The sequence below is a fragment of the Chlorocebus sabaeus genome, chromosome X, assembly GCF_047675955.1.
Source record: "Chlorocebus sabaeus isolate Y175 chromosome X, mChlSab1.0.hap1, whole genome shotgun sequence".
NCBI classification, from domain to species: domain Eukaryota; kingdom Metazoa; phylum Chordata; class Mammalia; order Primates; family Cercopithecidae; genus Chlorocebus; species Chlorocebus sabaeus.
Genome location: NC_132933.1, coordinates 37,035,148 through 37,103,224, shown reverse-complemented (window position 1 = coordinate 37,103,224; position 68,077 = coordinate 37,035,148). Strand labels below are relative to the sequence as shown.

General features: G+C 34.4%; 2 protein-coding genes across 2 annotated transcripts; one reads left to right on the top strand and one right to left on the bottom strand.

Annotated features, from left to right (window-relative positions):
* Positions 1–8,006: 8,006 nt before the first annotated feature.
* On the top strand, positions 8,007–30,258 carry SLC6A14 (solute carrier family 6 member 14). The gene is made up of 14 exons (XM_037988862.2): positions 8,007–8,054; positions 9,087–9,252; positions 12,252–12,383; positions 13,983–14,144; positions 14,939–15,086; positions 16,214–16,346; positions 18,078–18,218; positions 22,629–22,857; positions 24,209–24,334; positions 25,523–25,641; positions 26,180–26,279; positions 26,556–26,665; positions 28,811–28,978; positions 29,982–30,258. The coding sequence occupies exons 1-14, from the start codon at positions 8,007–8,009 to the stop codon at positions 30,126–30,128; spliced, it is 1,929 nt and encodes a 642-aa protein (XP_037844790.2). The 3' UTR covers positions 30,129–30,258.
* A 2,955-nt stretch (positions 30,259–33,213) lies between these two features.
* Positions 33,214–34,527, bottom strand: LOC103247409 (kita-kyushu lung cancer antigen 1 homolog). The gene is made up of 2 exons (XM_008019523.3): positions 34,330–34,527; positions 33,214–33,535 (listed from the first exon to the last, which is right to left on the bottom strand). Exons 1-2 carry the CDS (start codon positions 34,405–34,407, stop codon positions 33,269–33,271), a joined length of 345 nt encoding a protein of 114 aa, XP_008017714.3. The 5' UTR covers positions 34,408–34,527; the 3' UTR covers positions 33,214–33,268.
* Between the last annotated feature and the right edge of the window lie 33,550 nt (positions 34,528–68,077).

Genomic DNA, 68,077 nt, shown 5'->3' with positions numbered 1-68,077 from the left:
GCCTCCCTATTTCCTGAAACACAACAGTATTGAAATTTGGCCAATTAGTAACCCCGAAATGGCCTACAAATGTTCCAGTGAAAGGAGCAGTCTCACGTCTCTCACGTTAAGTTGAAAAAGCCAGTAATGATGGAGCTCACTGAGGAAGGATTGTCGAAAGCTGAGAGAGGCTGGATGCTAGGCATCTTGTGCCAAACAGCCAAGTTGTGAATGCAAAAGAAAAGTTCTTGAAGGAAATTAAAAGTGTTATTCCAATGAACACATGAATGATAAGAAAGTGAAACAGCCTTATTACTGACATGGAGAACGTTTTAGTGGTCTGGATAGTAGACAAAACAAACCACAACACTCCCGATAACGCTCCCAATAACGCTGATGTACAAGGAGATTAATGTTCTCTTCATGCCTGCTAACACAGCATCCATTCTGCAGCTCATAAATCAAGGAGTGATTTTGACTTTCAAGTCTTATTATTTAAGAAATATATTTTGTAAAATTATAAGTGCCATAGATAGTGATTCCTCTGATGAATCTAGACAAATTAAAGTGAAAAACTTCAGGGAAGGATTCACCATTCTAGATGACATTAAGAACATTCATGATTCATGGGAGAAGTTCAAAATGCCAACATTAACAGGAGTTTGAAAGAAGTTGATTCCAACCCTCGTGGATGACTTCGAAGGATTCAAGATGGCAGGGATGGAAGAAACTGCAAATATGGTGGAAATAGCAAGAGAACTCGAATTAGAAGTACAGCCTGAAGAGGTAACTGAATTGTTGCAATCTCATGATAAAACTTGAATGAATAAGGAGTTATGTCTTATGCATGAACAAGGAGGTTTTTTGTTTGTTTTTTGTTTGTTTGTTTTTTTGTTTGTTTGTTTTTAGATGGAGTTTTGCTCTTGTTACCCAGGCTGAAGTGCAGTGGCACGATCTCGGCTCACTGCAACCTCCACCTCCCAGGTTCAAGCAATTCTCTTGCCTCAGCCTCCCAAGTAGTTGGGATGACAGGCATTTGCCACCACGCCTGGCTAATTTTTAGTAGAGACGGGGTTTTGCCATGTTGGCCAGGCTGGTCTTGAACTCCTGATCTCAGGTGATCCACCTGCATCGGCCTCCCAAAGTGCTGGGATTACAGGCGTGAGCCACCACGCATGGCCGGAATTTTTTAAAGATGGCATCTACTCCTGGTGAAGATGCTGTGAATATTGTGGAAATGACAACAAATTATTTAGAATATTACATAAACTTAGTTGATAAAACAGTGACAGGGTTTGAGAAGACTGACTCCGATTTTGAAAGTTTTGCTGTCAAACAGCATCACATGCTACAGAAAAATCTTTTGTGAAAGGAAGAGTCCGTTTATGTGGCAAGTTTCATTGTTATCTTAAGAAATTGCCAAAACCACCACAACCTTCAGCAACAACCACCTCTATCAGCCAGCAGCCATCAATATCAAGGCAAAGCCGTCCAGTAGCAAAAAGATTGTGACTTGCTGAAAACTCAGGTGATTGTTACCATTTTTAGCAATAAAGAATTTTTAAATTCAGACATACACATTGTTTTCTAAACAATCCTATTGCACACTTAATGGACTATAGTATGGTGCAAACATAACTTTTATATGCATTAGGAAACCAAAAAATATGTGTGACTTGCTTTATTGCAATATTTGCTTTGTCGTGGTGGTCTGGAACTGAGACTGCAGTATCTCTAAAGTATCTCCACACCTTCCTCCTTTAATGCATCGTTACAATAGTATCATGTTAAAATGTTTATTCATTGTTTGTTTAAAAAGATAGGATGAGTTTGTGTCCTTTGTAGGGACATGGATGCGGCTGGAGACCATCATTCTTAGCAAACTGTCACAAGAACAGAAAACCAAACACCGCATGTTCTCACTCATAGGTGGGAACTGAACAATGAGATCACTTGGACTCGGGAAGGGGGACATCACACACCGGGGCCTATCATGGGGAGGGGGTAGAGGGGAGGGATTGCATTGGGAGTTATACCTGATGTAAATGACGAGTTGATGGGTGCTGACGAGTTGATGGGTGCAGCACACCAACATGGCACAAGTATACATATGTAACAAACCTGCACGTTATGCACATGTACCCTAGAACTTAAAGTGTAATAATAATAAAAAATAAATTAAAAAAAAAAAGATAGTCAAACAGCCACACTAGCTCCATTGCCCAGCTGATTTAGGTGTGCTTTATATTAAGGATTTGACTTGGTTAAATATATTTAGGAAAAAGGGTGCATTGCATGGGTTGGTTAGTGAAGCACCCAAGTGTTCCAGAGTCTCCGAATCTATTTGCTTGTTATACCTTAGAGAACAATATATGTCTATATTTGTTTCTGAGCCATAGCTACTGAAATCCAGCCCTCACCTTGAGCACCTAGCACTGATTGTCCTCACTGTGGATCCAAACTTCTTGCAGGTGACACTTGTAAATTGACAATGTGAGACTCAGCTGGAAAGGAGGCACAAATGTTTAAGTTGTGACCTCTTCAAGGAGGAAATATAAATAAATATGTTCAGTCTAACTGAAGTGGATATTAAACAGAGTTTCATCTATGTGTGGTGCTCTATTAGATATGGAGGGTCAAGTGATGCCTAATTATTCCATGTTATCATAAATGTTGGTGGATTACAGCCGGGATTCAACAAACAGAATTTTCTAACATGTTACCGTATTTTCTTATAGTAAAATAGTTTGAGAACATAGGCTGTAGAGTCAGATCATTTGGGCTCGAATATCAGATCTTTCACTTACTAGTTGTGTCATTTTGAGCAAGTCACTTAACTTCTCTGAGCCTTAGTTTCTTCATTAGTAAAATGAGAATTATACTTTTTCCTACCTCAAAGGGGTTCTGTGAGAATTAAATTAGAGAATAAATGTAGATCGCTTAACACAGTACCTGGCTCAGTAAATAATGGTTTTCTTTTCTCATCAGGCACTCACTTTCTTCTACCTTCTTTCTTCTCTTGCCACAGCCCATCCCATGCCATGGGGCCTTTAAAGGTTTATGTTATAGTGCTGATGCTGATGGAAACATACATTGGAAAACTATTGGGTAACATATATTAAAGCTGAATTTATTATACCCCGTGATCAGAAATTCTACTCCAGGTCTATACCTAACAGAAATACATAAAGAAGAAATGTTAAAAGAAAGTTCATAGCAGAAATATTCAAAATAGCTCTAATCTGGAAACAGCTCAGCTGTTCATCAGTGAAATGATTAAGTGAATTTAGTATGTATTGTATAGTAGCATATTCATACATTGTAATGTGATACAGAATGATAATAGATGAACTACAGGTCCATGTAACAGTATGAAAGACCCTCTAAAACATAAGGTTGAGTCAACGATGTCAGACACAAAAGTGTATGTACTACAATATTCCATTTGTTAAAAGTTCAAACACTGGCAAAACTAACTTACGGTGGTCAAACTCAAGATAGTGGCTAATCTTGGGGAGGGTAATAAGAGGCCTTTTGAGGTTCTGCTAATGTTGTTTCTTGAACTTACTGCTAGTTGAATGGGAGTGTGAAGTTTGTGAAAACTCATCAAGCTGTATATCTATAATTTGTCCAATGTTGGTATACATGTTACACTTCAATATAAAGTTTATACTAAAAGCTCTATGTTATGCTAAAGGCAATGTAACAAAAACATGAAATTTAACAAATTCACCTTCCCTATTTGGAAAGAACCAATATGAAATTACACAACAGGAGCTATTATTTTCTTTCAAGATTCTATGGCATGTTATCCTTTATATTCTGTAGAAAGCAAGATTCATGTTCTCTGTCAATTCACTAGTTGTTAATACTGCTAGAGAATCATTACTTCTTTGGCTGACAACAAAATTTTCTTTCTGAAATAAGTCTTGCTTCTTAGAATTATAGGAACCTTTTCTAGAAAAACTTACTAATGTTTTGACTATGGGTAGAGTCTGATTTTTAGTAAAGTGGTAAATGTCTGAAACCATAAACTTCAAATGCTTAATTCATGTATACACATTTACTAAAATAGGAATTTATATTATTTATTTTTACTGTAGACCAACTAGTCTTTCTTCTTCATTCTTTCACACTTTCAGATGGTGAAGTTTAAAAGAGTTCTTTCAGGAGACATCTAAAAAACAATGTGGTTGCTCAATAAGGCATTGGGTTTCATGAAAGTGTTCAAATGCCTTCTTTTTTATTTTTATTTTTTAAATTATATATTTGAGGTATATATTTTGGAGGTACTTGTGATGGATAATTTAATATATTCATATAATCAAATCAGAGTAATTGGGATATCCGTCATCTTAAATAAGAGACTGAAGACAACTTCCATGGTTAATGACATAATCTTAGTGAGAAAGAAGAAGAATATGGGATGTAACTATTGGATCAATTTTTATTTTAACTTGTTTCCTGGACAAAATCACAATTATGAGCTGATTTTTAGTAGCCAGGGACTTATTACTAACTAAATATTTCGGTTGCTGTATTAGTCTGTTTTCACACTGCTATAAAAATACTACCTGAGACTGGGTAATTCGTAACTAAAAGATGTTTAATTGACTCACAGTTCCACATGGCTGGGGAGGTCGCAGGAAACTTATGGAGGTAGGCGAAGGATAAACAAGCACTTTCTTCACAAAGTGGCAAGAGAGAAAGAGTGCAGGGGAAACTGCCTCTTTTTTAAACCATCAGACCTCATGAGAACTCCCTATCACCAGAACAGCATTGGGGAAACTGCCTCCATGATCCAATCACCTCCCATCAGGTCCCTCCATTGTCATGCAGGGATCACAATTAGAGATGAGATTTGGGTGGGAACCCAGAGGCAAACCATCTCAATTGCTGACGGTGCTTTTTGTGTGTATGTGTGTGAAAAAAAAAAAATAGCAAATCAGATTCATGGCTATTGTGTATGTCCTAGCTGGGATGGCCCATGTTTAAAAATACCCCACTGAACAACATAGTGCATGTGGGTCATTAATTATAATGTTGAGGTGTTTTTGCACAACTAAAACAGAGCTTGCCATAGGTCATGCCCAAGTTAACAATCACTTTACTACTGCCTTTCAGACTGTGGCTTAGGCCTAGATTGCAAGGCAGATGAGTGGTTACACTTTCTCTCTTTCTACTTATTTTTTATTACTCCAATAATGAAGTCTTCTGTTTTCCCACACCATGCTCATTCATATCCCTGTGATTGAGTTTACGTAGTTCCCTCTTTCTTTCACACATTCAACTTCTATGCTTCTTTCAAATTCCAAATCAATAATTCATAAACATGATTTGTTCATTAGTTGATAAATCAGGATCCAAACAAAAGAAAATATGCTCTTGTATCTCTTGAGTCTTTGAAAGTGAATTATAGACCAGGTGTCCTTTCCCTTTTTTGGCAACAAAGTCATTAAATTACTTGTCTGAGTCAATTTTTCTAACAAATATTTACTGAGTGACTACTCTGCATCAGGTTTTGTGCTAGATGTGTGGAATACAAGAAGAATTAACACAGTCTCCCTGCCTTCAAAGAACTGGTAGTCTAGTGGATGATAAACAAGTAATTTCACACAATATAAAAAGAATACAGGGTGCATAGGAACACAGAGGAGAGACATCTAAATCTAGTTCCCTGTAATAGAGGAGGAAATATTGTGAAAATACCTGAAGGAGGACACCTAAGCAGAGTTTTAAAGGATGAGTAGTAGCCAAATGAAGAGGAGGGTGGGAATTTCCAGAAGAAGCAATAGCATGAGCAAAGGCACTGAGGTGAGAAACATCATATTTGTGCATCTACAGAAAAGGACATACACACTAAGCATTTGAGACAATAAATGGAAAGTGATGATACTAAAAAGGTAGGCAGGAGCCAGGTCATGAAAAGTAAAGCATGGTAATGGGAATAATCCTACCCCCCCCCCCCCCCCAACAAACAGAAGTATATTATCTAAAATCAATCTCACATGTTATGTGTTAAATGCTCCAACTCTCAAAGGTAATAGAAACCTTACTGTGTAACAGGCAGGGAGAGTTGGTCTCCCTGTATAACAGATACCCTTTCCTTGTGATATGGTTGGGCTTTGTGTCCCTACCCAAATTTTATCATAAAATGTAGTTCCCATGATCTCCACGCGTGGTGGAAGGGACCCGGTGGGATGTCATTGAAACATGAGGTGGTTACCCCCACGTTGTTCTCGTGATAGTGAGTACATTCTCAGAAGATCTGATGGTTGTATAAGGGACTTTTCTCCCTTTGCTTGGCACTTCTTTCTCCTGCTGCCATGTGAAGAAGGACGTGTTTGCTTTCCCTTCCACCATGATTGTAAGTTTCCCAAGGCCTCTCCAGCCACGTGGAACTGTGAATCAATTAAACCTCTTTCCTTTATAAATTACCTAGTCTCAAGTAGTTCTTCATAGCAGCATGAGAATGAACTAACACACCTTGTGAGTCCCATAATCTCTCTATCCTTAGGATTCTTGTTTTCTGTCTATTCCCCTGGTTACCAATTGTTTGAAGGGCCCCACGGTTGGCTCCTTTCATTTATATGGGACTTTGATAGTTTAGTAAACGCTATTGGATTTCCTTTTTAGCTCATCCTCTTATAAGGAGGTTTGTAAGACCTTGTTGCTCCTCTCCCTTCTATGTTTCATCTTAACCTTTAGGTCATACCAGTAGTGTATAGTACTAATAGGCACACACTCATGCATTAGCACTCTCCCTCCCTGATGTCCCATTGATACATGCACATGTGCACACACACACACGCACACTAGTCTTTGTTACATTCAAGACAAAGTTAAATAAAACTTATTGATACTTTCCTTACTACCACCCTACATCTTTCATGGACTTTTCTCTACCTTACCTGCCAAGATTCCCCAGGGCATATTTCTATTGCAAATGGAAAATTCTTTCAGTCAGTGGAGAACAAAGGAGCTGTACATAGGGTACAGAATTTGCCTATTTGTTCGTTCCTCTGTGTGCATGAATGTGTGCTTTGCTTCATAGAACCACCGTCACTATCTCTTACCTGGGCAGACTGAGTTCAAATCCTTTGAGTTTCCTGATGAAAAGGCATTTCACTGGTAAACAGCATTATAATAATTATTTCCTCCCTGGTCAAGCTGGGATGTTTCCTCATAGTTTACTTTCTAGGCCTCATCTTTCTTACAGAGAGTGCTCCTTTGTTAAGGTTAGAATTTCCCATAAACCTGCTCAATAATTTGTTTGTGTTTGGCTTCTTTGAAATACTATACAAAGCAATCCCTGTAAAAGGCAAAGCTGTCCTGAAGGCTGAGAAAGGAGCCTGAGACATAGGCTCCAGGTTGCTTTTTTCAGGCAGAGCCAGGTGGGTAATCTTATCTCAGATGGCTGCTTTTCAAGGTGCCCAATTCAGGGGCTTTTCCTCTGGGAGCAGCATTTGCCCCAGGGAATCAAGTGCTTTCTAGTCAGGGGCAAAAATTTGGGAAATCTGAGGACCCAGGGTGGTATGATCTGTTAGGGAGAATTTTGGGGAACAGAATGGCCCCCTTCTCCCTCCAGCATGTGTGCAGATCAGCACTTGGCCCCAGAACAGAGACCAGATTGAGAGGCGAGGTTAGGAGGAAACAGGGGACCCAGGAAAGGAGGCTAGATTACAAACGCACCTACACAGCTCTGAGTCAAAGGCTGTCAGTCATCTCGACTCAGACTGCTCTGCTCTCCAGCAGCCCAGCCCTTTCCCAGGGCTGGGGCAGGAGATTGCTACATGTAGGCTTATCTGGGGAAAAAACAGAGCCTCACTTTAGTCCCTTCCGGTAATTGACACTACTGGACACCCAGGAGGGGGAGGAGAGAGCTTCTCTTCATAAATGGTCCCACCCCTGGGCAAGGTGGCTCACTCACTCTGGCAGGTAGGAACAGGGGAGTGTGCACCTGCCACCAGTCAAGCTCAGCCAGACTGCAAGAGGAGGCGAGGCGGAGCCAGCCGAGGGAGTGAACCATGGACAAGTTGAAATGCTCGAGTTTCTTCAAGTGCAGGGGGAAGGAGGTAGGGGTCTGGGAGCTGCGGGAGGTGTGGAGGACCTGAGAGTGGAAAACTTAAGGGGGGTTGCTAGTCTGTTTTTGCTTTCTGTGGCTGTTCCTTGTGCTCCACATTTCTGTTCAACTATTAGGTGTGCCTGAGACATACCTATAGAGTAGAGAAGAAAGAAAAGCTCTTACTCTCATAGCTAGAAGACTTAGGGCCACCTCATCCTCTGCCTTGGTGGTACCCACAAAATCCTGTTCTCTGTCCGTCTCCTAACTGTGTCCATATGCTAGAGGAAAGTACAAAAGTACACATTGTTCTTAATTGACCCAAGGAACCCTCCATACCCCAGAGAAGTGAGCAGGTTGGGAGAGAACCTCTGTCCCTTCTCTCCCTCCCAAGTGGAGACAGAACTACTTCATCTGGTGAGACAGGACTATTTGTCTCTGCATATTATTCTGTGGCTTTTAGAAAGGCACTGATTTTAATCTGTAAGACAGAGAAAAGTTAAACTACCCTTACCTTGATACATCCAATACTATCAAACCATAAGAAAAGTTTATAGATTCTTGCTTTTTCTTCCAGCAGACACTACATTTGATCCTGCTCAAAGATCTGCTACAATATCAATAGTAATGGCTTTATCTAATTCATCTTTAAGACTTTTGTATTTGAAACCTGATTTGTCTAGTTTCATTTTCCCCTCACACTGGTGTGACAAACACCTTTGTATTTCAAACCTGATTTGTCTGCTTTCATTTGTGTCTCACACTGGTGTCACATTTAACATTTTTACCAAAATTTGGATAATCTCAACTGATGGAGTATTAAACATATCTACTTACAGAACTTTGCTCATTTTAAGGGGTAAATGTTATAAAGTAAAAGCAGCTATCAGCAGAAATCTTCCCAACTTTGTAAAGCATTCCCCTGAGCTATGGTTTTCAGGGTTTCTTCCCCCCATTTTCTGTTGCTCTATGGATTTGTGAAATTATGCTTCTGTGGAATTTGTAATGGTAGAAAGGCAAGCTGTTGATATTTTTTCTTCCCCAGAAAGTGTCGGCTTCATCAGAGAATTTCCATGTTGGTGAAAATGATGAGAATCAGGACCGTGGTAACTGGTCCAAAAAATCGGATTATCTTCTATCTATGGTTGGATATGCAGTGGGATTAGGAAATGTGTGGAGATTTCCATATCTGACGTACAACAATGGTGGAGGTATTCTATTTCACCCCCACCCCCACCCCCGCTTTTCCCTCCAGTTTTAAGTGTGGTGCTGTATGGCCTCTGAGGATATTTTGCGAGTTGAAGGAAGGCATATGATAGTTGATGGTTTGGGTTAGTGGGAGAATGAGAAATAAGCATATTGAATTTATTATTAGTCTGAGCTACTAGCTCAAGTTAGAAAGCTAGTTTCACAAAATCCTCAGACATAAACTTGATAAAAGCTTTATTTTTAGCATTTCTAAGCTTCTGATTTGAGATCTCATGTAATCTTCAACTATGACATACTTTTCCAAATTTATGCATGTTTCTGTGATCATCTGTTCAAACTCAAGTTGTGCTTTGCTTAATTTATAGCTGAATCAGAAAGAAACAGAAAAATAAGTTCTATTAAGAAGCTCAAATAAATTATTTGCTTAACTAAATGCACTACATTTTGGTGATTTAAGTGTGGAAAAAGATGATTAAAAAGTAATTAAAGTTTTAGTATTTTAAGCTGCAATATTGAGTTACACGGATTCCAAATTGGACTGATTATGTGGAAGATCCTTCTAAAATGAAATAACTTAGTTCAAGAATTAATGTTTTATTCCTGCAAAAAAAACACTGTGTATACCTTGTAGATCATTAGAGTAGGCTCAATTAGAAAAAGGAGAGAAAAATAACTTTGAGGTGACACACAAAGGGAAATAAAATGAATTGCACAATTCTCTAGTAATGTCCAAACAACTTTTCACTTACACCATATTTTATTTACTTGTAATTACAGGTTCTATTAGAAGTATAGAGGTGGCATGCCCTTATATTTCATAACTGGGTACCAGTGAGACTGTGCCACTATAATTATTTTTCTTAGTATAATAGGATTTTGTGTGGTGATATTTCAATCACATTTCTTGTTAACTGATTACATTAAAATATTCACAGTGGTCTTCAGAGACTTAAGAAAGGAACTCCATTTATTAAACACTTTAAGTGTCAGTAGCATGAATTCCCCTATCTAGAAGCTGGGTCATTTAGTCGTCTTGGTATCGAATATTAGCTGGAAAATGCATCAGAAATCACAATTTTATTTCCATCTGTGTCGTAAGGTCCAGTGTGGTAAAGAGAAGCATTCTGGATCATTTTGAGCCTCTTGTAACTCATGTTTAGAATAAGAAATTCCCTGTGCCTTGACATCGTACATAAGCCCAGTAATTGCCATGAATTTTTAGGAACTATATTAAACTAGTTTTAATATAAACTTTGAAAATATAGTAAAAAAATAATATTAATTGTATACTATTGTATTTTTCACTATTTCCTCTGAAATTTAATATGCCATATTGGCTTTCAATTTTTTATAACAACATCATTTGGGTAATAGATGATCTAGACACTCTCAGTCCTTCTTTTATCCAAGAGTGGAAGAGGAAAATGAAATTAAAATTTGGTAAATGCGAATTAGGTTTAAAAATATAGTCAGGTTTGAAAAGTTATTTCTAAAGTCTGGAAATATTTTTATCTGTATATTCTTTTTAACAGTTTATTAAAGTGAAATGTCATACCACTTTTAAGGTCTAGGTCTGTAGTATTGACAATTTGTGGCCACTATATTAACAATTTATCATCTATGGATAGTATTAATAATAAAATAATATAATAGGTGAAAAGTCAGGTATAACACTGAAGAAAATAATCTTTTTTAAAGAAAAATACCTGTTCACACTCAGCTGGTAAAGCTTGTTTATTGTTGTAGTTAAATAGGGATATTCCGAGTTTTTTTCCTTCATATTTGTCATTCATAGGACTTAAACTTCTATTAGTCGTAGTAAAGATGGTATGTGCATTGCAACATCTATACAAACATATTTTTCCCTGTGGTCTAGTGACTTCCAGAGTTAGTGTTAAAGTAAACCACTTACCTATGAATAAATAACAAGTACTTTATAGACTCATTTTTAGTAGAGTGCATTTTGAGACTTGAAAAAATGTTATTCCTAGGTACGATGTTACAGTATCATAATATGAAAAATACTTGAGGCAAAACTGTAACATGAGTAAATAAAATGTATATAATCTGAAAACCCATTTTTATCCACTGATGCCCACATTCTTTATTAAACTTTGCCAATACTTCTGGAATGTTTTATTAGTAAGCTTAATATTCTGCCCTTGCTTCAACCTATAATTTGGCATGGTTTCTAATGAAAAATACCATGCTCCAAAAGTGGAAAGAAAGAAAAAGGAAAATGATAAAAGGTTAAAAGTATGGGCGAGGTGAATTGTCTAGTGTGGGAGAATTATTCCTTATGAAATTGAAAGTTAACTACAAGTATTTCTCAAAAGTTCAGAGTCTTCAAACAAAACCAATACATTTTGTACTAACACTGAGTGAAGAACCTTGTGACTCTTTGGAGAATAATAAACTTAATTGCAGTAACTTATACTCTGAGCCACATTAGCAGTTTTACCCCAAGTCTTAAAAATATACCGTTTATCTTTAAAGGAGAAAGGAGGAAAACCAATGTTGAACATGGGTCATGGGCCTGGCATTTTAGCAAGTGTTTTCACATAGACCCTGTATTTGAACCCTTACCACAAACTAAGTTGGCATTGTTCTCCGCTTTTATAAGGAATCGAAGGTTCAGACGTTAGACAAATTGCTGGAGGTCACATAACTGGTAAATGGTCTAGCCAGGATTTCATCCTAGGTCTATCTGGTTCCAATGCCTGGGATCGCTCAATTCCTCTGGCTTACTTTTTATGCTCTACACTTTTTAGTAATCACAACAGCCTCATTTGGTAATACTAGCATCCCCATTTCGTAGATGAGAAATCCAAGGTTTAAAAAATCAACTACTTATTCATAGAAAGTAGTGAATTTTAGGCCCAAACCCAGCACTCTCTGATTCCACTGTATCAGGATGCTTTTAAAATGTTATGCTGGTTGTCAAAGTGCCATCAAGACTCTGAGCTGTAATAGTGCTTTGATTCTTTCTCATCCTTTTTAGGCGCCTTCTTGATACCTTATGCAATTATGCTAGCATTGGCTGGTTTACCTTTGTTCTTTCTGGAGTGTTCACTGGGACAATTTGCTAGCTTAGGTCCAGTTTCAGTTTGGAGGATTCTTCCATTGTTTCAAGGTTGGTATTAAAGCATTTTCTTCACCATGGTTATTTGTATATTTGTGCATATAGCTACCTTCACTGTGAGGAACAAAAAATTGCTTAAAATTCTGACAATTTAAGGCAAAGAAAACATGCATTATTGTTGTTTTGCTGTACAGTATGCCACTGCAGAATTTAAAAAATCAAATGTTTTTATTTCCGTTTATCATGGGCTGCAGAAATGGGAAGGGTTAGAAAGCACACCAAGAACAGTTAGAAGGGTGTTCATTTTCACCTGGTGAATTCTTTTGCCACATAGTCTTGTGCTCTAGTTTAAAGCCTCTAACTTTTTTCTACTTCATATGTAGTCTGTGTCTTACTGCCTTTGCATATCTTTTACAATGCCTCATTCAGAAAAGTTGAAGGGTAGGTCACTATTTTTTCTTGGATGCTCTTAATAGAATAGGATGCTGATAAAGCTTAAAAATGCCTTGTTATTAAACATCAAACTACCTCTTTTGACTGAAGATTAAATATCATTTTGGTATGTGCTAGCTGCTGAAAATTATTTGTTTTCAATGCAACATCAAAAATAAATTCATAGTGAGGTAAATAGAATATTGTTCTGGAAGAGTGGAGAAACTACCTTAAAAGCTAGTTTTAAGCATAGGAGTTATATTCAGCATGCTAAACTGCATTTTGAAACTACTTAGTTAAGGAAACTTTGGATATTTAAATTCAGATTGTTACTGAATTATTTAATTTTCTTTACCCATGGTTGTAGATATATGTACACCATCCCTCCAGGTCATTATTTTAGAGGCTTCATTTTCTACTTTTCAAAATGTTGATGTCTAGATGAATATTGTATTGGTCAGTGAGTAAATAAGATACGAGCTTTGAATTTTTTTTTTTTTTTTTGTCTAAAGATGTCGACTTTGCATGATCTGACAAGAATTTGCAGGCTGAATAAGAAAATGTAATAGACATGGGTTTTTGTTTATGTGAATTTGATGTGCTTACAACAAGTCTTCTGGCCTTGGCCTTAATACGCTTTCTAATCAACTGAGAAACTGCATCAGAAAGCCAATCATAAAAATAAATTTAAATTTAGGAGAAAATTACTCAGACAACATTAGCCCCTACTCTCCCAGAAAGAAAAAGGAAAAAAGTCATTTAAAACAGTCTTTATTTATTTATTTATCTATCTATCTATCTATTATTTATTTATTTATCTTTGAGACACAGTCTCACTCTGATGCCCAGGCAGGAGTGCAGTGGTGGATCTCGGCTCACAGCAACCTCCACTTCCCAAGGTCAAGCAATTCACCTGCCTCAGCCTCCTGAGTAGCTGGAACTACAGGCATGCACCACCACGCCTGGCTAATTTTTGTATTTTCAGTAGAGACAGGGTTTCACCATGTTAACCGTCTTGAACTCCTGACCTCAAGTGATCCGCCCTCCTCAGCCTTGAAAAGTACTAGGATTATAGGCATGAGTCACCGCACCCTGCCTGAAATAGTCTTTTTTATTTTAAAATAGATTTTGTGGTAATTGAGATCAGCTTTTTTTATAAATTAGCAAAATAAATTTTACTTGAGTTTGGTTTTTATTTTAATTGTTCTTTCTTTCCAGGTGTGGGAATTACAATGGTCCTGATATCCATTTTTGTGACAATCTATTACAATGTCATAATTGCCTATAGTCTTTACTACATGTTTGCTTCTTTTCAAAGTGAACTACCATGGAAAAATTGTTCTTCGTGGTCAGATAAAAACTGTAGCAGATCACCAATAGGTAAAATTTGTCAACCACCAAATAGTTCTTTTATATATTTTTTATAAGCTTGAAGGGTCAAATCATTCTCTAAGCAACTTAGGTACGATTTTAAATGGTCCAAAGGTCACTGGTGAAAGCAGAAGATAGCATATATAATCGGAAAAATGATTTATACAATGTGTTAATCCCTGAGAGCAGCCAGGAAGGCTAAATCATGCCTAAGAGTACTTATTCCAGGCCTATGTCCTGGGCAGGAGAGGAGAAACTGAGAAAATGATAAAGGGAGAAAAGTACTATCCAGGATAGTTGTGTGTGTCTCAGGAGACAGTAGGTGTTGTTCATATCATATGTTGCTAATCTTTGGGATAATGTACCATCCATGTCATAGGCTATTACCATTTTAATTACCTATGTACATCAGAGGATAAATTTATAAATATTTAATGCTACTGAGAAGTTTAAAGGCCTTAATTTGTCTATATGCATAGGTTGGATAGGTAAATCTACACACAAAAGTTTGTTAGCGCACTAAACCTCAACTGAAACAATTGTTACTCTATACCTGTTGTTACTGTAAATACAATCACAGCTTAAAAGGGTAGACAGTTTTGTAATCCCTCCTAGTTTAGTAGAAAAGATTTTAAGACGCTGAATGTACATAGCTTATTTCATCTGTAAGGTTTCTACTCCACTTTTTTCAAGTAACAATTTTGATGATAATTTAAATATTTTACCATTAAAACTTTTTTTCTAGGAAAGCAATCTTCTAAAACTAAGTACATGTCTGTGTCTATATTTTTTATTATCTTTAGTAACTCACTGTAATGTGAGTACAGTGAATAAAGGAATACAGGAGATCGTCCAAATGAATAAAAGCTGGGTAGACATCAACAATTTTATCTGCATCAATGGCAGTGAAATTTATCAGCCAGGGCAGCTTCCCAGTGAACAATATTGGAAGTAAGTATACTAGATGATTTACTTTTAAGCAGATGTTATCTTAAAATTTATATAAAACAACAAAATATTAATCAAACCCCCTTCCTTAACACATAAAAAGGAAAATCAGGACAAATTATATTTCATTTAACTCAAATGTCTACCTATCCCAGGTGACTAGTAGCTACCTGCAAAATTAGCTCATAGTCAGCAATGTGTCTTTTATAAATTAGTTATTAAATGGTCACAACACTGTAATGATTTATTAAGCACTTATTAGCTATGAGTTAGGAAATTGCTTCAAAGAAAACACATACAAAGTTTAGACTACAATGATCAAGTTGTAATGATAAATCGTTGGGTGATGAATAATATTGCTTTTTAAAAAAGTGTGATTCTTCAGCAGTTTTGTTTACTGTTGTCATTATATGGTAAGAATAGATATGTAGTGTTATATTTACTTTCATTAATTTCAAATGATCTCTCTTTACTTACTCTATATCTATCCATTACCCTTACCTAATATTGTTGACTCTACTGCTAAATGACCTCTTCTTCGTTCACTGTTAATGACCTTTGTAACTCTGTTAAACTTTGGATCTTCAAATGTTCTCAAACTTCAAGCTTAGAAATAAGATCCTAGATTCATGCATGTACCTAGTGAGAATCTTGGAATTTTACAGAAAGTCTGTGGAAAAAGTGTAAATAACAGGATCATTTGAGTTTGATGATATCTATAAGTATGGAATGAGGAAATATTTAATATAATTTTAAATGTTTTCCTCATTTTAACATAAGAAAATACTATAATAGTAAAATAAAATAATCTGACATAAAGTCAATTTCTTTATATAAAAGATCTTGAAATAGAGGAAAATAATAGCTAAAAGAATCAGTAGATCTTTTATTCTATGGTTTGAAACTTTGGATTGGCTATGGTTAACTGAATTCAGAGCTTGGCCATTTAATGAACTATCTGTGCCTCTTCATATTGATAGTATCTATCAATAAAGGCTCACCAAACTTCGACATATTAATAAGATACAATATTCATGAAACTTCCACCTGGATAAATGGTATTACAAAATTCAATGTATTTTCTTTAAGTCAAGTGATTCTGTGATCATAAAATGACTTATGTATTTCAGTAAAGTGGCGCTCCAACGGTCAAGTGGAATGAATGAGACTGGAGTAATTGTGTGGTATTTAGCACTTTGTCTTCTTCTGGCTTGGCTCATAGTTGGAGCAGCACTATTTAAAGGAATCAAGTCTTCTGGCAAGGTAACTTGAAAAACACATTAGATAGTGATATAGCAGCTTTCCAATTTCATTGTAGTTCAATATCAAACATTATCAAAAACATGTTTTTTTCCTTCTATAATGGAAGCATTCAAATGTGTGAAAAGCTTTCTAAATAGTTATTTTAAGCTCTAAGTAAACACATAGGGTCTCTGTTATTGCTAAATACAAAACAAACAAACAAAATAAAAACTGGTACTAGAGGTGCACATTTCTTAAAAACATGGACTCTTTTAGCTGATAGAGCATTCTGAGGTTTAAGAGTATATTATTAAATTTTCTATCCTACTATATAAAGAAGCATCTTGAATGGAATCATATATTGCAATATATGGTTTGGAAAGTCTAGATTCTTGTTCTGTATAGAGTAATAGTATCAGGAATCCCCCAGTTGGAGAGAGAGAGAGAGAGAGAGGGAGAGAGAGGGAGAGAGAGGGAGAGAGAGAGAGAGAAATGTGTGTGTTTGTGTGCATGTGTGTGTGTCTGTGTCTGTGTGTGTGTATATATATATGTATATGTATATATACACACAAAAACTATGTATTCATTCTCTTAAAGATTGCCAAAATGGACACAGAACTTTTTCTCTCAGTGAAAGGGCCTCTTCTGAAAAACATTCTGTTATATTTTCTCACTTCATTGTTTACTTTTATAAACTTTCAGAGAGAATAATGGTAATTTAAGAGAACAACATGAAATTTTCTCTGTGAACAGTTACACAATACCCAGAAAAAAAATGTTTATGTGTTTTGAACTAGTCAATGGATATTTCCTCAAAGGTGGAGGACAGGAATCACTGGGGATCTTGTCTTTGTATTCTCAGTACAATATCTAGCACATTCAGTTAATGTTAAGTTGTGATGAGACATGCTGTTACATTACAAAAATACTGTGAATATCACAAATCAAGTGAAAACTTTCCAAAATGTTTTAGTTCCACATTTTTTAAACCCTTGGTTTCCTTTTGATGCTAATATTGAAAGAGTCCATTAAAGTCCATTTACCCAGGTAATTAATTTTTATTGGTCTCTGGATGACTTGTTTAAATCGTCTCCTTGGATGTATTATAAAACGCAGGACATCTACGGATCAAGGAAATCATCCACATTAAGGCAAAGCTGGTCTCAAAGGCAATCTGCTCATCTGGAACCATGTGTTATCTAGTACAGAAGCAGTGCACTTGTATGTGTGCTATCAAACTTTCTTAATGGGAGCTGTAAGGATAACAGTAACAGGTGTCCAGTATTCACTTCAATATGCTTTTCTGGGATTTGAACATCTGCTAGGAAATATTTTCCTTTTCTTTGAAGACTGAATATATATTAATCAATGCAGGGTTTAAATCATTTCTCTCCTCACCTCAATGCAGTAATTTACTGAGAGAAGACATTCAGTCTCCTCAGACATGTATAAGGATGTATTTATGAGAGCAGTCCATTTAGATCCCAAGTTATCACTGCTGATGTATTATTTATTTACAGCATAAACCTGGGAAATGTGGATTAATACATCAAAGTATTTTTGAAATGAATCACTTGAGAATAGTGAGGACTAAAATGAGAAATTATGCTAACTTTGGTATATCATCAGACCTTATGAAATCCCCTGTATTTTATTTAATTAATCTCAACTGGCTAATAATTTTACTTGTATAAAATTATACATCATGATTTTAAAAATAATTTACTAATTTTTGGTTACTTTTCTTGGTAGGTGGTATATTTTACAGCTCTTTTTCCCTATGTGGTCCTACTCATCCTGTTAGTACGAGGTGCAACTCTGGAGGGTGCTTCAAAAGGCATTTCATACTATATTGGAGCACAGTCAAATTTTACAAAACTTAGGGAAGCTGAGGTGAGTCTTAATTTGGATTTCAAATTATCTGAGGAGGTAAATCTTAAAAGCAAATGCCAAACATTTTTGGTTCCATATGAATATAGTAATGTAATAGCTTGCAAAAGAATATACAGTTAAATTTGTTAGTTTGTATCCACTAGGATGTCTGACTTAGCTAATATTTAACATGCCATTAATATTCTTTTATTGATAGTGAGCTAATTTTTAGAAATAGGATTTTTAAAGTAATTTTTATTCATATAAACTGATTCTACTTGACCAATAAAATTCCAGGCTTATTAATCTGAAAAACAATATTTCATGCATAAATACCTGCAAGTTGATGACTAGGGCTATGTGATTTATTGGATAAGCTCAGAGTAGCTTTAGAGATTACTGTTGAAAGTTTAATGGTCTAATATACATTTTAATTTTCTTCAAAATTTAATATCCCCAAAATATTATCAAATTTTGTCTAGTGAATTGTGAAGTTAAAACATAAATTTGACATGGAGTAAGCATTCCATAACCAAAATTGTTACTTATACGAAAAACTTAAACATGTGCCATGAATAAGAATTGGGTAACCCTGTTTCAACTTTACCTTTAGATAATGGCTGAATGTATCACTGGCATATAACATCTTTTAAAATTTGACTGCTGAGAGTATTAACAGTAAGTGTACTACAGATAGTATGCTTCTATTAGTATGGCCTAGAATACTTTCACTTTTTTTTTTTTTTTCTTTTGAAGACAAGAGTCTTGCTCTGTTGCCCAGGCTGGAGTGCAATGGCATAATCTCTGCTCACTGCAACCTCTGCCTCCCAGGTTCAAGCAATTCTCCTGACTCAGCCGCCCAAGTAGCTGGGATTACAGGCGTGTGCCACCACGCCTGGCTAATTTTTTTGTATTTTTAGTAGAGATGGGGTTTCATCATGTTGACCAGCCTGGTCTCAAGCTCCTGACCTCAGGTGATCCACCCGCGTTGGCCTCCCAAAGTGCTGGGATTACAGGTGTGAGCCACCGCACCCAGCCCTTTCACTTTTTTACTAGTCACATCACATTCTTAGCACACATTAAGCTTCTGTTCAACTAAAAACCTGTAATTTTATGTGGAAATCAAGAGAGATTATGTTAATATTATCTGCCATGCTAGTAGTACTATTCAAAATGGATATTAGTTTTAGTTTGCTATAGTATTCTTCACGGAACTCATGCTAATTTCCAACCATTGCCATCTTCTTCTCTAAATACTTACAAGAGGATGTGTAATTATTTCTTGTAAATTTGTTTTGTAAGCTGTGCCAAATGTATTAGCTTTTAGTTGCGGAAATCTGTCCTTAATTTACAATTACCGTTCTGAAAACTGAAATGCCAATCTTTGGTCTTTGGTTACCTTTTTTGGTGCTCAATAATTTCCACTCAATGATTAATCACATAGCTTTAACTTATTTTAGATCTATGGAATTTTATTATTGTTGTCTTGGAGATTAGTATACTTTGATGTGTCTACAGGACAACTAATTTGCTTCTTCATTTATCTTGGGCCTCACTCTTTTTATCCCTATTGGTTAATCTCTTCCTAATTTGAAGACCATTTTGGATGGTGAATAAGAAACAAATAAAATGGAACTTAGCATTCATCACCTTCTCCACGCTAGGCTATTGAACAAGATAAATTATGTTAATGCACTTGGAAATAGTAAGCTTTTATATAAATATGAGCTAATGTACAATTGTTTCAATTATTTCTGTTATATTATACTATCTTGTTAGAGTTGCAGCATTTTCCCTAAGAATTAGATTCACCATTTTCTTTGAAACTCATGACTTTGAGCCTAGTTAAAAATCCCCTTTGATATTCTTTTAGTGGCTTTTGCAAGCCTAAGATATCTGGGTTTTGTAGTTTCTTGAAATCATTCTGAAAAATTTATATGACACTTTTATATTGGTCTGTGTTTCAGTGACTCTAACATCTTTAAAAAATCAGAGTGAAACCTAAAGCTCCTTGTGAGACAAACAATTTAATCTTCTCACCCCCTACTCTCCAACACAACATGACCCAACTCCTTCTTTTTGGGGTTTGCTGGCAATGACAATTGTTTTTCTTAGATTTTTAAAAATTCCTCACAATATATATTCTAAACATGGAATCATAATCAGGTGTCTTTCCTTTCCTTTAAATATCTGAACTTCATTTAGATCTCCAGGAGAGTAGAGAACCACACCAATTTATAGATAGAGGAGTCTTTAGCAATGCGAAGATTATTTTTCTAACTCCCTCATTTTACAGTGATGAAACTAAGACTTACATAGATTCAATTTTAGCCAATTGAACACAACCAATTCATAAAATTTGAATTACAATTTCCTAATCCCTAATGTAATAATCTTGTATATTGGTATGAGATTCTTAGATATGGAGATTAAAACTATGTTTGGAATTTCTCTTCACTTTTGTCTGCAACCTAGGTACACATCATGGTATTCAGTAGCATTTTTACACAACACAAGACTGCCACACCCACTTCCAGCTCCCCCTGTCTATCCCAAAATAGTTTTCTATGGAACTTGAAAACTGATCTAAATTTTATTTGAAAAAGATAAAGGCCAAAACCCCAAGGTGTATCTGAAGTGAAGAGGACTTGTCCTATCAGATATGAAACAATATTTAAAATGCTATACTAATTAAAAATAGTGAGGTGTTAGCATAGGTAAAAACATATAGACCAGTGGAACAGGATAATAGTCTCAGAAATAAACTCAAAAACAAATGGAACTTGGTATGTGGCAGAGGTGGCAATGCAGATCAATAAGTGGTGATAATCCAATTGATAGAATTGATATCTAATTGATTTAACTGATAATATCAATTATCCTTGAAAAATTGATATCCCACTTAGGAAACAACATCAGTTGGAAATTTCACATATCATTCACATATCACACATATTGATATGCACAATATCAATATTAGGTGAATTGAAAAGTTAACAATATAGGCAAAACTTGAATTCCTTTAGAAGAAAATGTAGAATCGTACCTTTATAACCTTGGACTAAGCTGTTTTTTAAAAGTAATAGAGATCAAAGATAATACATATAGTCAAAGATGGATACCTTCAGCTACAGTAAACCAACAACAAAAACTTTGGTTCATCAAAGGACACAATGTTAAAAGGTAAACAAAATTAACTCACAAATTTGGGAGGAAAAAAAAATCAACATATATAATAGTCAAAAGATTAGAATCCAAATTACATCAAGAATTTTAGAAACGGAGTAAGACAGCCCAAACCAAAAACTGGCAAAAGACATGACCAGGAATTTCACAGAAAAAAACAAATCATGTGGAAAATGAAGTGTTTGCAAGTGGGTGGAGGAATGGGAACCCTCACAGCCAGCTGGTGGGAGTACAAAATGGTACAACCCTTTAAAGAACAATTTGGCAAGATTTAGTAGAAGGGAGGAATGCATATACTTTTCGACATCACGGTTCCACACCTACGTATGGGGAATGTACAAGAATGTTTACAGCTCCATAATAGCAACATACTGAATGACCTAAATGTCCATCAACAGGAGAAAGGATAAATTGTGACATATGCAGTGTGGCAATAAAGATGTGGAAAAGGGCCAGGCGCGGTTGCTCACGCCTGTAATCCTAGCACTTTGGGAGGCCAAGGCGGTCAGATCACCTGAGGTCAGGAGTTCCAGACCAGTCTGGCCAACATGGTGAAACCCCATCTCTACTAAAAATACAAAAAAATTAGCCGGGTGTGGTGGTGCATGCTTGTAATCCCAGCTACTTGGGAGGCTGAGGCACAAGAATTGCTTGAACCTGTCAGGCGGAGATTACAGTGAGCCAAGATTTCACCACTTCACTACAGCCTGGATGACAAGGAGAGACTCTGTCTCGAAAACAAAAACAAATAAACAAAAACAAACAAAAAAGAAGTGGAAAAGAATGATTAAAACTACATATATTTAATTTAGCCAAATGAACTTGCTTATATTCTTTCACTTTTGAATTACAAAGTGGACATTTTATATAGTTCAACTTGATGATGAATAAATCTCACAATACCTAATAAAAAATGGCATGTTGTATATGTTTACATGCATTAAGATAACTTTTCTATAAATTCCAAAACAAAACATTCAAACTTAAATGTAAAGAAGAACAAAGAAATTATGAACACAAAAGTCAGGATAGCAACTACCACTGGTGGGTAGAAGGGTGATAATGATGAGGAAGGGGTACAACAAGGATTTAAAACACTGTAACATTTTATTTCTTAAGCTGAGTAGTGGGCATTTGGGTGTTCATTTCATTGTTATTAATAATATATTCTTTGCTTATGTGAAGTATTTACACAAATAAAAATTGAGTATATGTTTTAAAATATTAAATTATTTTCTCTTATAGGTCTGGAAAGATGCTGCCACTCAGATATTTTACTCCCTTTCAGTGGCTTGGGGTGGCTTAGTTGCTCTATCATCTTACAATAAGTTCAAAAACAATTGCTTCTCTGATGCCATTGTAGTTTGTTTGACAAACTGTCTCACTAGTGTGTTTGCTGGATTTGCTATTTTTTCTATATTGGGACACATGGCCCATATATCTGGAAAAGAAGTTTCTCAAGTTGTAAAATCAGGTATATAATACTATATATTATCAACTTTGATTAATTCAATGTATCTCACTTAAGAAACTCCACTAGAATTTATAGAAATTTACTTAACACAGTTATGATTTAGAATATTGAATTTTCTTCCTCATTTCATCTTATATAATTTTGTTGCTGCAACAATATAACAATTCTTAGATTATCCATGTAAACAAGAGTATATTAGGGAAATATTGCTGAAGAAGATAGGATGTTTAATTTTGTTTAGTCCTTGCTAAGCACTTCCCACGCATTATAAAAGAAACAAAATGTATATACAAATTCCCTCTGTGCAATTATATTACAGGGTTTGAATTTTTAAAACACATGAATATCATATAGGTGAGAGAGTCAAGTGACTTTGAGTTTCCAGTTGTGTCTAGCTTTAAAGGAATCTTAATGAACTCTCTAATTTTACAGATATTAGCTAGGGATGCTTAATTATCTGGCTACAGATTCCTGGGGAAAAAATACTAGGGTTGTTTTAAGTAGGGATGCTTCATTAAAATTTTGTTTATAGTTAGTATCATATGATGGAAAGACTGGTGATTCATAACGGAATGTCATGGATCTTGTAGATTATCTAGTGTCTAGCTCCTAATTTACAGAGAAGAGGATTGATGCACAGAAATGTCATATATATCTAGCAGAAGGTCAAATATTTAGGAAGTGATAGTGCCTAGACTAAAAGCTAATTTTCATGAATCCTAAGTTAGTCCTCTGGGAGGTCGAAGAAACTTAAAAATACTTAAAACTGAGGATCACATAATTAATACAACTGGCACAAAATTAAAAAGCATGTTAAAGGTAACATCAAATGGAAAACAAGTTTTAATTTATAGTTTCATTACATACGATTTTGCATATATGCATATAGTGATTCTGGGTAAACATTTGGAGAGAAGGTTAAAAACAAAAGTTAGTCCCCAAATATATCTTTCTTTAATAGTGCAATTCTTTTAGAGTATCTAGGCTAAGAAAACGTGAACTAATTTACGTTTCTGGAATTTAAGACAGCTTTTATTCTTTGTCAATCTTAAAAAATAAGATAAGTTAAATAAAACTATTAAAACAATTAAACTTTGTTATGTAAGGAATGTACCATTTACATTACAGTCTATTTGCTAACTTAATTCATGTCACATGTTCACATTATCATATCACAAAACAACCAAATTAAATATTGTAAAAATGGAATGTGAAATAGTTGGTAAAAAAAATTTATGTCATGGATTGTGTTGCCAAATAAGATGAGATTTTTCTAATATCTTATGTTTTAAATGTTTAAATATGTGAATATTCTTGGTAACTAATTTAAAATATCATACATTTTTCGTAGGTTTTGATTTGGCATTCATTGCCTATCCAGAGGCTCTAGCCCAACTCCCAGGTGGTCCATTTTGGTCCATATTATTTTTTTTCATGCTTTTAACTTTGGGTCTCGATTCTCAGTTTGCTTCAATTGGTAAGTAATACTTCCAGAGGTAACATATTCCTCTTATATTTCTTTTGCATTTCCTCTATTTGAAAACGTGCTTTTATTACCCCTATTACCCCCTCTAGCTGTTAATCTCAGAATGATCTTTCTGAAAGTTGTTTTAAATGAAATTTAAATACAGAAAAATACTTGACACTCAAAAGGAATACACATTAATATTTTATCATACTTGTTTCAGATATTTTAAGAAAATAAACTGTTACAGGTGAATTTGAAGTCCTCTGTCTTTCTTTTCTTAATACAAGTCACATTTTTTTTCTAGAAGCAACTCTTACCATAGATTGTGTACATTATTCTGTCCATGTTTATATACATTTTATACGTGTCTGTACATAGCATATACATTTTCAAATTTGCACATAAATGTGAAGTTTCATAGCATACATATGACTCTGAAAGTTGTTTTTGCATTGATTATGAATCCCATTGATCCAAAGGCATATAGATCTAAATAAATCACAATCTCTTTGTTGACATAATAATGGGCATATGAATGATATACAATTTTTTAAAAATTACACACACTGCTGCAATGATCATCCTTGCACATACTTCTATGAACACATAAGGATTTACCTAGGTTACAAGACTAGAGAAATTCTGAAACAATTTTCATCCTACCACTCTCTCACATACAATATTTTCAGTTTACTCTATTTATAGGATAAAATCCAGACTTTTCTGGTTGACTTTCAAAGTCCTTGAAAATTTCAAACATATTCTCTGATATTTTCATTCTCACATCCTTCTACTCTTAGCCAGTTCCCTATTTCGTGAACACATTTATTTCTAAACCTAGAATCCTTTCTGTTTCCACACCACTTATTCAAATATTTACCTTATTTAAAAGTCCTACTAGAATTCTTCCTTTTAGACTAATTCAGCTCACAGGGGACTGTTACCTTACACTTGTTATCAATGAAAAATCATACAAAGCAGATTAAAAACAACAAATAGAGCTGCATTTGATTTTCATCAGAACCAAGTGGTGACTGCCAAAAGAAATAACCCTGTGGGTTTTTAAAAGCAAGGAACAGGGCTCAGAGTCTATTTTCAACATGTATTTGTAAATTTGATTAACATACATTGAATTCTGTGATTAACAGTATTGGCAAATAAGTTGACATATAACACGTCATTTCTCCCCCTCTGAAGAAACAATCACAACAACAATTCAAGATTTATTTCCCAAAGTGATGAAGAAAATGAGGGTTCCCATAACTTTGGGCTGCTGCTTGGTTTTGTTTCTCCTTGGTCTCGTCTGTGTGACTCAGGTATACTATAGCATTTTTTTTTTTCATAGAAACATATTAGTTGTAACATACTTTATAACCTAACTAAAGAAACCAAAGCTTAAGATGATGCTTAGTGACAAGTCCAGGTCTGACTTGGGTCAAGGTTTTCTGGGTTTTAGCCCATTTTTCTCCATTACTGCTTTTATGGTAAGTCTATTTTGCAGATGAGGAGGCCGAATAACGGACAGTTACCTCAGTTACAATAAGATTATAGACTTTAAACACAAACTACATTTCTCACAACCACTTCAGAACATACAGACATTGCATACCATTCTGATAATCAACAAATTTAAGTACTTATTTTCTTTCCAGTGACTCAGTATAGATTGAAAGATTTTTGAGATATTTAAAGTCACATTTGGGTTTACATTTGAAACATTGCTTTTCAGATTTTAGCAGAAGGGAAATTGAAGGAGCACATGTCAAGATCAAATTAATAGATTCAATTTGAACATCCCATCAATCATAAAAACAATTAAAATATACTTAGAAGTAATTAATATTTTTTTGGTAGGCTGGAATTTACTGGGTTCATCTGATTGACCACTTCTGTGCTGGATGGGGCATTTTAATTGCAGCTATACTGGAGATAGTTGGAATCATCTGGATTTATGGTAAATAGTAACTATAAAATTATTTTCCAGTTTTATTGAAATAGTTTAGTTTGATTCATTTTCATTATGTTTACCTAATTATACTATTAATTTTTATACTATTATAACAGCAAAGTACAATATACTGGACAAAATTATGTTATGAAAAAATAATTACAGGTGTATGATTCATTGTTGTCGTACAGAAAAATGTTTAGACACAGAAAGATAATTGATGCCACAATGGTTACTGGAAGATAATAAGCAAGGACTCAATGTACTCTTTGTTTTCTTTAGGAGGGAACAGATTCATTGAGGATATAGAAATGATGATTGGCGCAAAGAGGTGGATATTCTGGCTATGGTGGAGAGCTTGCTGGTTTGTAATTACGCCTATCCTTTTGATTGTAAGTAATAATATACCATGAACTTGGTTTCAATAATACATACATTCCAAGATGAACTTAATAATTCACATTGAAGACAAAATGCAAATTAATTTTATAAATGAATGATTTTCAAGTTTTGCAGTATTTATGGCTGGTGCCTCCAAGTTGCCTAAATTAAAAATGCCTTTGCAGTATTATTCTGAGGCCATCAGTTTAAACATTTACCATCTGAGAAAATAAACAGGTTCATATGGATGTAAAAGTTATCAATAATTTAAAATTTATCAATAGAAAAAATGAAAATAAAACATGTATTTGCTCATTCCCTAAAAAAATATGTTGAGCCATCAATAATATTCCTAACCTCTCTGCCAGGCACAGAAAAAACAAAGATGCATAAGGCCCAGATCCTCCCTTCAAAGAATTCAGTTTAAATATACTGACTGCTGAGAAACAACAGTCCTATTTTAATCCACATTTTCTCTCTTAATGAGGGAGGTATTTGGCAGATGAAAGCAGTAAAAGAAACTTACCTGTGTCAATAGGGGCAATGGTTTATGTTAATAAATTCAATAATTATTACTATTTAGGAGCTGAGGTAAAGCAAAAGTATGTCTTACTCGAGAGACATAACTTATCAACTTAAAATCTTCAAATAACATCTCAGGACAGTAAATGGCTGAGCACCAAAATAAACACTACACTGGATGGAGAATGACTATGGACTAGAAATAATGGTGGTGGGGTGAGGCAGTGTCAAAGCTTCAGAGATTTATTTTGGTTCTCATTGCCTTCATGCTTCAAAGGTTTTCCTAGAAAAGGCCATTAAGTAATTATATCCAGGATTTCCTTCAAATCTAAAGTATCACATTTGTTTGTAGAGAGGATTACATTTTTTAACATTATGAGATCAATTTCAAAAGGTGAGCAGTTTGGAACGAGATAATGCTGAATTAAAATATTTGGATACTCCATATTTTTGCTAAAAGATTTTGAAAATGATGCTAAATATTTTTATTTCACAAGTCTCCATAATAAAATAAACCCCCTTGTAAACTTAGAAGGTTTAGCTGGATCTCTTAACAAGCTAATATTCAATGATTACATAAGTTTGACACCTGAATTTAATTTAAAATGCAAAAGTATTACATATGAAATGATTTATATTGCCATCTATTTTCCATAAAGTCATGTGTATTGGACTCCACTATCCCTCATCCATTCTTTTGTAGTTATGTACATTTATAGTAACTGTGAAATATATTTAAATTACTGTAATTAAATTAATGGAGCTAAGCCATTTAATTTTAAAATTAAACTTATAGTTCTATTTATTGTTTTCTCACTGATTTTAGTAAAACAAAGACAGCTAAATTTAAGGAAACTCTTTGATAATTATTGGGTTTTGTTTTGTTTTGCTTTACCAATTTCTAATTAATTAGTTTTAATGCTTCAACATTTCGGATTTATTTTAACTTGGCCTTAAAATGTGTTCATCTTTGACATTCAGATTTGACTGTATTTCCTAAACATATATTGAGGATTTTTGTTTGTTTGTTTTTTGTTTTTCCCTCAGTAAGATGCTGAAAGTGAAATGTGCTTTGGTAAATGCTCATCAATAGTGTGTGTAAATGCATATGTGTTTTTGATGTGTCAAAAGGGGAGCTTTGTGCAATGGGAAAGAATAGAAGCAATTCCTAAGCAAGGAGAAAAGCATGCCCACTAAAGTGTACTTCACATTCTCATTGTATTAATCTATATGCTGGCATGTAGATTTAATCTATGGCATAGAATAAAATCATGCTATTATAAATCAAAGTGAAAAGCTCAGTAACAGAACATTTCAGATATTATTTTACTTTCAATCTGATATATGGTCAAGTATTTTATTGAAATATATGTTGAACAAGTATTTGGATTTATAAATATATGATGGTGTTAATTTTGGAAAAATTTATTCAAAGTAAAAATAAAAGTTATTTATTTTGGTTCATTCCATATTGTTATCTTCTGGTTTGTTACCTGATTATTTCAATTATTTGAATATATTTTCATATTAATTATTTTTGATAAATCACATCTGAGGAACAGAATCAAATTGCTAATCATCAGTGCAATAACGTCTAATCTTTAGCTTTGTCTTTGCATATTTCACTTTGACAGGCGATATTTATTTGGTCACTGGTGCGATTTCATAGACCTAATTATGGCACAATTCCATACCCTGACTGGGGAGTTGCTCTAGGCTGGTGTATGATTATTTTCTGCATTATTTGGATTCCAATTATGGCTATCATAAAAATAATTCAGGCTAAAGGAAACATCTTTCAAGTGAGTGCATTAAAATTGTTTATACTTTATACAAAGTAGTTATGATCAAAATGGAGGTTAATTTACTCACATGATGGTAATATGAAATTAAATGAAATACAATTAATTACTCCTTCCTCTTGGCTACTTCTATACCTGACACAGTCATCCGTTACTATTGCACAATATGGTATTATATTATTTATATATTTGCTGTGCTTCTCTAGTGGGGAAAGTCTGGTAGTATTTGTTGCTGTATCCTCTGGCCTTGCTACAGTGCTTAGCATATGACAGCTATGATATCTATACCTATGTTGAGTTGTCCCTGAAGATGTCACAAAGCAAATGACCTGTTTGCTTTATATCCATAGTCACTACTTTTAAACCTCATCTGGCTATAATATACATCCTAATAGTGTTTTTATACTGGAATAAGCCTGGTAAATATCTTGAACCCAATCTAGAGCCTGAGTCATCCCTCTTCCATGGAGGTCTAGAGGTATGAAGTTCATTATGACATCTCAGTAGGACAATGACAAAGTAGGCTCAGCAGTCTTAGATTTAAATAAATTTCTAAGTCCATACAACGATGGATCCAAATCAATGGTTTGATCCTGGAACTCCCATTTCCTTTGTTCTTGAAACACATCCCAGCTATACACTGGTTTAGATCCTCAGCTTGTCCTCATCCTAAGGCCAGAATAGAAATATCTGATTCAGTGAAGGTACAGAGTAGTCACTCTGTTACTCTAATGGGTTCACACACCTTGTTTTGAAATCATTTACATGCTCAGTTATTTTGGTTTAATAGTTAATATACTTCTATTAACAACTAGCAACATTTGATTATACCTTTTTCTTGGTAAACTGTGCATTAAGAACTTAGATGATCACTTTTTAGTTTTCTATGATTCTTATTTTTAGTAAAGAAATAATTTAAATGAAAGTACATTTCAATATTAGATTGTTTATAGATTGTAGTACTTAAATTCTAAGACAATGATTTTTTGTTTTTTCATTTTAGCGCCTTATAAGTTGCTGCAGACCAGCTTCTAACTGGGGTCCATACCTGGAACAACATCGTGGGGAGAGATATAAAGGCATGGTAGATCCCAAAACAGAGGCTGACCATGAAATACCTACTGTTAGTGGCAGCAGAAAACCAGAATGAGATCTCATTGAAAAAAATATAGGATTGTATAATGTGATTTTTTTTAGAATGGGGGAAACTTATTTATTTGTATGTTAACTGAATAGGAAAATGTACTTACTATGTTCATGATGGTGTGATTTTTTTCACATTTAAGCAGGAATGCAATATAAAAATGTGAATCTCTTAATGCTCAGCCATGTGCTTATTATATTTCTTTTTAGATAATGTATCTGTATAACACACACACACTTAACTGTCTCTATTTCACAATTATATCTTTGTAAATAGTATATGCTTTTTTAATACATCGGAGGCTTTATTTTGAGCTAATTTCTTAGAGAATAGTTATATTTTCTATTACACAAGTTTAAAAATATTATTTACTTGTATTTTCTTAATATACAATCTTTCTTTTCCACAAATATGGGTGGGAAATAAATCAGTACATTTAAAAGAAACTGTTAAAACTGATGGCCTCTAAAAAAGGATGAGTTTGTGTCCTTTGTAGGGACATGGATGCAGCTGGAAACCATCATTCTTAGCAAACTATCACAAGAACAGAAAACCAAACACTGCATGTTCTCACTCGTAGGTGGGAACTGAACAATGAGATCACTTGGACTCGGGAAGGGGAACATCACACACCGGGGCCTATCATGGGGAGGGGGGAGGGGGGAGGGATTGCATTGGGAGTTATACCTGATGTAAATGACGAGTTGATGGGTGCAGCACACCAACATGGCACAAGTATACATATGTAGCAAACCTGCACGTTGTGCACATGTACCCTACAACTTGAAGTTTAATAATAATAAATAAATTAAAAAAAAAAAAAACTGATGGCCTCACTTAATTAGAAACGTGATAAATATATGGACAAATGGACTATATATACTATAAGAGGACTGTAGTTTAATACTTTCTATCCAAATATGTTTACAAACTTCGTGCATTTGTTATAGCTCATGTTTTCTATATGAACTTAGTCATTAATGTTCATTATAAAAAGTGAAATAAGATGGAAAAATAAGGATCCTACAGCCAGTAAGTGATAAATCTAGAAAATTGAGTTTTGAGTACCTCTTTTCCCATATACAATCTTCCTTTCTTAGGTAATCTGGAAGAAAACTATGACCCATTTAATTTCTATTGTGTTTCACAAAATTAAGAGTTGTTCATTATACTCTCTGAAATATAGGTTTAATTTCAAATAGAATATGGACTTAATGAGAAAATGGCTTTAATCAATTCTAGCATTTTATGATTGTAATACACGGCTGATAGAGTGATTTTGGTCTTACATGAATAAGTTACTACTTACAGGTGATAACTTACATACTATTGGAAGAGAAACTTGTCAAACTTGCCAAGAATTAGCAAAGCCAAATTAGAAAATCCTGTGTCCTACTTTTCTTACCAAGGACAATTAAATATATCACTAAGAGCTTTATCTATTGATTATATATTGTTGACAACTGGTTTAAGCATCATAGCGTATGATGATAAACACTGCCTACATATGTAAAGAACTTTTCATCAATTCTTAAATTTCTTAACCTAGGCTTCAGGAAACATATGAAACCAAAATCATACGGAACATTTTCTGTGTGTACATGTACATGCATTTTTCTAGGGAGAGAGTCCATAGGTTTATCAGAATATCAAGGAAACCTGTGACCTAAAGAAGTTTAAGAACCACATACACTGCTGCTAGCTTTTTGTGCTTGGCAAATGAGTGACAATAGAAGAAATAATTTTTCTTACACATTTTAAAACATTTTATCTTCCTTGTGATTGAAGATGAAAGGAGTAAGAAATTAAGGCCTTTGTTTAATTTATACTGGTAATTTATTTAGGGGGAGGGGACATGAAGGTAGGTAAACAGGTAGGCCTCTAATTGAACCACCTCTGTAAGTTATGTATGTATGTATAAGCTGAAATTGTGTTTGACATTCTGAGGGTTTTCTTTTTCTTTTTCCTTTATTTTTCGGTGGGAGGCTGGGGGTCAGAGTCTCATTCTGTTGCCCAGGCTGGAGTGCAGTGGCATGATCTCAGCTCACTGCAACCTCTGCCTTCTGGATTCAAGTGATTCTCCTGTCTCAGCCTCCTGAGTAGCTGGGACTATAGGTGCCCGCCACCACACCGGCTAATTTTTGTATTTTTAGTAGAGACAGGGTTTCCCCATGTTGGCCAGGCTGGTCTCGAACTCCCAACCTCAAATGATCTGTCTACCTCGGCCACCCAAAGTGCTGAGATTATAGGTGTGAGCCACCGTGCCCAGCCCATTCTGAGGGTTTTCTTTGAAGACAGGTCAAATGCTATTAGTAAACTTCAAGAGATTGTTAATTCCTTAGTTATACCAGATTTTATAATATTTGAAAATAGATGGCTAACAAGAGGTTAGAAATACTTTTCCTTAATTTTAATCCACATTATGTTACATGCATTCTACCACTACATTTTGGTGCTATTTAAGGTGTGCAATTTTCTATAGGTGACTTTTGAAATTCAGGGAAGATTTGGGCATTTTTAATGAAAGAATATCTAACTGGGGGAAGTGTGAAGGGAAAGAAATCCTTTTCAAAAGCCGACCACAAAGAGTAGTTAAAAGTTTTTGTCACTGTCTTCACAAGTGTGTAAAGCACAGATCTTAATAGAGTGCTTGGCATATTGTAGGATGCTCAGTGGTGGTTTTTATTATTATTACTCATATTCATCAGTGGCAAGAAATATCGTTCCACATAATGGAAAACATTTCTATCAAATTCCACTTACTTTAATGCAAACTTGGAGATAATTTATGGTATTGGATTGTGATCCATTAATGAAAACTTTTTCACAGTTGAGTGAAATTAATATCACTATATCTCAACTATAGTTTGTTTACTGTCACTTTTTTATTGTTAAGAAACTTTTGAACTGTTTTTCTTTCACTATTGTGCTTCCATTCCTTCCCCAGTAAGTATATTTTAGCCATATGCAATCAATTACTTAAAGTATAAATAAGAAATTTGGGAAGTATCTGGATTTTTTTGTATCTGACTTGGCATCCACTCCCTCTTAAAAAAATAATTCATTTAGTATAAACACACAATCAAATGAATCTACTCAAAGTGTCTTTAATGATTTCCACCACTGGCATTACATCCTGTACGCTTTTAGGTGGATTTCCGGTGAGCTGATGCACTTCTGAAACCCTTGCTGACTAGAATATGTTCCAGTTCAACCAGCTTGTTTTCCACCGTAGTGAGGTTTACCAATATGCGCTTCTGCATGGCTATTGAGTGTGGGAAATTATTTAAAATATCCCGAGAGAGGTCGTAGACTGAAAGATTGTTGTCTGTATTGCTGTTAATTAACCCAGTAGAAGAGGGTCTTACTAGTGCAAGAGCAGTTGAATTTGATGACATTTCACCAGTGTTTCTCTGTAAAGGAAGGGAATTATACATATGTGGTTTATCGAATTAAGCAATTTCCAAACTACCGAAAAACAACTTGTTTAATCTTGGTTACCAAAAATAAACTGATTTCCCCTAATATGTAGAGATTAAAAATGTATTGAATTGCTACATTAATTCAAAAATACATTGTTCCAAAAACAGAAAAAAACAAAAAACAAAAAACAAAACAAAACAAAAAAACACGAAAGTAGTCGTTAGTGCCGAAGTTCCATATCCTTTCCTTACATTTCCTGAGCACCCTAGTAGGTAAACATATGAACCCTGTCTTTGACTCTTATCTAAGAGCACCTCACTTGTGACTTTAACACCAGGAAATCCACATTGACACTCGAATTATTTGTGAATGCCCGGAAAGCGCCATAAAATAAAGATGGTGAGATTAGCAAACAGACACGTGCGGGAGGAGAAGCAAAAGAAGAAAGAGAATCTTAACTTAAGATTCTTAAAGTGGGAGATGGTGGTGGGGAATGGGCACTGACAACTGCACTTTGCTTTCCAATGAGTGAAAAGCTGACCACATTACTTAGGGACCTGGGACTTTTTAGAAGAGACCACAACTGTCGAATCACTGGTCAGAATACAGGAATTGCGGGAGTGAGGGGGTAAAAGTCTGGGGTTCCTTTGAGCGAAAAAGAGAAATGAGGTGATCTCCCCTTACCTCTCATTTTACTGTATTTTACTGTCTTACATATACACTCCCCAGTCCATATACTCATCTAGCTTCATCTAATTCAAATCTCCCTTACATTCGCCATTACCTGAAAGCGGCGATATTTCCAGAAGACAGTCATCAAGGCACCCAGAATGCCGCTCGCTAGGAGTAAATAGACGTTCATGGTTCCTTTTCGGCCTCTTCTCCCTTCTCGGGACTGACCCACTCAGCTGGTAGTTGGAAAGCAGTGGGCCTCTAGCCACCCGGAGTTGGGAAACTTCGGGCCAGGATGCCTGGTGTAACTGGGATGCTTTGCGTTGTCCCGCTTTATGTACTGCTGAGGGCGCGAGACCTCACAGTAGGGCACACACGTGGCAGTGCTGCGCCACAATAAGATGATGTAAAAACCGGCCCTGCAGGAAACAATGCGGCTCACCTGGTTACTGTCAGGTCCTTAGAGAGGAGAGTGAAAGATAGTGAGGAAGTTTGGGATTTCTGGGAAGCTGAAACGTAGTACAAGGACAGGCTTTAAAGGGATTGGTTAAATAGAATATTTAAAGTGCTCCTACCTTTTAAAAAATATGTCTTTGCTACAACCACTCCTTTATTCACTTTAAAAACAAGACAAAAATGCACTGTAAAAAGCAGTTACCCACAAATTATCTTTGCCAGAAACTACCTCCTCCACACCCACCTTGCTATTTTAGCATTTACTGCAACCCTAGTCACATTGGAATAATTATGTACGTGTGTATCATTTTACAGTTTAAGAAATAATTTGGGGGACATTTTCACTTATAAATCTCACAACAAATTTGTACTAAAATTATTTTCTTTTAATTTCAAGTTTATACCATGACATTTATTTTTCTTTTATTTTTTATCAACTTTTAAGTTCCGGGATACATGTGCAGGATGTGCAGGTCTGTTACATATGTGAATGTGTGCCATGGTGGCCTGCTGCATAGATCAATCTATCACCCAGGTATTAATTAAGCCCAGCACGTATTAGCCCAACACCCATTAGCTGTTCTTCCTGATGCTCTTCCTCCACACCGATCCTGCCCCACCTCACAGGCCACAGTGCGTTTTGTTACCCCTTACTATGTGTCATGTGTTCTCATCATTTAGTTCTCACCAGCTCCCACTTATAAGTGAAAACATATGGTGTTTGGTTCTCCAGAGCCAAGGTATTTTTACTACTGTGTCTATTTTTGCAAATGTGGAAACAGATTCAGGTGTTAAATTCATTTGAAACTAATAGCAAAAGCAGGACTTGAATCCATGGAGTTTGAGCTCTAAGATAAACTCCCCCATTCTTGTCATTATCCACATGATCCCCACCTCCACTCTGATTTGTGAGCATCAGGTATTTTATATTCTCCTACCAAGGTACTGAACATTGTAGTTGGAATTGTATTAATGGGAGGTAATACATACAGGAATGATTGCACTAGACAAGTTACAAATGTTCAGGAAATTCAGTTAAATGTAGACTATGACACTGACCTAAAGACCCGAAACTAAAAATGATACCCACAGTAATCTCAAGGTGAGTGTCCAACTGCAACCCAGTAACTCTGCTAGGTAAACAATCCTCATTTCATATAGATGGGACGGGGAGAAATTACATTTTTAAGTTTTTTAATATCACACCATTTCCTGGTTATGAGTACAAAGCTTAAAGTTTTATTGATTCAATGAATATTTATTAAACCCTTATATACTAGACACTGTTCTGTATTTTAAGAATCTGATTATAAGCAAAAATAAAGTATTTCTGCACCTGGAATGTGCAGTCTAGTTTAAGAGACAGACATTAATCAAATACAGAAATGTATGTGAAAGTGCTGAGATAAATGGTACCAAAAAGTACCTGGTGGTGTGGGAGCTCATAATAGAATATAGGATCTAAAGAGGAGTGAAGTTCCTGGCTTTATGGCTTACTCAATTGGATGAATAGGAGATAAAAAAGTACGGAGTTGCTGGTCATGAATAGTCTTGGACAAATCCAGTTTCAGGTGGCTTTGAGACATGAAATAAATGCTCACAGGGAGATAAGTGAAGACATAAAATTGTGAGTCATCTACATATAAATCATAATTGACACTGTAGATGTAAAAGAAATTTCTTCATGTCAGTCTAGGGAGTACAAATGAAGAGAAATTTGAATAGAGCATTGAAAGATTTTAATATTTAATAACTGGGCAATAACACTTCTATTAGTATGTGATTGTGGGCTTCCTGATATCTAAATCTTCTGTTTCACTGAATAATATTGAGTGCAGCACATTAACCTTATCTCTAACAATAGGATTTTGAATTTTGATCCTACTGGTATTTAAGTGAAAACTTCAGAAATATTTGAAAATATTCTCATCAAACACATTAGAGTATTGCTAACCACTGATTTTTTTATTTTTTATTGTAAAACATATATGACATAGAATTTAACATTTTAATTGCTTTTAATTGTATAGTTTTGTGGCAATAAGTACAATCACATGGTTGTAAAACATTAGCCATCCATCACCAGAACTTTTTCATCTTCCCCAACTGAAACTCTATATTTATGAAACATTAACTTCCCATTTTCCCCTTTCCCTAGTCCTTGACAACCCCCCTTCTATTTTCTGTCTCTATTAACTTGACTACATTAGATACCTCATGTAAGTGGAATTACACAATATTTGTCCTGTTCTGAATGGCTTATTTCAATGAGCATAATATACTCAAGTTTCATCCATGTTGTAGCATGTGTCACAATTTCCTTTTTTATCAGGAAGAGTAGGCTGAATAATATTCCACTGTATGTGTATACCATGTTTGGCTTTTCCATTTTTCTTTTGATAAACTCCTGTGCTGTTATCCTGTTTTAGTATTGTGCATAATGCTGCTTTGAACATGGATGTACAAATATATCTTCAAGACCCTGCTTTTAATTCCTTTGGGTATATACCCAGAAGTGGAATTGCTGGATAATATGGTAATTATATTTTTAATTTTTCAGGAACTTCATGATGTTTTCCACAGCAGCTACACCATGTTATATTTCCATGAACAGTGCACAAGGTTTCCAATTGCTCCATATCCTCCTCAACACTTGTTATTTTCTGTTTTCTTGCTTTTGTTTATATAGTAGCCATCTTAAATGTTATGAAAGGTATTTCACTGTGACTTTCATTTGCATTTATGATTAGTGATATTGAATGTCTTACGTGCTTATATCTTCGTTGGAGAAACCTCTATTCAAGTCCTTTCCTGGTTTTTAATTTGTTTGTTTGTTTTCTGTTGTTATTGAGTTGTAAAAGTTCTTTGTATACTCTGGATACCAATCTCTTATCAGATATTTGCATTGAAAGTATTTTATTTCTTCCTGTGAGTTGCTTTTTCACTGTTTTAATAATGTCCTGTAAGGCACAAAGCTTTTAATTTTGATGAAGTCCACTTTACCTACTTTTTCTTTTGTTGCCTGTAATTTTGGTGTCATATCTTGAAAATCACTGCCAAATCTAACATCATGAAGCATTTCTCAAATGTTCCTTCTAAGAGTGTTATTGTCGTACCCCTTAAGTTTAGGTATTTGATCCCCTTGAGTTAATTTTTGCATATTGTCTAAAGGGTCCAACTTTATTCTTTAGCATATGGAGATCAGTTTTCCCAGCACCATTTATGGAAAAGACTACTTATTCCTCATTGAATAGTCTGGGCATCCTTGTTGACAATCAATTGACCGTACATTCAAGGATTTATTTCTGTGCTCTCTGTTTTGTTCTGTTGGCTCATGTGTGTCTTTATGTTAGCAGCACATTTTTTTTGATTACCATCGCTTTGTGGTGAGTTTTGAAATCAACAAATGTGTGTCCTCTAACTTTATTCTTATTTCTCAAGATAGTTTTGGCCATTTGCTGTCTCTTGTGTTTCCAAGTAAATTTTAGCATGGAATTTGATATTTCTGCAAAAATCATCTTTGGGATTTTCGTAAGTCTTGCTTTGACTCTGTAGATCCCTTTGGGTAGTATTGACATTTTAAGATTATTAACACTTTCACTCCAATGTTACAGTATATATTTTCATCTATTTGTATCTTCTTTAAATTACTTCAGCAGCGTTTTGTAGTTTCTAGTGTACAAGTAATTCGCCTCCTTTGTTAAGTGCATTTCTGTGTTTTACAGTTTTTGAAACTGTTGAAAATGGACTTGTTTTCTGAATTTTCTTTTCAGATTTTATTGTTAGTTGACAAAAGTGCAAGTGATTTTTGAGTGTGGATTTTACATCTTGCAACTTTGCTGCATCCTTTTATTAGTTCTAATGTTGAGTGTGTGTGTCAAGGCATTTGTGTATGTACTGGTGTGTGTGTGTATGTATGTTTGCAATATTTAGGGCTTACTAAATATCATGTTATTTGCAAACAGAGATCATTTTACTTCTTTCTTTTCTATTTGGAGATTTTTTGTTTCTTTTTCTTTTTTAATTGCTCTGGCAAGGACTTTTAGTACCATGTTAAGCACAACTGGAAAAAGAGGGCATACTTGCCCTTTTCCATGTCCTGCAAGAAAAGCTTTTAGCCTTTTATCATTGAGAGGATGTTTGATTCCCAGTCTGTCGAGGGTTTTCATCTTGAAGGCTGTTAAATTTTGTCAAATATTTTTCTGCATCAATTCACATGATTGTGTGCTTATTTCCTTTTAATTCTGTTAATTTGATGCATTACGCTGACTGATTTTTATATATTGAACTATCTTTGCTTTCCAGGAATAAATTCTACTTGGTTATGGTGTATTTTTTTAATATATTCTGTTAACTTCCGTTAGCTACCAGTTAAAAATATGCAATTTTAGAGAAGCTTCAGATCCACAGAAAAATTGAGCAGGAAGTACATATATTTACCATATGCCTCCAGCCCTCACACATGCATGGTCTCCCCGACTTTCAACATCCCATGATCAGAGTGGTAAATTTGTCACAACTGATGAATCTAAATTAACACCTACTTATCATACAGAGTCCATAATTTATATTAGGATTCACTTGAGCGTTTTACATTCTATGGGTTTGGCAAATTTGTAATGACATGTATCCACCATTATTGTATTGTACAAAGTAGTTTCACTGACCTAAAAATCCTATGTGCTCTACCTATTTACACCTCCCTCACCTCAACCCTTGTAAACCACTGATCATATTACTGTATCCATAGTTTTGCCTTTTCCCGAATATCATATAGTTGGAATCATACAATTTGTAGCCTTTGCTGATTGGGTTATTTTTCTTATTAATATGCACTTGTGTTTCCTCCATGTCTTTACATGGATTCATAGCTCATTTCTTTTTAGTACTATCTGGATGTACAAGAGTTTATCTATTAACCTACTCAAAGACATCTTGATTGCTTCCAAGTATTTGCAACTATGAAAAGAGCTGCTATAACCATCCATGTGCAGCTTTGTGTGTGGACATAGTTTTTAACTTTTTTGAGTAAATATCCAGGAATATGACAGATGGATTATATGGTAAAGGTTTACTTCGCTTTGTAAAAAACAAGCAACTGTCTTCCAAAGTGGTTATAACATTTTGCTTTCCACCAGCATTAAATGAGAGTTCCTGTTGCTCCACATTCTTGACAACATTTGGTGTCAGTGTTCTGGATTTTGGCAACGCTAATAGATGCATAGTAATATCTCATTCTTGTTTTAATTTGGATTGTTCAGATGATATCTGATGCTTGGCATGTTTTTTATGCTAATTTGCCAACTGTATATTTATTTTATTTTTATTTTTTAATTTTTTATTTTTTTATTATACTTTAAGTTCTAGGGTACATGTGCACAACGTGCAGGTTTGTTACATATGTATACACGTGCCATGTTGGTGTGCTGCACTCATCAACTCGTCATTTACATTAGGTATATCTCCTAATGCTATCCCTCCCCCCTCGCCACTCCCCACAATAGGACCCAGTGTGTGATGTTCCCCTTCCTGTGTTCAAGTGATCTCATTGTTCTATTCCCACCTATGAGTGAGAACATGTGGTATTTGGTTTTCGGTTCTTGTGATAGTTTGCTGAGAATGATGTTTTCCAGCTGCATCCATGTCCCTACAAAGGACACGAACTCATCCTTTTTTATGGCTGCATAGTATTCCGTGGTGTATATGTGCCACATTTTCTTAATCCAGTCTGTCACTGATGGACATTTGGGTTGATTCTAAGTCTTTGCTATTGTGAATAGTGCCGCAATAAACATACGTGTGCATGTGTCTTTATAGCAGCATGATTTATAATCCTTTGGGTATATCCCCAGTAATGGGATGGCTGGGTCGAATGATATTTCTAGTTCTAGATCCTTAAGGAATTGCCACACTGTTTTCCACAATGGTTGAATTACTTCAAAGTCCCACCAACAGTTAAAAAGTGTTCCTATTTCTCCATATCCTCTCCAGTACCTGTTGTTTCCTGATTTTTTAATGATTGCCATTCTAATTGGTGTGAAATGGTATCTCATTGTGGTTTTGATGTGCATTTCTCTGATGGCGAGTGATGATGAGCATTTTTTCATGTGTCTGTTGGCTGTATGAATGTCTTTTTTTGAGAAGTGTCTGTTCATATCCTTTGCCCACTTTTTGATGGGGTTGTTTTTTTCTTGTAAATTTGATTGAGTTTTTTATAGGTTCTAGATATTAGCCCTTTGTCAGATGAGTAGATTGCAAAAATTTTCTCCCATTCTGTAGGTTGCCTGTTCACTCTGATGGTAGTTTCTTTTCCTGTGCAGAAGCTCTTTAGTTTAATTAGATCCCATTTGTCAATTTTGGCTTTTGTTGCCATTGCTTTTGGTGTTTTAGACATGAAGTCCTTGCCCATGCCTATGTCCTGAATGGTATTACCTAGGTTTTCTTCTAGGGTTTTTATGGTTTTAGGTCTAGCATTTAAGTCTCAAATCCATCTTGAATTAATTTTCATATAAGGAGTAAGGAAAGGATCCAGTTTCAGCTTTCTATTTATGGCTAGCCAATTTTCCCAGCACCATTTATTAAATAGGAAATCCTTCCCCCATTTCTTGTTTTTGTCAGGTTTGTCAAAGATCCTATGGCTGTAGATGTGTGGTATTATTTCTGAGGGCTCTGTTCTGTTCCATTGGTCTATATCTCTGTTTTGGTGCCAGTACCATGCTGTTTTGGTTACTGTAGCCTTGTATATAGTTTGCAGTCAGGTAGCGTGATGCCTCCAGCTTTGTTCTTTTGGCTTAGGATTGTCTTGGCAAAGCGGGCTCTTTTTTGGTTCCATATGAACTTTAAAGCAGTTTTTTCCAATTCTGTGAAGAAACTCATTGGTAGCTTAATAGGGATGGCATTGAATGTATAAATTACCTTGGACAGTACGGCCATTTTCACAATATTGATTCTTCCTCTCCATGATTATGGTATGTTCTTCCATTTGTTTGTGTCCTCTTTGATTTCACTGAGCAGTGGTTTGTAGTTCTTGAAGAGGTCCTTTACATCCTTTGTAAGTTGGATTCCTAGGTATTTTATTCTCTTTGAAGCGATTGTGAATAGAAGTTCATTCATGATTTGGCTCTCTGTTTGTCTGTCACTGATGTATAAGAATGCTTGTGATTTTTGCACATTGATTTTGTATTCTGAGACTTTGCTGAAGTTGCTTATCAGCTTAAGGAGATTTTGGGCTGAGACAAAGGGGTTTTCTAAATATACAATCATGTCATCTGCAAACAGGGACAATTTGACTTCTTCTTTTCCTAACTGAATCCCCTTGATTTCTTTCTCTTGCCTGATTGCCCTAGCCAGAACTTCCAACACTATGTTGAATAGGAGTGGTGAGAGAGGGCATCCCCGTCTTGTGCCAGTTTTCAAAGGGAATGCTTCCAGTTTTTGCCCATTCAGTATGATATTGGCTGTGGGTTTGTCATAAATAGCTCTTATGATTTTGAGGTACGTTCCATCAACACTGATTTTATTGAGAGTTTCTAGCATGAAGGGCTGTTGAATTTTGTCAAAGGCCTTTTCTGTATCTATTGAGATAATGATGTGGTTTTTGTCTTTGGTTCTGTTTGTATGCTGGATTACATTTATTGATTTGTGTATGTTGAACCAGCCTTGCATCCCAGGGATGAAGCCCACTTGATCATGGTGGATAAGCTTTTTGATGTGCTGCTGGATTCGGTTTGCCAGTATTTTATTGAGGATTTTTGCATCAATGATCATCAGGGATATTGTTCTAAAATTCGCTTTTTTTGTTGTATCTCTGTCAGGCTTTGGTATCAGGATGATGTTGATCTCGTAAAATGAGTTAGGGAGGATTCCCTCTTTTTCTATTGATTGGAATAGTTTCAGAAGGAGTGGTACCAGCTCCTCCTTGTACCTCTGGTAGAATTCAGCTGTGAATCCATCTGGTCCTGGACTTTCTTTGGTTGGTAGGCTATTAATTATTGCCTCAATTTCAGAGTCTGCTATTGGTCTATTCAGGGATTCAACTTCTTCCTGGTTTAGTCTTGGGAGAGTGTAAGTGTACAGGAAATTATCCATTTCTTCTAGGTTTTCTCGTTTATTTGCGTAGAGGTGTTTATAGTATTCTCTGATGGTAGTTTGTATTTCTGTGGGGTCGGTGGTGATATCCCCTTTATCATTTTTTATTGCATCTATTTGATTCTTCTCTCTTTTCTTCTTCATGAGTCTTGCTAGCAGTCTATCAATTTTGTTGATCTTTTCAAAAAACCAACTCCTGGATTCATTGATTTTTTGGAGGGTTTTTTGTGTCTCTATCTCCTTCAGTTCTGCTCTGATCTTAGTTATTTCTTGCCTTCTGTTAGCTTTTGAATGTGTTTGCTCTTGCTTCTCTAGTTATTTTAATTGTGATGTTAGGGTGTCAATTTTAGATCTTTCCAGCTTTCTCTTGTGGACATTTAGTGCTATAAATTTCCCTCTACACACTGCTTTAAATGTGTCCCAGAGAATCTGGTATGTTGTATCTTTGTTCTCATTGGTTTCAAAGAACATCTTTATTTCTGCCTTCATTTCGTTATGTACCCAGTAGTCATTCAGGAGCAGGTTGTTCGGTTTCTGTGTAGTTGAGCGGTTTTGATTGAGTTTCATATTCACGGATTGGAAGAATTTATATTGTTAAAATGCCCATGCTTTCCAAAGTAATCTAGAGATTTAATGCAACCGCTATAAAAATACAGCTGACGCTCTTCACAGAAATACAATAAATAATCCTAAAATTTGTATAGGACCACAAAAGACCCAGAACAGTCAAAACTATCCTAAGCAAACAGAACAAAAATGGAGGAATCACATTATGTGAACTTAAATTTTTCTACAAAGCTGTAGTAACCAAAACTACATGGTACTGGAATAAAAAAAAACAGAATCATAGATCAAGGAAACAGAATAGAAAACCCAGAAACGTATCCATTCACCTACACTAAAGTCATTTTTGACAAAGGTGCCAAAAGCGTACACTAAGGAAAATACAGTCTCTTCAGTAAATGGTGCCAGTAAAACTGGATATTCATTTCCAGAAGAGTAAAACTAGAGCACTATCTCTTGCTATATACAAAAAATCAAATGAAAATGAATTTAAGACTTAGATCTAAGACCTCAAACTGTAAACCTACTGCAAGAAAACTTTGGGAAGAATATCAAGTACATTGTTCTGTGCAAAAATATCTTGAGTAATGCCCCACAATCACAGGCAACCAAACCAAGAAGGGACATATGAATCCAATCAACTTAGAAAGCTCCTGGACAGCAAAGGAAACAATCAAAGTAAAGAGACAACCCACAGAATGGGAGAAAATATTTGCAAACTACCCATCTCACCAGAATATATAAAATGCTCAAACAACTCTATAGGAAAAAAAATAATAATCCAATCAGAAAATGAACTCTATATTTGAATGAGTATTTCTCAAAAGAAGACATACAAATGGCAAACAGGTTTATGAAAAGGTGTTCATCATTGATCATCAGATAAACACAAATCAAAACTACAATGAAATATCATCTCGCCCCAATGAAAATGGCTTACATTCAAAAGAGAGGCAATAACAAATGCTGGTGGAGAAAACGGAAGCCGTGTACACTGTTGATGGGAATGTAAGTTACTACAACCACTATGGAGAACAGTTTGGAGAATCCAGTAATTCTACTTTTCATTATCTACCTAAATAAAGTAAATGAGTATATTGAAAAGGTATCTGCACTTACGTGTTTGTTCCAGCACTATTCCTAATGGTCGTAATTTAAAAGCAACCTATATATCTATCAACAGATGAATGGATAAAGAAAATCTGATCCATATATACAATGAATTACTCTTGTAAAAATAATGAGATTCTGTTATTTGCAATAATATGGATCAAAATGGTAATAATTATGTTAAGTAAAATAAGTCAGGCACAGAAAAACAAATATCGTATGTTTTCACTTATTTGTAGTATCTAAAATTAAAAGCAATTGAGCTCATTGACATAGTGAGTAGATGAATTGTTACCAAAAGATGCAAAAGCTAGTAGAGGAATTGGGGGGCGGGGGTTGGGGATGCTTAATGGGCACAAAAAATAAAAAGAATGAGTAAGACCTATGATTTCATAGCACAACAGCATGATATCGCCAATAATAATTTAATTGTACATTTTAAAATAACTTAAAAAGTATAATTGAACTGTTTTTAACACAAAGAATGAATGTTTGAGGGGATGGAAACCCCATTCACCATAATGTGATTATTTCATATTTCATGCCTGTATCAAACTATCTCATGTACCTACATAAAACAAAGAATGAAAACATAGAACTGAAATCAGTTATTCTTTCACGTTAAGTTCAGATTCATTTCAATAAAATAAATATTTAAAAAATTAAAAGATATTTAGGAGCAAGTTTAACTAAGGGGATGAACGATCTATATACTGAAAACTATAAGATATTGATAAAAAATTGAAAACAAATAAATGTAAAGATATTCCATGTTTATGAATTGAAAGGCTTAATATTAATAAAATACGTACATTTGCAAAAGTATGTTCACATTCAACACAATTCCTACAAAAGTCTCAAGGGCATTTTTCACAGACAAAGAGAAAACAATCCTCATGTTTGTATGGAACAACAAAAGACCCCAAATAACCAAAGAAGTCTTGAGAAAGGAAAACAAAGCTAGAAGCCTCACATTTCTTGATTTTGAACTTTATTACAATCCTATTGTAATAAAAGGAATATGATACTTTCAGTGAAAAAAAGACACAGAAACCAATGAAACAGAATTGATTGTCCAAAACTAAACCCATGTATATACGGTCAACTAATCTTCAAGGGTTTCAGGAACACACAGTAAGGAAGTGATAGTCTCTTCAAAAAATGGTGTTTCTAAAACTGGATATCTGCATGCAAAAGCATAAACTGAACCGTTGTCTTATACCATATACAATAATGAACTCAAATATATCAAAGACCTAAATGTAAGATGTGAAGCAATAAAATTTGTAGGAGAAATCATAGAGGGAAAGCTCCTTAACAATGAGTTTGAAAATGTTTATTTGGATACGACACAAAAAGCACAGGCAACAAGAGCCCCCCGCCCCCCCCCCAAAAAAAATCCAAAACAAAAAGCAAGTGAGATTACATCAAACTAAAAAATCTTCTGCATAGCAAAGGAAATAATCAACAGAATAAAGAGGCAACCTATGGAATGGGAGAAAATGTTTGCCAACCATAAACTATCTCCTATGAGGTTAATGTCCAAAATATTTAAGGAGCTCATGCAATTAAATAGAAAAAAAACCCAAAAATAACCTGATTAAAATATGGGCAAAGGACATAGATAAACATGTTTCCAAAGGAGACATACAAATGATTAACCAATATATGAAAATGTGCTCAATGTCACTAATCATCAGAGAGATGAAAATCAAAACCACAATGAAATATCACCTCATGCATGTTAGGGTGGCTATTAACAAAAAGACCAGAGATAACAAGTGTTGGCAAGAGTATAAAAAAAGAGATCCTGTATATAGTTGGCAGCAATGGAAACTAGTACAGCCATTATGCCAAAAAATTAAAAATAGAACTATCTTATGATCCAGGATTCTAATTTCCAGGTACATATACAATTGATATCTCAAAGAGTTATCTGCACTTCTGTGTTTATTGCAGCACTATTCACAATAGACAAGATATGAAAACAACCTAAGTGTCCATCAATGCATGATACTTAGGTTCAAGAAAATATGGTGTATGGTATATATATACACACGCATACACACACACATATATATATATACATATACACTATATACACAGGCACACACACACTGGAATATTATTCAGCCAAAAAAAGAAGGAAATCTTACCATCACCAAGAACATAGAAATTTACTTAGCTTATTTCTAAGATTTCATCTGAGACTACATAGATATTTACTTATTTCACTTAGCATAATAGACAATCTGGAGTGCCTTAAGAGGGTGGTTGCCAGGAATTGGGGATTAGGGAAAATGGGTAGATGTTAGGAAACACATTTTCAGTTATGAGATGAATAATTTCTGGGGATGTAATGTAAAACATTGTTACTATAATTAACGATACTGTATTGTTTACTTGAAATTACTAGGACAGCAGAGCTTAACTGTCCTTACTGCACACATACATACACACTTGTGGAAATAGTAACTATGTGTGGTGAAGGATGTGTTAGTTAATTTGATCGTGGCAATTACTGCTCAATGCACATGTATATCATATCATGTTGTTATATATTTAATATATACAATTTTTTGTCAGTCATACGTCAATAAACCTGGAAAAAACAACGTTAAATTGGAAAATACCTGATTCCTCAATCATTTGCATCTCACTGTTAAATATTGGTAGGCAACCTGATGAATATTTTCAAGCTGGTATTTGAATATATGTAATATTTATGTTACAATTGAGCCCTTTACAGTGTTGTTTCTGTTAACGAGAGTCAGATAAGTGTATTTGGTTACACGGACAATTTGTTTGTGAAAATTGTTTGCTACCTCCAGTAATCTGGACAGTAAGTTCATGCCCTTACATTTGTTTATTATTTCTATGCTTTAAAAAGCATCTTCATTTACATTATTTCATTTAATTCTCCCAACAACCCTCTGTAGTAGGTAGGACAGGTGTAATTCCCATTTTGCAGTTGAAGAAGGTGATGTAGATTATTTAATTGCTTTGATTAAGGTCTCAGAATTAGTTAACTAGGAACCTGATCACCTGATTCCAGTTTCCCTCATTATACTGCCTCCATATATGTATATTCAAATAGCAGAGAATTGCTACTTATTAAATGGTTTTAGTTTTCTGTTTCTGTGAAGAGAAGGTGAATAAATGGAGACACCTTGGCAGCATTTTACAGACATCCTAAGTATGTTAATGTGTTCATAAGTAGTTGAAAAATGTAATTCTATAACTTCATAATGATTGATAGCGTCATTTTGTTCTTGTATACTTTTCAGTTTTTCAAGTACACGTAATAAGTAACAATCTTGGTTGGCTGTTTTATTGGGTACTCACATGCTGTTTGAGAGGACCCCACTCATAGTCTTTTTGAAAATTGTTACCCTAATAGTCCTTTTTTCATTTAGGTTTAAGTTTAGTTGTAGCAGAGATTCAAAATAGCAATAACTCAAAAAAACAACGTAGTTGATTATAAGACAGGCAGTCTGGCACATGGAGGAGAACTTCATAAATCTATTGGGGAATATAGATTTGTTTTACACAGTTTCTTTGCCATCCTCAATGTGTATCTTCAACTTCATTGTCCAAAATGTTTGCTGAACAGCTCTCACCTACGACACTTATGTAAAAAGTAAAGAAGGACATGTCTCCTCCCTTTTAAGGACATTTCCCAAACATTTTGCATGATGCCACTTTCATTTTGCTGGTGAGAGTATACTTACATGGCCAAAGCTCACTGCAAAAGAAGCTAAGAAATATTTTATTTATTCTAAGTGTCCAATATGCTCAATCAAAATTTATGGTATACTACTAAGGAGAAAAGGAATAAAAGTATTGTGGGGAAATAGTTCAATCTTTGTGGATATCTATCAGCCTTCTTTAGACGGGGACTTAGAGTTAGTTTCAGGATAGCAACTCCTATTTTTGCCAATAAATTGCAATGAACTTGCTCAATTGTGAGAACTTCGGCTGATATTTGAAAATTAGAGAAAAAGAGAAGGAGAATAGCAATCTGCTTTTTTTCAGAATACCACCTGTTTTCCTCTTCAAACACCTTCATTGAAATTGTCTATAAATAGTCCTTCTCTCTCTATTGTTATTCTCCCATAACAAGGCCAGACTACATCGTGCCTACTCAAGGCCATGCGACAGGATGCGCTGCATTAACCGTTAACGTTTTGACATTTGCCCTATTAATTTACATAATTTTGAACTGACCGATATAAAAACAGAACATAATTAAATTCAGACACAAAACTGAATTAAACTGAATTAAAAATGAAGAAACATAGTTGAAAATTTTCTTTCTGATCACATATTCTCTAGTTCACCAACAGAGAACATTGTAGGTTTATTTTATTTTTTGGTTGCTCTGTGCTTTTCAATTACAGTTTCCTTACATTTGGAAGTACTGCATATTATCCAGGGTCAAATAAATAATTGGTATATTGTATCTGTGAAATATACCATAGATCATTGATCTCTAACACCAGAATCCTCAAGTCACTTGTGGATTAATATAATTAACATAGTATTTAATAGTTAATATAAATTAGCATAGTGTTTTGCTGAGGACATGCTGCTTAAAATTAATTATATGTAAAATTATATATAAAATTAATTACATATATATATATATTCTGGAAAATATTAAGAGACTCAGAAAAGAAATTGCTTTTAGCTTTTTTCCTCAGAATGAACTACATGTTCAGTTTAAATTGAGACTTTAACAATTCATTATGTCTATCACTGAAACATTGAAATGCTAACTTGAAAATTTTCTTAAAATATAATTTTCAGCCTAGTCATAACTTTTAAGAATAGAAAACACAAAATTTTAAAAATTGTTCTTAATATCAGTTGGAAATTTAAGTAAAATATATGGTTTTTCTAGTAGCATCTATACTTGATTTTTCTAAAAATAATTTTTTACATTCAACAAATTTATTTATTTTTATGAATACATAGTAGTTTTATATGTGATATTTTGATACCAAATCAAGGAAAGCAGAAAAGCTATCACCTCAAGCATTTATCACTTCTTTGTGTTAGGAACATCTTGATTTCACTCTCCTAGATATTTTGAAATATACAGAACGTTATTGTTATCTACACTCACCCTATTGTTCTACCACACACTGTATCTTACTTTTTCAATCTAACTGTACTTTTGTACTCATTAACCAGTCCCTCTTTATTCCCCCTTACCCACTACCCTTCCCAGCCTCTGGTAACCATCCTTCTACTTTCTATTGGATCAATACATTTTTTGACTTTCACACATGAGTGAGGACATGCAATATTTGTTTTTCTGTGCCTGGCTTATTTTAATTAACACAATTTCCTCTAATTTCATCCATTCTGCTGCAAATAATAGGCTTTAATTTCTTTTTAAGGCTGAATCTTATTGTGTATGTGTACCATATTTTTTAATCCATTCATCCATTGATGAGCACTTAGGTTGATTCCATATCTTGGCTATTGTGAATAGACCTGCAGTAAACATGAGAGTGCAGATATCTATTTGACACACTAGTTTCCTTTATTTTGGATATATTATACCCAGCAGTGGGATTGCTGGATCATATGATAGTTCTATTTTTAGTTTTTTTAAGGAATATCTATACTGTTTTCTACAGTAGCTGAACTAATTAACATACCTACCAACAGTGTACAAAGGTTCCCCTTTCTCCACCTCCTCTCCAGTATTTATTACTGCCTGTCTTAAAAAAATTGCAGGTACAAAATAGGGATATATATATATGTATATAGATACACACATATATACGTATATATGTGTATATACGATTTGTATATATACACATATATATACTCAAAGTATCTAATGTAACCCAATAATGTAACCCATATATATATATGGGTTACATTAGATACTTTGATAAAGACATGCAATGCATAATAATCACATCAGGGTAAATGGGGTATTCATCACCTTAAGCATTTATCCTTTGTGTTACAAAAAACCCAATGTATTCCTTTAGTTATTGCCTCTCTTTTTGATAAAAGCCACTCTAACTGGAATTAGATAATATTACATTTTGGTTTTAAATTGCATTTCCCCAATGATTGGTGATGTTGAACATTTTTCCATATACCTGTTGTCTAATTTTATGTCTTATTTTGAAAAATGTTTATTAAGATCTTTTGCCCATTTTTAATAGAATTATTTATTATTTTGCTATGGAGTTTTAGCTCCTTATATATTACAGTTATTAATCCCTTGTGGGGATATTTTCTTCCTGTGGATTGTCTCTTTACTTTGTTGATTGCTTCCATTACTGTGCAGAAGCTTTTTAGCTTGATGTAATCCCATTTGTAAAAAATAGGTTTATTTGAGGTAAGTATGTGCGTGTGTGTGTATGTGTGTGTGTGTGTGAGAGAGAGAGAGAGAGAGAACGCACGTGTGTGTCTATGTGATGCCTTTGTAAAGCAAAGTATGAGATAAACTGGAACAAAAAGAAACTTTCCAAACAATTCCAAGAAATGTCTGGGGAGTCTGTTCATTACTTTACATCCGTTCAATAAATATTTACTGAATATTTACCCTGCAGCAGATATCTAGTTTATCACTAGATAGTAGTGATAAACTAGTAAAGAAAACAGACAAAAATCCTTTTTGCAGTTTATATTCTATTGAGACACTATGTACAAATTCCCTGACATTATTTATGTTTTTTTTAGATTTTCAAAGGGTACATAAATATCCAATTAAAAAAAATCATGGAATGCTTTCTTGAAGCTAATAGAACCCTGATATAAAATCTTGCCAAATATAGCACAGGTAATTTAAGGACTGATTCATTTAAAATAATAAAGTCCCAAATAAACTACTAGGCAAATAAAATATGGAAAAATAAAATGATGATAATATCACCAATATAACTTATTTCAATAATATCAAAATGACTGCATTAGAAAGTCTCTTATTATATCACATCCATAGGTCAAAAGAAAACGAAGTTATATGGTTATCCCAATAGATGTCCATAGAGGCATTTTCTGAATTTCAGCACCCATTTCTGATGAAAAAGACAAAGCATTGTTTTTTTAAAAGACTGGGCATGAAAGAATAGGTCCTTATTATTTTATTCAAATAAAAACAATAACCAATATCATCCATAACAGTGAAACACTAAAGACATTATAATAAAATCAGTAACAAGATAAGCATGCTACATCAGTATAATTGTTTAATACTAGTGTAGAAATTCCAATACATATAAAAAGAAATACCCACATAGATTTTAGAAAATCTAAAAAGTTCTACACAAAACATTAGAATTAATGAAAAAGTTCAGTAAAGTGCCTGTATGCAAAATATATGGACAGACTAAAGAGATTTCCTAAAAACTGATAGTAAGTAGTTAGAAAATAGTGTAGGCAAAAAAGATTAACTTACAAGGCAATATAATACACAAAATACTTGGAAACAATAAAAAAACTGAACAAAATTACAAAACTTTACTGGGAGAGGTACAAGATTTACGTAAATGTAGAAGAATAACATGTTCTGGAATAGGAAGACTAAATACTATGAACATGCCAAGTTTTTCAAAACTCAGATGTAAGTTTACTGTAATTCAGATTGAAATCCCAACAGGATTTTTGAAGCTTGGGAAAATAATTTTAACATTCATCTGGAAGTTTTTAAACATGAGCCAGCCAAGAAATTTTTGAATTAGAAAAATAGAGGATGCTTGCTTATATAAAAATGTATCAAAGAAACATTTTCTAAAGCAGTGTGTGTTGGAACAGGAATATGTGGAAATAGAAAAAGACTGAAAAATTCAGAAGAAAAATGAATATTCTAATAGAAAAGTGGTAACGACATGAAAAGAAAACAGTTTACACAGACATTGTAATCATGTCAAACTTAATGAGTAATCAAAGTAATGAAAATTGAAGTGAGATATATAGATATATATCTATGTAGATATATATTTGACAGAGATTTTAATAATAATAATCCTCAATGATGGTGAGTGTGGATACTCCTTCTGCTAATAGGAATGCCAATTGGCCTAAGTATTGTCAAAATCAATTTAGCAAAATATATACTAAAACCTTTAAAATATTTATATCTATCTTAGCAATTCCATACAAGGAATATATCCCAAGGAGCTATTCAGAGGTGGAGCTAAAGATAAACATCAGAAATGATCATTTTTTGTTTATTTAAGCTGTGAAACATTGGCAAGTATTAAAATGCCTATATATCAATGTTCAGGTAGTAGCATCTAACTAATAAATAACATATTTTAGAAATTATTCAGCAATCTGATCAAATGCTTAAATGCTTACTATATGATGTTATGTGAAGACATTAATGTGCAAAACTGTAAGATGTAAATTAACTACAGGCACACACACACACACACACACACACACCCAGAGGGTAAGAGTACAAGGAAAAAACACAGAGAAACTAGAAAAAATGCATTGTAAGGTTAACAATGGTAAAATCTGGATGATGATATCATGAGAGATTTTATGTTCTATCTAATAATCTGGAACCTAAAAATAAACCATCCATTTTAACAGTTGTTATTTTTTTGCCATATTTGTTGAGCCTTTTTGAAGGAATAAAACAGGGATACAGTTGAAGCCTACTTTTTACCCATATGTTATCCCAATATGCTCTTCCCTTTCAAAAACTAACCGCTCTTCTAAATTTATTTTTTGTTTATGTCCTTATTTAATGTTCTTATTACATTTTTAATTTTTTAATTTTTAATTTTTGTGCTTACGGAGTAGATGTATGTATTTATAGGGTACACGAGATATTTTCATACAGTCATATAATGCATAATAGTCACATCAGGGTAAATCAAGTATATATCCCCTCAAGTATTTATACTTTGTTACAAAAAATTCAATTATACTCCTTTAGATATGTTTAAATGTACAATTAAATTATTGTTGATTATAGTTACTCTGTTGTACTACCAAATGCTAGGTGTTATTCATTTTTTTCTAACTTTTTTGTACCCATTAACTATCCCCACCTCCCCCCTACCACACCACTACCCTTGCCATCCTCTCGTCCCATCTTTCTACTCTCTATCTCCATGAGTTCAATTGTTTTGATGCTTAGATCCTATGAAAAAGTGAGCACATGCCATGTTTGTCTTTCTGTGACTGGCTTATTTTACTTGGCATAATGACCTCCAGTTTCTTACATGTTGCAAATAACAGAATCTCATTCTTTTGTATAGTTGAATAGTCCTCCATTGTGTATAGGTACCACATTTTCATTATCTGTTCATCTGTTGATGGACAAAGGTTGTTTCCAAATCTTGGCTATTGTGAAAAGTGCTACAACAAACAGAGGAGTGCAGATAGCTTTTTAATATACTGATTTCCTTTTTTTTTTTTTTAAGGTATAAACCCAGCAGTGGGATTCCTAGATCATATGATAGCTTTATTTTTAGTTTTTTTAGGAACCTCCAAACTGTTCTCAATGGTGGATGTACTAATTTCCATCCCCACTAACAGCATAGATGGTTCTTTTCTCCACATCCTCATCCGCATTTGCCTTTCTCTTGGAAGAAGCCATTTTAACTGGGGTGAGATGATATCTCATTGTAGTTCTGATTTGCAGTTATCTGATGATCTATGATGTTCACGACCTTTTCATATGCCTGCTTGCCTTTTTTTATGTCTTCTTTTGAGAAATGTCTATTCAAATCTTGTTCCTTTTTAGCGGGGAGGAGGGACAGGGTATCACTCTCTCACCCAGGCTGGAGTGTAGTGGCAGGATCTTGGCTCACTACAGCGTCAACCTCCTGGGCTCAAGTTATCTTCCCACCTCAGCCTGCCGAGTAGCTAGGACAAGAGGCATGGGCCACCACACCTGGCTTGTGTGTGTGTGTGTGTGTGTGTGTGTGTGTGTGTGTGTATTTGTAGAGACAGGGTTTTGCCATGTTGCCCAGGCTAATCTCTATCTCCTGGGCTCAAGTTATTTCCCCACCTAAGCCTTCCAAAGTGCTGGGATTGCAGGCATGAGTGACTGCGCCTGGCCTTGTCTCTTTTTTTTTTTTTTCTTAGATTATTAGATTTTTTTCCTATAGAATTGTTAGAGCTTTTCATGTATCGTGGTCATTAACTCCTTGTCAAATGGGTAGTTTGGAAATAATTTTTTCCATTTTGTTGTCTCTTCATTGTGCTGATTGTTTCCTTTGCTGTGCAGAAGTTTTTGAACTTCATGTGATACTATTTGTCCATTTTTGCTTGGCTGCCTGTGCTTGTGGGGTGTTATTCCAGAAAGTTTTGCCCAGTACAATATCCTGAAGAGTTTCCCCAACGTTTGCTTGTAGTAGTTTCATAGTCTGAGATCTTAGATTTAAATCTTTAATCTGTTTTGATTTGATTTTTATATATGGCAAGAGACAGTGGTTGAGTTTGATTCTTCTGTGTATAGATATCTTGTTTTCCCAGCCCCATTTACTGAAGACACTGTCTTTTCCTTAGTATATGTTTTTGGCAGCTTTGTTGAAAATGATTTCACTGTAGGTGTGTGAATTTCTTTCTGGGTTCTCTATTCTGTTCCATTGGTCTATGTGTCTGTTTTTATGCCACTGCCATGCTGTTTTGGTTACAATTTTTTTTTTTTTTCATGTAATTTGAAATCAGATAATGTGATTCCTCCATTGTTCTTTTTTGCTTAGGATAGCATTGGAAAGTCTGGGTCTTTCATGGTTCCATGGTTCAATTTTGGTATGCTATATGTGTCTAAGAATGTATCCATGTTCTCTAGATTTTCCAATTTATTGGCATATAGCAACTCATATTATCCACTAATCGTCCATTAAATTGCAGCTGTATCATTTGTAGTGTCTCCTTTTTCATCTCTGATTTTATTAATTGGCATCTTCTCTCTGTGTTTCCTTAATCTGGCTAAAATTTTGTCAATTTTTAAAAATTTTTTAAAAAACAACTTTTTGGGGTTGTTTTTGATCTTTTGTATTTTTTATTAGAATTGTATTTTTCTCTGTTCTGCTCTTGATTTTTTTAAACTGATTTTTGGTTTTGTTTGCTCTTGCTTTTTCTATTCCTTTAAGATGTGATGGTAACTTATTTATTTGGCATTTTTCTTCTTTATGATGTAGACACATATAACAGCAAAATTCCCTCTTAGTATTGCTTTTACTGCATCCCATAGGTTTTGGCATGTTGTGTTTCTATTATCATTTGGTTCAATAATTTTTTTCAATTTCCCTTTTAATTTCTTCATTGACCCACTGATCATTCAGGAGCATGTTATTTAATCTCCATGTGTTTGTATAGTTTTCAAACTTCCTGTTGTTATTGATTTGTAGTTTTCTTTTATTGTGGTCAGAGAAGACACTTGTTATTATTTAAATTTTTTTGAATGTTTGAAGACTTGTTTTGTGACCTAATGTATCTTTGAGAATGATCTATCTCCCAAGGGAAAGAATGTGTATTCTGCAACCATTGTATGAAATTTTCTGTACATATCTGTTGGGTCCATTTGTTCTGTAGTGGAGATTAAGTGCAATGTTTCTTTGTTGACTTTCTGTCTGGGAGATCTGTCCAATGCTGAAAGTGGGGTTTCGAAGTTTTCACCTATTGTTGTATTGAGGTCTATGTCTCTTTTTAGCTCTAATAATATTTGCTTTGTATATATGAGTGTTCCTGCTTTGGGTGCATATATATTTAAAATTTCTATGTCCTCTTGCTGAATTGACCCGTTTATCATTATATAGTGACCGTCTTTGTCTCTTACAGTTTTTGTTTTGAAATCTATTTTGTCTGATATGAGTATAGCTACTCCTGCTTTTTTGGTTTCTATTATCATGGAATATGTTTTTTCATCCCTTCACTTTCAGTCTATTTGTAGCTTTACAAGTGAAGTGTGTTTCTTATAGATAACAGATCACCGGGTCTTAGTTTTTCATCTAATCAGCCACCCAATGTCCTTTGATTACAGAGTTTAGTCTGTTTACATTCCATGTTATCATTGGTAGGTAGATTTACTACCTGCCATTTTGTTATTTGTTTCCTGATTGTTCTGTTTTTCTTATCTTCCTTTTTTTCTTCCTTCTTGTCTTTCTTTTAGTGAAGGTGGTTTTCTCTGGTGGTATTTTTTTTTAATTGCTTTTGATTGTTGTGTATACATTGTATCTGTTTAATTTGAGGTTACCATGAGGCTTGCAAATACTATCTTATAACCCATTGTTTTAAACTCATGACAACATAACATAGATTGCATAAACAAACAAGAATTACACAAAAAGAAAACTAGTAAAAACTGTATACTTTATCTTATTACCCCTGCTTTTTAACGTTTTGTTATTTATCATAAAGATCTTATTGTACTACCTAGGTCTTCAAAAGTTGTTGTAGCTGTTATTTGTTATTGGTTCAACATTGAGTCTTTCTGCTTAGGATAAGAGTAGTTTACACACCACAGTTACAGTGTTATAATATTCTGTGTTTTTCTGTGGCTTTACTATTACCAGTGAGTGGTGTACCTTCAGATTTCTTCCTGCTCATTAATGTTCTTTTGTTCCAGATTGAAGAACTCCCTTTAGCATTTCTTGCAGGACATTTCTGGTGTTGATGAAATTTGTCAGCTTTTGTTCGTCTGGAAAAGTCCTTATTTTTCCTTTATATTTGAAGGATATGTTCCCAGTTTGGGAGAGTTCTTTATAGCAGCATGAAAGCAGGCTAATACAACAGTCTAGGCTTGTTTTTACCTGTCATTCTTGAGAAGGCTTTTCAGATATTTGAAGAAACAGGTTCTCAAAACCCAATAATCCTGTTGGTTTTTGCAGTCTCATAGAGGTTGCTTTTTGGTAGTCTTTGATAAGATCTGGAAGAATTCCCTGGATTACCAGGCACTGAATCTTATTATTTTTCCTTACTTTTCCCCCAACAAAATGAGGTCTCTCTCTCTCTCTTTTTGGTGGTCTGCCTGAAACTTGGGGTGTGGTGATGTAAGCTCCCCTATGGCCACCACTGTTGGGACTGTACTGTGTCACACCTGAAGCCAGCACAGCACTAGGTCTCACCCAAGTCCCACTGTAACCATTACCTGGCTACCACCTATATTCACTCATGGCCCAAGGGCTCTACTATCAGTAGGTGCTGAAGCCTGCCACGTATGTGTCCTTCCCTACAGGATGGCACATTACCCTAGGCTTTGAGCAGGTGCAGAGATGCTGTCTGGGAGCCAGGAATTGAAGTAAAAGTCCTTAGAGTTTTACCTGATGTTCCATTCTAGTGCAGCTAAGCTGGCACTTAAACCACAATACAATGACTTTCTTGCTCTTGCTCTTCCCTTTCCTTTCTCCCTGTGGCTACCACCACCACTGGCCCATGAAAGTTTCTGCCAGGCTGCTGCAGATGTTCACTTAAAGCCCATGGGTTCTTCAGTCAGCTTGTGGTGAATTCTGCCAGGCCTGGGACTCATATTTTAGGGCAGTGAGTTCCCCTCTGACTTAGGGGAAGGTCCAGAAGTGCTATCTGAGAGCCTAGGCATGGACTTGGAGACCCGTAGAGACTGCTTGTTATTCTACCCCACTGTGTCTGAGTTGGTGCCTAAGGTGCAAGGAAAAGTTCCCTTTACTTTTCCCTCTCTTTTCTCAAACAGAAGGAATCTTTCTCCATAGCCAACATAGCTTGCAAAGTTCTGGGTCACACCTGAAGTAGCACATTTTGAGCCCAAGGTCCATGGTATACTACCTGGGTATTGCTGCTGGTTATTCAGGGTCCAAAGGCTCTTTAGTCAGCAGGTGATGAATCTTGCCATATCTGGGTCTTTCCTTTCAAGGCAACAGGTTCCTTTTTGGACTGGTATGTGTCTAGAAATGTTGTATATGTGGTAGAGTCTAGAATGGGGACCTTGCAACTCTGTTTTGTGCCCTATTCTATTGTGGATTTGCTGGCATCCAAGATGCAAGAAAAAGTACTCTTTACTCTTCACTCTTCTCTACTTATTCAGAGGGAAAGAATCTCTTGTTGCTGGGAGGTGCACTGCCTAGTGTTGGGGAAGGAGTGGTGCAAGTACTTTCTTAGCTGTCTTAGCTGGTTTCTTCCTAGATAATGAGTCACCATAATCCTATGGCTCTGAGCCCAGATCAGCACTAGCAGTTGCCTTATAATCGCAGTCCTTACACCTTAGACTGCCTTTCTGAGGTCTGCCTAGAACCCCAGAGCACTTTAGCCTGTAGTGGTGAGGCTTGCCAAGAAAGTCAAGTTCAGAGTTGGGATAAGCGACTTCCCTCTTTCTAGGTCTAGTTCAAATACTTCTTCCATGCAGGGGCGCTGGCTCAGTCCAGTAAGGCTTTACTCTCCTCTTCACTGTGACAGGGCAGCTGTGAGCTCAATGTACAGTCTCCCAGTTGCAGTGCTCTCCCTTCCTCATGTGCACAGACTCTCTGTGCTGCATGGCTGGGGGATGGAGGAGGAGTGATGTTGGTGATCAAAACTGTCCTTCTGATCCTTTCGAATGCCTCTTTCAATGGTATGAAGTTAAAAACAGGTACTTTTATTGCTCACCTGACTTTTGTTTCTGTGACTGTGCTTTTCTGTGTGCATATAGTTGTTAAAATTTGGTGTTTCTGTGGGGGGCAAGGATGAACAGTGTAGGCTTCTATTTTGTCACCTTGCTTCACTCTCCAACATGTTTTTATAAACCATTTGCAGTATATTACAGTGTTGTGTGATGTTAAATATTTACTTACTTTCAATCATTATATATATTCTTTTGTAATTTGCTTTTATCATTCATAATGTTTTGATATGTACCCATACTAACTCTGCTCATTTATTTTACCGTTGAATAGAACATAATTCCATGATGTGATTAAACTATGATGTATTATTACCTATATTATGAACCCTTAAAGTGTTTCCAAGTTTATATTAAAATTCTGCAACAAATATGCACACACATACCTCCTTGGGGCACATATAAATTTTTTTATAGATCATAGGCTGAGAATTGGAATTGTTGGGTTGTTGGATGGGCAAATTTTCAGCTCTAAAAGAAATTTGCTAAATTACTTTCCAAATTGTATTACCAACTACACACCAAGGCCAAATATTTGAGAGAAACTGTTTCTCCATATCTTTATCTTTATCTTTGTTAACTCCTGATTACTTACCTGGATATAAAATCCTAAGTGAGCAGTTATTTCTTCTTTAGTTATTTGATAATAGATGACCAGTGTATTCTATTTTATATCATTAATATAAAATCTCAATATGATTGTCATTTTGGGAGCTAACATAACTTTTCTCAGATTATTTTAATATTTTTCTTTTATTTGGTATTTCAGTTTTTTCTTACTTTATTTCCATGTATTCCATAAATGTCACATTTACGTCACCAGATGTAAATTATGGACAATCTGTTGAGTGTGAAATACATTGTATCTAAATTTGTATTATTTTGACTAAGTTTGATCATCTTTTCATATGTTTATTGACCATTCATATTTCTTCTCTGTGAATTGCTTGTCCACATCCCTTCCCTGTTTTTGAGTTGGTTTTTAAAAAATGAATATGTCAGTTATTTATGTTTTCTTGATCAAAAATTTGTTTTTGGTTCATAGGTATTGCAAATATCTTCTCCCAGTTGTATCTTCTATTTACATTTTTTTTTATCATGCCAATACTTTAAATTATTACATACTCAAATTTTGAACTTTTTTCTTTATTACTTTATCTTTAGGTTCTTGTCTTAGAAAGCTATTGATATGCTCAAGTCATAAAGATATTCTCCTATGTTTTTGTCTAAAAGTTTTATTTTTTGTTCACATTTAGGTATTTAAATACATTTGCAATTGATTTTTGTCACTGCATGAGTTTGTTATTGTAGGGATCAACTTTATTTTTCTTCATATATACACTCAATTGATACAGCTCTATTTAATGGAAAACTTGTACTCTCTTCAATATTTTAATGTCATTTTTGCTATATGCTAAATTTTAAAACATGCATACTGTATTTCTAGGCTGCATTGTTTCATTAGTCTAATTGCTCAATTTTGCCAGTATCACACTGTTTTAATTATTATAGCTTGTAATTAGTTTTCATATGTAGTGTTTTTGTAGTTTTTTGATTACAAGTATATGGCCATTTCATTTATGATTTCTTCTTTGAGTCATGAATTTAAAAAATTAAGTTATAGTTGCTCTTATATTTAAAAAAGTTGCTTTGCAATAGTATACTATGCTTTTATTATGGTTTTCATTTATTTTTATAATTTCTATAATCATTTTTGACACTTATGGTTATCTTTCACATTGTTTTATTACTGCATTTTAATCAGAGATATGATCTAAATGAAATCAGTCTTTTAGCTTATGAAATTTTCCTTATGGCCTAGGAATTTTTTAATAAACTTTAAATTTTAGAATAGATATACATTAACAGAAAAATTACAAAGATAGTACAGAGTTCTCTATATCTCACACCCACTTTCTCCTATTATTAATATCTTACTTTAACATGATAAGTCTGTCCCAATTAGTATATTCACAGGAGGAAATTTTAGCACAGTACTCACAAGTAAATTTTAAAAAATGCATTCAACTACATGATGTGGTTTATCTATCAGTTTTAATGTTTTCCATTTAAAATATTTTATGAACATTTGAAGAGAATGTAAATACTGCAGGTACTGAGTTCAGTGTTTATGTTTTTCCATTATATCAGGATGGTGAATTATGTTATATTCTGTATCTTTATATTTTAAAAGCTTACATGAAAGTAGTGTGCCAACCCTTTCTGTGGCTATGGATTTATTGCTTTTTCTTCTGATTCTACAAATTTGTATTCATGTATTCTGATACTATGTTGTTAGGTACATAGTAATATAATATTATATATTTTTGGTTAATTGAAAATTTAAAATATATTTTATATCTCTTTCTTAAGTTTGGTTTCATAGAAGCAGAGCCTTATTTGAAGATTTTTGTTAAATAAATTTTTGACAGTGAGAGCTATCAGAATAATGTGAATGAGAGAAAAAGGATAGGGCAGAGGGAAACAGATAAGGGAGGGTATAATTTCAGACAGTTTGGCTTCAGCTTTATAGCACGGTGAGGCTCTGGAACATGATTAAAACCCACAGAGTTTGTTCTACCTTAAAGTAAGGGCTTTAGATTTTGTGCCTGTGCCAGTCATTGGATGTGATGTGCCATTAAGGGGAATTGATGTATATTCTTCTGATTGCAAGGTTCAGATGAAGGCAATTCTTTGAGTAGGGAGTCGCCATGAACTGTTAGTAGACAATACTTACAGCAGCTAAAGAATGGCTACACGGGCCCAGTAAAGGAGATCTTATCTTTGTATTCTTAGCATCCATAACAATCCCAATAATGCCCATTACATTAAGGTCTATTTTTTGTATAATACTGCTTCATCAGCTTTATATTAGTATTTCCCCGAAATATCTTTAAATCATTTGCTTTTAACCTTCCTGCATTCATTTGTTAAAGTGGCATAGAGTTCCATTTTGGTTTTTTACTAATCTGAAATCTGTCCTAACAGGCAAATTAATCTGTTTACATTCATTATGAGTAGCAACATACTTTGACTTATTTCCATAGTACTTTGAGTTTACTGTGCTTTCCAAACTTTTTATTCATTTAGTGCTTACTATTAAAACATGAAAACCTGACATAAAATCTAAAATTAATACCTCTATCCTCCTAAAGAAGGATCATTGAGTCTCATCTGGCCTTGTATTTTAGTTCCAGTATTGCTTGCTTTTGTTAAAATTTTAATTGAAATTATATTGATAATATTGTATATTTACATGCAGTTCTAAAGAATAATAAAAAGGTTAAGTTTACTTTCTACTCAGTTTCCCTCATGGTAATATCCTGGAAAACTATTGTACAGTATCACAACTGTACTATATATCCTGTGTCAATATCACAAGAATATTGACACTGGTACAGTCAAGATACAAAACATTTCAATCACCACAGGATCTCTCTGTTTTTCCCTTTATAAGCCACCCTAAACTCTTCGCCTCATACCTAACCCTTGACAACCTCTAACCTGTTCTGTATTTATATAATTTTGTTATTTCAAGAATGTAACATGAGGGAAACTTTTAGCATTATATAATATCCTCTGTCCTTCTTAACTTTCTTTACTCTGAAGTTTATTTGATATTAATGTAGTTACTCCTTTCCTTTGATAAATGCTTGTATAATATGATTTTTCCATCCTTTTAATTTCAGGTTGTTAATATTGATATAGTTGAAGTAAATGTCTTAAAGAGAGCATACTATTGGGTCATTAAAAAAATACTCTTTGCTAATTTGTCTTTCATTTGTTGTATTTAGAGCACTTATATTTAATGTAATTGTTGATATGTTAGAACTTGCCTTTCATAATTTTTGTTGTGTTTTCTGTTTGTTTTGTATTTTTAAAATTTATCTGTGTTTATTCTTCCTGGGGATTATTTGAACACTGTTTTGCGATTTTATTTTTATTTATCTTTAGTGTTTTTGAGTGCATCTCTTTGTATAGCTTTTTTTTTTTTTTTTAATTTTTTTTTTTTTTTTTTGAGACGGAGTCTCGCTCTGTCGCCCAGGCTGGAGTGCAGTGGCGCAATCTCGGCTCACTGCAAGCTCCGCCTCCCGGGTTCACGCCATTCTCCTACCTCAGCCTCCCGAGTAGCTGGGACTACAGGCGCCCGCCACTGCGCCCGGCTAGTTTTTTTTTTTTCTATTTTTTAGTAGAGACGGGGTTTCACCATGGTCTCGATCTCCTGACCTTGTGATCCGCCCGCCTTGTATAGCTTTTTAGTGTTTGCTAATATGCATATATCTTATTGTAGTATTATAGTCAATTGGTGTCCTTATTTCACCGTTCTGAGGAAAGTGTAGAAACCTTACCTCCCTTTAAACCCTTTTACCCTTCCCCTTTTATAAGTGTTACCTTAAATATTTCTTCTACCTACATTTAGAACCATATCAGATAGTGTTGTAACTCTTGATTCAACTATAAAACATAATTAGAAAACTCCGAAGAAGAAAAGCCTATTGTATTCACCCATATTCTAGCTTCCTGAGTTTTTTCTTTTTCCTTGATGTTCCAAGGTTGTTTCATCATTTAGTTATTGTTTACAGAATTTCCTTTAGCCATTCTTTTAAATTATGCTTGCTGGTAACAAATTCTGTAAATTTGATTTTATCTGAGAGTGTCTTGATTTTCTTTTTTTTCTGAAGGACTTTTTTTTTTTTTTTTTTTTTTTTTTTGCTGGGTATACATTTATGGGGTTGGTGATTATTTCAACACTTGAAAAATATTTTGGCACTTCTTTCTCTTCTCCATGGTTTCTGGTGAGAAAATCTATCATTCTAAGTTTGTCCTTCCTGTAGGTAAGTGTTGTTTCACTCTTGCTGCCTTCAATATACTTTTTGTCTTCAGTTTTTAAAATTTTAATTATGATGTATCTTGGTGTGTATTTTTTTGAATTTATCATATTTTTGGTTCACTCAGTTTCTTGACTGAGTAAACTTATTTTCTTTGGGAAGTTTTGAAAAGTTTTCAACCATTATCTCTTTGAGTAGTCTTCTAGTCCCAACTTTATTCTCCTTTCCTACTTGGAGTCCAGTGACACAAAGTTTAAATCTTGTTTTTTTTACACCCTAACAGTCTCTTAGTCTGTTTTTTTTTTTTTATTTTTTTTTCAGTCTAGTTTCTCTGTTATTCAGATTGTGTCATTTCTATTGTTCTGTCTTTTAGTTTACCGATTCTTTTATCTGTCATCTTCATTCTACTGTTGAGGCCATCCACTGAGCTTTTTATTTTAATTACTATGTTTTTGAATTCTACAATTTCCATTTGGTTCTTCTATATATGCTCTATTTGTTTGCTGAGACATTCTACTTCTTTGATGAGGCTTTCCAGTTTTCATTTGTGTTAAATGTATTTGTAATTGCTCAGTTTTAGTATAATGCTTTAAAATATTTCGCAGATAATTCTAACCTCTCTGTCATCTTAGCATTGACATCTACTGTTTTTTTTCATTCAGTTTGAGATCTTCCTAGTTCTTAGTATAGTGATTTTTTTTCTAATGAATTCTGGACATTTTTATTATTATGTTATGAGACTCTGGATATTATTTACACCTTCAATTTTTGGCTGACTTTTTATTTCCTCTGACATTACTGTGGTAGAAGAAGAGAGAATTCTGTCTCATTACTGCCAGATGGAGTAGAAGTCAGGGTTCTGCACTTGACTTCCATTGACACCTGAGTATTGGGGGAGTTTCAGTCATTCCTGCTGGGTGAGAGTGAACTTTCAGCTCCCCATGTGGTCTTTATTGACCATGATGGGTATTACCTCATTACCTCTAGGTGATAGTAAACTCCTGACTCTCCACTAGGCCTTCTCTGACAAAATCCCAGTAGAGAGGGGATGCAGCACCTAATTAATGGTGGGTGGGGAGTAAGCGCAGACTCCTCTTGTAATATCCACTGACATTATGGAGGTGGAGTTTGTTACCAGGGACTTTCGTCCCTCCTCTCTACTTAGTTTTCTCTGAAATTATCCAACTGGGAGTATTTTAGAGCCTTGTTATACCTTTGTGAAGGGGTAGATGGGTAGGCTCCTCACTTGAGCTTTGATGTTATGGGTTGAGGTAAGGCTACAATTTCTTTTTGTGATGTATGAGTGGAGTAGAGTGGTTATTGTCTAAAAGTTTTCTGTCTTATTAAATGCCCCTTTTCTGGTCCTTTGGGTTGAGAAAGCAAACTTTTGTTGAAGTTTTTTATTTGTTTTATTTCTATGCACCAGTTGCTACCTCCTGTAGCTCCAAGTCTGAGATGGGTATATATATCAGCAGGGAACTGACTAATATATAATTTCTTAGTTCCTGTGATCTGTAGTTGGTCTGATTTCTTCTCCACATTCTAGAGCTTTTTTAATGTTTGTCATATATAATATCCAGTATTTTCAGTTGTGTTTAGCAGGAGTGATAGAGAAAATACATCTACTTTATCTCCCTGGAAGTGGAAGTCCCATTTGTTTATAAACTCCCTCAAAGTATTTTACAAGCAATGCCAAATAAGCTTTCCTCACATACTTACTTCTTTCTCACCATTGGCTTTTTATATTCCTACTACTTTCAAGTTTCAGCCTATTTCTCACTGTAGTTTCATCTGTAGTCATGCTTTCAGTGAACATTTGCAAGTGGTAAACTCCCTCAGTGTTATTCTGAAATGTCTTGTCACATTCACTGTTGAATACTTATCTAGATATAAAATCCTAAGTGAGTAGTTATTTCTTCTTCAGTTATTTGATAATAGATGGCCAGTGTATTCTGTTTTGTATTGTTGTTAATATAAAATCTCAGTATGATTGTCATTTTTGGAGGTAATATATCTTTACTTGGATTATTTTTAATATTTTTCTTTTATATGATATTTCATAGGTTTTTTAAACTTTATTTCCATGTATCAATTGAATCTGATTTACCTTAATTGAATCTTTACTTTTTCAATTTGAGTACTCTTGTCTTCTACAAGTTCTGGAAAATCATCCCTGATTTTTACCATTGCTTCTCTGTATTTTCTAGATTTTTCTTTTGGAATGCCTGTTAGATATGTGTTACACCTTCTCATTCACATTTTATGTATTTTAATCTCTGCTTATAATTTCCATCTCAATTCTGCATCAACTCAGTTTTTAAAATCAGTGACATTATTTTTGTCTCTAGAAGTTCTATTTGATCCTCGCAATTATTATTATTTTATTTTTTCCCTATATTCCACTCCTTTGAATGTCTTCAATCAGTTTAGTATATTTATTTTTAGTTTTGTAAGTATTGTTCTTCTATCGCATGATCACTGTTTATTGCATTTGCAGAACTAAGTGTAAATTATATATGTGTGATTTATATTGTGTGTTTATTGTATGAGTGTGTGTATACACTCATTTATGTTCATTATTGACGCAGTTTTTTCTTTTATTTTTCCTGTGGAAGTCACTGGAACCCTGGTTTGTGAAGATTTCCCTAGAAAGTATTTTTTTTTGTATTTGCATATACTTGAGGCACCAACAGTTTCACTAACATGAACCAGTTTTCAACGTTAACTTTACCTCACATTGCTGTATCACATGTGTAGAGGGGCAAATTATCATAAACTTAAGGTTTTCATTTCTAATAATATACCTTTTTGTTCATTTTTCACCTGGAAAACAGGGCAGAGACATGCTTCCTGAAAGCTTCCTTGACCCATCAAGTAAAGGTGTTCTTTTCCTAGTTTTCTATTTCCAGAGTGCAACTTATAGTTCTGGCTCTATGCAGGGCTGTCAGTTCCTATCTACCTTACACGAGTACAAGGTCATGATTCCTTTCCCTTGATAACTGTGGGTTAGGATGTAATTATTATTATTATTATTATTATCATCATCATTATTAAAACAGTTATATTGTATTCAGCATTTCTATATCCTTAGAGTAGAGTCTGGTGTTAGGTCACTTTGCCATGATGATGGAATGACCATATAAATTTCTGAACTGTTCAAAAGGCCTTTGTTCTCATTTATTTCAGGTAACATCAATTCCATGCAGCAGTCTGAAAGTGTGTTTTAAAGACTTTTCTACTTGTTTTTAGGGGTCATTATATGTGAAGACATATTACTTTTACCATTTTCAAAGGAAAATAGAGCTCTTTATGAATGAGTCTCAAGCATATAGGCATACAGGCATATGATCAACTACAAAATGTATAAAGTGGCTTTCAGGAAATAAATATTGCTAGTACAGGACATATTTGACTATAGCGTTTATATTTTTCTGCAATGAAAAGATGTCACACAGCGTGTGTATTTTTGTTTGCTGAAATAACTTATGATTTGGTTTTAATTCTTTCCTAAATATTTATAATGTATTTTCTCTCTGTAGACTTAATTCAGTTAAAATTATACCTGTTAATTTCTGCATTTGTTTGCTTCCACTTAGTGGCCCTGGAGATCTAAAATTACAGGAGTGACATGCCAAGCAAAGGGAAAAGTTAGGGAAATCCAAGAAGTGAGCAAATAACAATGAGAAACCGGGTAGAATGACCAGGATAGGTCACAAGCAGAGGAGAAAAGAGACCCATTATGAATAATTAGCTCATCAAAAGATTAGAAATTCTGGCTGAGATAGAGCAGAAGCTGCCCCACTAATTTTTTAATTTTTTTTATGCTTTAATTTTTGTGTGTACAAAGTAATTGAATGTATTTATGGGGAATATGGGATATTTCAATACAAGCATACAATGTATACATGCAGTGTATAATTACATCAGATAAATAAGATATCCATAACCTCAAGCACTTATCCTTTGTGTTACAAACTATCCAAATATACTTTTTCAGTTGTTTTACAATACTCAAATAAGTTAGTATTGAATGTAGTCACCCTATTCTATCAAAACTAGATTGTATTTATTTTTTCTATTTTTTGTACCCATTAACCATCCCCCTCTATCCACTCCACACCCGATCTCACTACCCTTGCAAGCCTCTAGCAACAATCATTCTACACTCTCTCCATTAGTTTAACTGCTTTAATTTTTGGTTCCCACAAATAAGTGAGAACATGTGAAGCTTGTCTTTCCGTACCTGC

Coding starts and splice junctions, on each gene's coding strand:
- LOC103247409 (XM_008019523.3), bottom strand. CDS start 34,407: ATGAACGTCTATTTACTCCTAGCGAGCGGCATTCTGGGTGCCTTGATG. Junction 33,536..34,329: donor GGAAATATCGCCGCTTTCAG/GTAATGGCGAAT, acceptor CTTCCTTTACAG/AGAAACACTGGTGAAATGTC.
- SLC6A14 (XM_037988862.2), top strand. CDS start 8,007: ATGGACAAGTTGAAATGCTCGAGTTTCTTCAAGTGCAGGGGGAAGGAG. Junction 18,219..22,628: donor CAAAACTTAGGGAAGCTGAG/GTGAGTCTTAAT, acceptor TTTCTCTTATAG/GTCTGGAAAGATGCTGCCAC. Junction 26,666..28,810: donor TTACGCCTATCCTTTTGATT/GTAAGTAATAAT, acceptor TCACTTTGACAG/GCGATATTTATTTGGTCACT.